Source organism: Suncus etruscus, chromosome 1 (assembly GCF_024139225.1).
Source record: "Suncus etruscus isolate mSunEtr1 chromosome 1, mSunEtr1.pri.cur, whole genome shotgun sequence".
NCBI classification, from domain to species: domain Eukaryota; kingdom Metazoa; phylum Chordata; class Mammalia; order Eulipotyphla; family Soricidae; genus Suncus; species Suncus etruscus.
In genome coordinates, this window is record NC_064848.1 from 14875607 (window position 1) to 14947545 (window position 71939).

Here is a 71939-nt window from a genome sequence, read left to right on the forward strand (position 1 = left end):
CATACCACATCCCCGCCAACAGAGATTGTCCCCGTTATTTTTGATGTGAGCCATCCTTACTGGTGTAAGGTGGTATCTCATTGTTGTCTTGATTTGGATCTCTCTGATGATGAGTGAAGGTGAGCATGTTTTCATGTGTTTGTTGGCCATCCTTGTATCTTCCTCATAGAAGTGTCTATTCATTTCATCTCCCCATTTTTTTATGGCTTTATTTGGTTTTGGGGGGCTCAGCTTTCTGAGTGCTTTGTATATTCTAGATATCAGTCTTTTGTCTGATATGTCGAGTGAAAAGATTTTTTCCCATTCTGTTAACTGTCTTCTTGCATTAAGTAAGGTTTCTTTCGCCATGCAGAAGCTTTTTAGTTTGATGTAGTCCCATTTGTTTATGTTTGATGCTAAAGTTCTTGCCATTGGTGCTCCATTCTCGAAGACCTTTTTGATATATAGGTCTTCGAGTGTTCTGCCTATTTTGTTCTCGATAAACTTTATAGATTCGGGTCTGATTTCAAGGTCTTTGATCCAATTTGAGTTGACTTTTGTATATGGAGTGAGGTATGGGTCAATTTTCACTTTCGTACATGTGGTTTTCCAGTTGTACCAACACCATTTGTTGAAGAGGCTTTCTTTGTTCCATTTCAAGTTCCTGCCTCTTTTATCAAATATTAGTTGGCTGTATATCTGGGGCTTTATGTCTGGGAATTCTGTCCTGACCCACTGGTCTGAGGTTCTGTGTCTGTTCCAGTACCATGCTGTTTTGATTACTATGGATTTATAGTATAGTTTCAAGTTAGGTAAGGAGATGCCACCCAGCTTCTTGTGTTTTAGTATTTGTTTGGCTATCCTGGGTCTTTTGTGGTTCCAGATGAATTTTGAGATTGAATGTTCTATTTCTTTAAAGAAGGGTGTTTGAATTTGGATAGGGATTGCATTAAATCTATATAGTAGTTTGGGTAGGATAGTCATTTTGACTATGTTAATTCTACCTATCCATGAGCATGGGATATTCTTCCAATTCTTTAGATCCTCTTCAATTTCTTTCTGAAGTGTTTTGAAGTTTCCCTGGTATAGGTCCTTGACTTCCCTTGTAAGGTTGATTCCTAGGTATCTGATATTTTTAGATACTATTTTGAATGGAATTGTGTTTTTAATCTCTCTCTCCTCGACTTCGTTGTTTGTATATAGAAATGCTACTGTCTTTTGTGTATTGATTTTGTATCCAGCTACTTTGCTATATTGGTTGATTATTTCTAGGAGTTTTATTGTGGACTCTTTAGGGTTTTCAATGTATATCATTGTATCATCTGCAAATAGAGATAGTTTGTGTTCCTCTTTCCCGATTTGGATTCCTTTGATTCCCTTCTCTTGTCGGATTGCTATTGCTAGGACTTCTAAGGTTATATTAAATAAGAGCGGAGAGAGTGGACAGCCTTGCCTAGTTCCTGATTTTAGTGGGAATGCTTCTAGTTTCTCGCCATTAAGAATAATGTTGGCTGTCGGTTTTTCATAGATAGCTGTAACTATCTTGAGGAAGGATCCTTCCAACCCTATTTTGCTGAGTGTCTTTAACATGAAAGGGTGTTGGATTTTGTCAAATGCCTTCTCTGCATCGATTGATATGATCATGTGGTTTTGTCTTTCTTGTTGTTGATGTGATGTATAATGTTGATTGATTTGCGTATGTTGAACCAACCTTGCATTCCTGGTATGAATCCCACTTGGTCATGATGTATGATCTTTTTGATGAAGTGCTGGATTCGGTTTGCTAAGATTTTGTTGAGTATCTTTGCATTTATGTTCATTAGTGAGATTGGTCTGCAGTTTTCTTTTTTGGTGGTGTCTTTGCCATCTTTGGGAATGAGTGTGATATTGGCCTCATAAAAGGAATTGGGGAGGATTCCAGTTTTCTCTATGGTTTGGAAGAGCCTATGGAAAAGTGGTAGTAGGTCTTCTCGAAATGTTTGGTAGAATTCACCTGTAAATCCATCTGGTCCTGGACTTTTGTTCTTAGGGAGTTTCTTAATTACATCTTCAATTTCCTCTGAGGTGATTGGTCTATTTAGGCTTTCTATTTCTTCCTTTTCCAGTCTTGGAAGATGGCATTTTTCTAGGAATCTGTCGATTTCTGCTGGGTTCTCTAGCCTAGTTGAGTATAGTTGTTCATAATATGATCTCATGATATGTTGTATTTCTTGGGGTTCTGTTGTAATCTCTCCCCTTTCATTTGTGATCCTACTGATTTGGGTGTTTTCCCTCTTTTTTTTTGGTGAGTTTTGCCAGTGGTTTGTCTATCTTGTTTATTTTTTCGAAAAACCAACTCCTGGTCTCATTGATTTTTTGTATTGTTTTCTTAGTTTCTATGTTGTTTATTTCTGCTCTGGTTTTTATTATTTCTTGCCTTCTGGACGTGGTTGGGTTTCTCTGCTGCTGCTGTTTCAATTCCTTGAGGTGATCATTTAAACTGTTGATTTTATTGTTTTCTTGTTTCTTGACATAGGCCTGTATTGCTATGAGTTTCCCCCTAATTACTGCTTTTGCTGTGTCCCACAAATTTTGACAAGTTGTCTCCTCATTATCATTTGTCTCAAGGAATCTTTTTATTTCTTCTTTGAGTTGTTCTTTGATCCAGCTGTTGTTGAGCAGCATGTTGTTTAATCTCCAGGTATTAGTTTTTCTCCATTGTTTCTTCTTGACATCAATTTTGACCTCTATTGCATAGTGGTCTGATAGGGTACTTCTAATGATCCTTACATTTGTGGTCTTATATAGGTTGGCTTTGTGTCCTAAGACATGATCAATTCTGGAGAAGGATCCATGTGGGCTTGAGAAGAATGTGTATTCTGCTTTCTGGGGATGGAGGGCTCTATATAAGTCTATTAGCCCTAGATCTTCTAATTTTTCATTTAGGTCTCTTATTGCTTTGCTATTTTTCTGTTTGGTGGATCTGTCTAGTGGTGATAGTGGAGTATTGAGGTCCCCTACTATTATCACATTTCCCTTCATGTGTTTCTCCAGGTTTGTGAGCAGTTGCCTCACATATTTTGCTGGCTCTATATTAGGTGCATAGATATTGACCAGAGTTAGTACTTCTTGATCTAATGTTCCCCTGATCAGTAGGTAGTGACCGTCTTTGTCTTTGATCACTTTCTTGAGATTGAATGCAATTTGGTCTGATATAAGAATGGCTGTCTCTGCTCTTTTTTGTTTTCCATTGGCCTGTATAATTACTCTACATCCCTTTATTCTAAGCTGGTGCTTATCCTGTAGTTGTAGGTGTGTTTCTTGGAGACAGCAGAAGTCTGGTTTATTTTTCCTAACACATTTCTCTACTATGTGTCTTTTTTTTTTTTTTTTGGTTTTTGGGCCACACCCTGTGATGCTCAGGGGTTACTCCTGGCTATGCGCTCAGAAGTTGCTCCTGGCTTCTTGGGGGACCATATGGGACGCCGGGGGATCGAACCGCGGTCCGTCCTAGGCTAGCGCAGGCAAGGCAGGCACCTTACCTCCAGCGCCACCGCCCGGCCCCACTATGTGTCTTTTTATTGGTGAGTTTAGTCCGTTAACATTTAGGGAAATTATTGAGAGAGAGGACTATTGTGCAGTTGTATTGTGTGATTGATGTTACAATCAGGGGTTTGGATTGTGTAATTCGTCTCTGAGTAGGTCGTTTAAGATCGGCTTAGTTTGCACAAATAGTTCAAGTTCGTTCATGTTTGAGAATGTTTCTAGTCTGCCCTCCCATATGAATGATAGTTTTGCTGGGTATTGGACCCTGGGTTGGAAATTTCTTTCATTCAGTCGTTTAAATATGACATTCCACTGTCTTCTTGCTTGGATTATTTCAAATGGGAGATCTGGTTTGAATCTTATGTCCTTTCCTTTGTACTTGAGGGTTTTTTTCTCCCTTATTGCTTTAAGGAGTTCCTCTTTCTCTTTGTTTTTTGCCACTTGGATTATTATATGTCTTGGTGTTGGTTTATTCGGATCTATTTTATTAGGGATTCTCTTGGCTTCCTGGATTTGTCCTGAGTTTTCTTTCCAGAGGGTGGGAAAGTTCTCTGTTATTATCTCCCTGACTACCTGTTCTTCTCCTTTCCCTATTTCCTCCCCTTCTGGTATACCCATGATTCTTAGATTGTTTCTTTTGTCCTTGTTCATTAAATATTGGATTTTTCCTTCCAGTGCTTTGCCTTTTATTTCTTTGTTGGTTTCTTGATCATTTTTTGTTTGCAGTTTTTCTTCGAGTTCTTCAATGTGCTTCTCTAACTCTGTGTTTCTGCTCGTAAGGGTTGTTATTTGTTTTTAAATTCCTTCATTTCTTTTTGTATGGGCTCTCTCATGTTCTTTGACATTTCTTCTTTAATTTGGCTGATTCGCTCATCCAAGGATTTCTTATATTCAGTAGCTAGGGTTTCTTTGATTCCTTTTATTAATTCTTGCATTTCCTTCCTCATGGCCACTTTTAGGTCTTCTTCCCCTGGATCTATGCGTTTTGGTGGGCTCGGAAACTTGCTAGGGTTTGTCATGGTGTCTCCAGATATTAGGGATCTCCTTGATTTACGCATATTTCTTTGTATTTAATAGTGTGCTTTGGAGTGCTGTGGCTTCTAATTTCGGCCTGCTTTGGTCCCCTGTGGTGTGAAGATGGGTCCCTTTCCTGAGGGTGGTTCTAGGGGGGGGCTGTTGGGTGAGCTTGTTGGACTTAGCTCTTTCTTCTCCCCTTTGCTACTTAGCTGTCAGCCTTGCCTTGCCTTTAGGATTCTTTTCTGTTCCTTGTTTCAGTCAGTGGTGCAGTTCCGCTCCTGGCCACAATGGTTGCTGGCGCTGTTGAGTCTAGCTCTCTGTCCTCCCTCCTCTCTCTGGGAGTTTATGGAGCTCCGTCCCCTCCAAGCCTCTGCCGGCCCCTTCTCCTCTGGGTTCGGGCTGTCTGGCTCTGGGCGGGGGTCCCCGAGGGCAAGGGGCACTCACCCGGCCCCTTCTCACTGGGTTCGGGCTGTCTGGCTCTGGGCGGGGGTCCCCGAGGGCAAGGGGCACTCACCCGGCCCCTTCTCCACTGGGTTCGGGCTGTCTGGCTCTGGGCGGGAAGCTCCCCAGGCCCCTTCTCCGCTGGGTTCGGGCTGTCTGGCTCTGGGCGGGGGTCCCCGAGGGCAAGGGGCACTCACCCGGCCCCTTCTCCACTGGGTTCGGGCTTCCTGGCTCTGGGCGGGAAGCTCCCCAGGCCCCTTCTCCGCTGGGTTCGGGCTTCCTGGCTCTCGGAAGGTCCTTTTAAACTATAGATTTCTTATAGACTCAGACAGTTTAGATTTAACTAAGGACAGGTTCAGCAGACAATTCAAGAACATGGAAAATAATGCTTAGCCTCACCCAAAGGGAGAATTACCTTCAAGGAAAATTCCATCTGGCAGTTGGGTCTTACTGAAAACATAGAAAAGTGGATCCCTTTTGGATCAACTACTGCCTAAGTGGAAGAAACCTTACCAAATTAACCTAAGCACTCCCACTGCTATAAAATGTAAACAAATTTGTAGTGGGATCATCTTTCCAGAATAAAATCAGTTCCACTTAGTAAGTAATCAGACTTTGATGGAAAACAAGTTGACCTACCCTAATGGATTAATTGAAGACTTAAAACTCATTTTGTTTTTGTTTGCTTGTTTTTTTTTTTGTTTTTTTTTTGGGGGGGGTGGGGGTCACACAAGGCAGCGCTCAGGGGTTACTCCTGGCTCTAAATTCAGAAATCGCTCCTGGCAGGCTCTGGGGACCATATGGGATGTGGGGATTCGAACCACTGTCTTTCTGCATGAAAGACAAATAACTTACCTCCATGCCATCTCTCCAGCCCCTAAAACTCACTTTAAAGAAAAAATTGACATTGCTCTTCTTTTTAAAAAGTGAAATGTATTTTCTTTTTAACCTGAACATGAAGTTTTACAGTTGGCTATCAGAAAACAGGAGCTAACATTTATAAGCTTGCAGAAGTCTGGTGTGGGTAGAAACTCAGCCAGACCATGCCTTAGATGGCTCCAGAGATCTGAGTCTGGATCAGACCTACCTGGGTCTGCTCAGCTGCAGGGTCTTTTCTAGATATGTCTTAACATTAGGCAGTCAGGTAGGAATGACCCCTTCCCTGTGCTGCAGCCTCATAGCAATGAGTTCTTGGGATATAATAAAAATTCCTGAAACATAGTGAAGCCATACCCACAAACACAGTCACCATATCTACCATAGACTTACTCTGTTCCTGAAAGAGATGTGAATCAAGCAGTGAAAAATTATGGATACAGGGGCCGGGCGGTGGCGCTGGAGGTAAGGTGCCTGCCTTGCCTGCGCTAGCCTAGGACGGACCGAGGTTCGATCCCCCGGCGTCCCATATGGTCCCCCAAGCCAGGAGCGACTTCTGAGAGCATAGCCAGGAGTAACCCCTGAGCATCACCGGGTGTGGCCCAAAAACCAAAAAAAAAAAAAAAAAAAAAAAAGAAAAATTATGGATACAACAGGGCCCGGGAAGGTGGCGCTAGAGGTAAGGTGTCTGCCTTGCAAGCGCTAGCGTAGGATGGACCTCGGTTCGATCCCCCGGTGACCCATATGGTCCCCCCAAGCCAGGAGCGACTTCTGAGCATATAGCCAGGAGTAATCCCTGAGCATTAAACGGGTGTGGCCCAAAAACCAAAAAAAAAAAAAAAAGAAAGAAAAAAAAAGAAAAATTATGGATACAACAGCCATGCAGTTAACAATGGCTATTTCAGGAGGAAAGGGTAGACCATGTTTCTGTCCTGCCAACACCATACTTGCTGCATCTCTCACCCACAACCACTGCTTCTGCAATGGTCCTGCTTCACCACTCATCTATGGCTCTCTGCAGAGACAGTAATCTGACCAAAACTCCAGGTATGCTAGTATTTGGACTGATACCACCAGAGATTTTTTTTAATGAGTGCAGGCATTCTCCCCCTACCTTTTATACTTCTGAAAGCCCTGGAGCTGAATTCACACTTCACAAAAGCTGCAGTATCAGCAATAGTGCTTGGAATTCTTGGCCACACTCCATTTTTGTTTAATACCATAGGAACACACAAATCCTGACACCAATATGTATGTAAAGCCAACTAAAGTTCAGAAGCAAAAGAAATAATAATATGACCAACTAGTGACAAGAGCTTACTAAACCTTCTGACAATAACTTTATGATCTCATTATGAGATACAATACTTTTCACAAATTTTCTGTTGCTGTACTCTTTATTTCTCTTCATTTGTTTCTTTTTAAAAATAATTCAGCATAGGGGCTGGAGAGATACCATGAAGGTAGGATGTTTGCCTTGCATACAGAAGGATGGTGTGGTTCAAACCCCGACATCCCATATGGTCCCCTGAGCCTGCCAGGAACGATTTCTGAGCGTTGAGCCAGGAGTAACCCCTGAGCGTTACTAGGTGTGGCCCCCCAAAAAAATTAGCTCCAAATTACATGGAAACAAATGTATTATGATCAACTATGTAGACCATGTGATACAAGGTCTAAATAAAGTGAATTAAAAAATGTTCATGGGACATAATAAAACCAAGAGATGGAATTTTAAGGAGTTACCCATTAACTAACTTTAAGCTTCTAGATGCATTACTGCCAGGACCCCATCTTGTGGACACAGGCCTGATATGCCCTTTACCTGGCCAGAGAACCCCCTACTTAGAGAAGCTCAAACAGGAACAAAGGCCAGGAAAGCAATGTCAAAGAAGACTATCAACTTCCCAATTCCTTCTCCCTCGCAATCACCCTTAGCAAAGAATTCTTACCTAGGTAAATGCATATTGAGAGGAATCCTATAGGAGGTGTGCATATGTTGCTGCCAGCCCATGCACATGGTGCCTACATGCTCATGCTCATGTTTGGTTTTTGGCCACACCCAGCGGCACTCAGAATTTACTCCTGGCTCGGTGCTCAGAAATCGCTCCTGGCAAGCTGGGTGGGGAGGGGATTATATGGGATGCCAGGATTAGAACCACCATTCGTCCTGGTCTGTTGCGTGCAAGGCAAACATCCTACTTATGTGCTCTCTGGCCCTGCTAAACAATTTCTTAAAGTTGTTATTGGGGTAGTTACACCTGGAAACTCTGGTATGGGGTAGGCAGGGTTCTTTCTGGCTGCAGTAATAGGTCATGTGGTACCTAGCATCAAAACTAGGGCTTTGCACATGCTCTATTGCTTTAACCATCTTCACAGTCCCTGTGAGGATAGCCTTTAGCAGAGATCGAATGTGTAATATGGAGTTGAGAGAGAGAGAGTACAACAAGTAGCATGCCTACCTTGCACGTGACTTATGGGTGTTCGATCCTCACCAGGATCCCCACCAGGAGTGATTTCTGAGCACAGATCCAAGGATATATGCTCTGAGTACTGCTATAACATAAAAAGCATTAAAAACAAAACATAAACATAAAAAAACAACATAAAAAACAAAAACAAAACTATAAAAGCTAACTTCCACTGTGGTGATACTTTTGGGTAGAATGTCATTTTATTTGGTTTCGATTACACAGTCATTTCTTTTGGTTTTCCTAGAAAACTTGTTATTGTCATTTGTTACAGCAACTTGAGCTGGTGGTTCAAATTGAAGATTTGTGAATGGTCTGATTGATCACTATTTTTGCTTGTCATTGGATTGTTAGAGAAGAGAGAAACTTTATCCCAAGGCTGAGGATAATAGGATTTCCAACAATTAGCTAGTTAATTGTGTCGCAAACGGTAGGTACATTAGAAGTATGCCTTTTTTCTTCCCATTTGAAAATAATTGCCTGCTTAGATATGAATGGTGATAGTTGTAGGTGTACCTATCTGAGAGACCCTGGATTTAGGTGTAGCTACCTGAGACCCACCCATTTCTGGGAGGGGTCTTGGGAACCAGATATTATGTGTGACCTTACCTGCAAGACCCCGCCCATTCCTGGGAGGGGTCTTGGAAAGGTTAGATAAGCCTTGGACTGAGGGGATTTGGCCCCTTTCTGCGCTGCTGGGCGCTCTGGCTTTTGGGTCTCTGTGTTCTGGTCTTTGACCAGCATGGAGCCCAAAGAGAAGATGGCTGAAAGGAGTTAAGATGCAGGGCCAAGAATAACTAGTGCTTGAAAGGTTATGAGTAGGCCACACACATGTGGTGAATAGGGCATGAATAAAGTTGATGCTTCCTGATGCCTGCCTGTGAGTGAGTCTTGATTCCGCCGTTCACCTGGGCCTGGGACCCGCCGGCTGGATGGGGGTTGCGGAGCCACGTGGCCTGGGATGGCATCCACCTCCATCCAGCTCCATCGTTAATTATTTGATGCAACAATAGTGAATTCTGACGTGCAGCCATTGAAAGTTGCAATTTGAGTATGGTAAGACTGAGTTAAAAAAATAGGCAACAAAATACAACAGTCTGAATATTGAACTGAAAATAGTTCTTGTTCTAACTTGTGAAAATTATCTCCTAGGCAAGAGAGATAGAGCATGGTTTCAAGTGCTTGTTTTGTACTGTTCAATCTTGTCACTGAATATGGACCTCTGAACACAAGCAGGAGTGATCTCTGGAATCAACTTTGATGTCCAACAACAGAAGTGGAACATGAAGATGTGCATTGCATGCCACTTTCTCCCCTTGAGTACAATTATTCTATGTTTATCCCTTTCTCTCTGACTCATTTCACTCAGCATAATAATTTCCATATCTATCCATGTGTAAGCAAATTTCCTGACCTCATTTTTCTAATGAATGCTTAGTATTCCATTGTGTGTAGATATACCACAGTTTCTTAAGCCACTCATCAGGTGCCTGGGTTGTTTCCAGATTCTGGCTATTGTGAATTGTGTTGTGATGAAGATAGGATTGCAGAAGGCATTTTTGTATTGTGTTTTTGTGTTCCTGGGGTATATCCCTAGGATTGCTAGGGTATATCCCTACTATTGCTAGATCATATGGGAGGTCAATTTCTAGCTTTTTGAGGAATGTCTATATTGTTTTCCAAAAAGGCTGGATCAGTCTGAATTCCCATTCCCTCCAATAGTGAATGAGAGTCCCTTTCTTCCTGCATCCACACCAGCAGTGTTTTTTTTTTTTTATGATGTGTATCAGTCTCTGTAATGTTAGATGGTATCATATTGTTGTTTTCATTTGTATCATCATTATTAGTGATGTGGAGCATTTTTCATGAGCCTTTTGGCCATCTGTATTTCTTCTTTGAGAAAATGTCTGTTCATTTCTTCTATTTTTTGATGAGGTTAGATATTTTTTCTTGTAAAGTTCAATCAATGCCTTGTATATCTTAGATTTTAACCTCTTATCTGATGGGTATTGGGTGAATAGTCTATTGTGTGGGTAGCCTTTCTATCCTAGGCACTGTTTCCTTTGAAATGCAGAAGCTTCTCGGTTTAATGTAGTACCAAATTTTTATCTTTGATTCCATTTGCTTGTCTGTTACACCCCACTCAGGAAGGGCACACATCAGAAGTGCTTTTTAAACCTTCTTAGGTGTAGTGCACTCCTGAAAAAGAATTATTTGCCAAAAAGGCCCGCTTAGAGTAGTCAAATCAGTTGACCCTTTGCCTGGATTGTTTGGCTATAATTCTAAACGTGGCTGTAACTATCTCTCTCTTTATTTTTGACCATTATTAGAAATCAGGCCTCAGTATTTCTTTCTAACAAAGAAAATACAGTTGCCAAAGCCCGCCAAAAGTATCCTGCTGAGCTCTTTTGTGATCTCTCTGTCTCCCCCCATTTCCTTAAAGGTATCTGGTTTCTTTTTACCTGTCTCTTCACATGCTAATTCTAGCTCTGATCTCATTGGTTTATCCCCTTTTTCTTTCTCCCTGGCTACACCCCAAATATCCGTCTATTTAAGGCCCAATAAAGCCTCTGGCCTCTCTCTCTGGCTTTCACCATGTAATTCTGTGTGGTCTCATTTATTTCATATTTCATAATTCATATTTCATATTCGCCGCTTCGTGCTCCCGCTTGAATCCCAGTGGGAAAAAGAACCCACTAAGTTCTGCTTAAGGACTTTTTATCTTATCAGGATAAAAGGTCCGCAGCACTTGTCCAGTCGTGTTTCCTCCTTGAAGATGCTTTTAGCTTTGGTGTCATGAAAATTGCCTATATTTTCCTCAATGTATCTTATGGTTTCAGGTCTTATATCGTGGTAGTTAGTTCATTTTGATTTGACCTTTGTGCATGGTGTTAAGGAGTGGTCTGAGTTCACTTCTTTTGCATATAGCTGATCAGTTTTCCCAGCACCTTTGTTGAAGAGGCTTTCCTTGTTCCACTTTGTATTTCTTGCTCCTTTATCAAAAATTGTTTGCTAAACTGTGGGTCCATCTTTGGATAATCAAGTCTATTCCATTGAGTAAATAGGATTTTTAAAAATATTTCTCAATATCTCTTTTCTTTTTTCATTAAGCCATTGATTTCTGCATATTAATTTTGTAACCTGACACTTTACCATACAAACCTATTGTTTCTAGTAGTAGCTTTTTGGTAGTCTTTAGGATTTTTTTTTAAATATTGTAAATATTTTAAATATTTTTTAAAAAATATTGTAAAATATTGTAAATTACTGCAAACAGTGAAATATTCTAGCTGGATGCTCTTGTTATATTTTTCTTGCCTAATTGCCATGGCTAATGTTTCCAGTATTATATTGAATTGAAGTGTTTAGAAGGGGCAACCTTGTCTTAGATAACCTTAGATAAGAAAAGGTTTTTAATTTTTCTCTATTGATTATAATGCTTGTCATGGGCTTATGGTAATGTTTTGACTATCTTTCTTAAACATTTTTTGGTTTTTGGGCCATACTCGGTGATACTCAGGGGTCACTCCTGGCTCTGCATTCAGAAATCACTTCTGGTGCCAGGAGTAACCCCTGAATGTCATGGGGTGTTACCAAAAAAGAAAAAGACAGACAGAAAGAAAGAAAGCAAAAGAAAGAAAGAAAGAAAGAAAGAAAGAAAGAAAAAGAATGAAAGAAAGAAAGAAAGAAAAGAAAGAAAGAAGGAAGGAAGAAAGAAGGAAGAAAAAAGAAGAGAGAAGAAGAAAGAAAAGAAAAGAAAGAAAGAAAAAGAAAGAAGGAAGAAAAAAGAAGAGAGAAAGAAGAAAGAAAAAGAAAGAAAGAAAAGAAAAGAAAAGAAAGAAAGAAAGAAAGAAGAAAGAAAGAAAGAAAGAAAAAAAACAGATAATTGGAAGAAAAAACAAGTTACCGGTGGCTGCCAGTATATGAATTGATATAAAGGAATTTGTACTCAATTGTTCTTTTATATAAATTCATATGCTGGTGATCACCGGTAACTGGCAAGACCTGGTGGTGCTCAGGAGCTACTCCTCGCTCTGTGTTCAGTGACCTTGTAGTTCCAGTAGCTGAACTAGGGCCTCTTGCATGCAGAATATGTCTTCCAAACTATTAAACCATCTTTTCAGCCCTCAGAGAGGATAAATGGAGACTTTCTAAGGTGCCAGCTGTAACCCGATCCTTTTGTAACCTTACCTGCTAATAGACCTCCCATTTCTGGCAGGGGTCTTTGGTAGATAACAAAAGGCTTTGGCTGGAAGGGCAAAGGGGATTTGGATTGAGGAGGAATTTGTTGCCCCATTTGTTGGATCCCGTTCACTCCTTTGTTGGTTGTTTGTGTATCTGCAAAGAGCTCCCAGAATGAGAAATTGATTCCCATCCCCTTGTCCCTTTTTGGGGGAAGATCTTGGTAATATTTATCCGCAGCAAATAATCCACATAGACAGGAGGGTTAAGGGGTAAAAGGTTGGGCGAAGAGAGTCCTTTGTCAGCTTGCTGCTAGCTCCAAAACACACCTAGAGCCAGCCAACTCTGGCAAAAGACCCTGAACACCTCGCTCCCAAACTATTTATTCTGCTCTCAACAGTGCCCCCACCTGGAAGGTCAAGGTGGGACAACAGGCAAAGAATAATCTTATGGAAATATTTTCATATACAATACCAGCAACATCCCGTGTCTAATATCTGGGCAGTAGTACTTTGACGTTTGTTTTCTAGTTCACAATTTACTCTATTTGTGTTTATGTGTTTTCTATTTTGTATTATCTATATTTTACCATTATTTTATGTAGTTTATCATAATAAATTGGAACAAACTAAAAAAAAAGCAGACCAATTTATAAAGGTACTTAGATTCCATATGTGTCATGATCTAATTTATAGTTTTATCTTTTACAAATATGCTCTTTGGCTTCAATATTCATTTTTCTGGGGAGTATGTTTGTTTGTTTAGGCTACACCCAGCTGACTGTGTTCAGGCAGTATTTGGGGAAATCATATGTGGGTGCTAGGAATCAAGCTAGGATCATCTGTGTGCAAGGCCTTACCCCTGTATTGTTTTTCCAGACATTGTTTATGTTCTGTTCATTGTTATTCACTGAGTAGTAAGTTACTTTTGAGAAATAGTGGCATTGTGGACTGCCTCCTATAGACTGGTCCTGCACGTCTCTTTCCTGCTCTGTGTTCAGTGTTATTTTCATCAGTAGTTTAGGTTGGCCATGGTGGGAGTAGGTCTAACCCTGGAAAAAGGCAAAAGCACTAAGAAAATGGCTTGGATTGGGTTTTATCACATGCGTGATATTCCAGATCAAACAAAACAAGCTTGCTACAATCACTTTTACAATTCCCCCAAAAGCCGATTACTAAACACTTACTATAGCATATTATTTTGCTATTTGTCATATTATGTAAAGGTGTTTAAATTATTGTTATTATTATTGAGGTTTTTTGGTCCCCAAAACTCAGTAATGTTTAGGGGAATCAATTCTGTCAGTGCTCAGGAGCCCACATGGGATGCATAGGATCAAACCCAGGTTAGCCATGTGCAAAACTAAGCACATGTTTCTTAAACAGATTTTACTCAATATAAATGCATTTCAATTTTAGAAGGTTATTCAACTTCTGTGTATCAATAAAATTGATAGAATAGCATTTATTGGGGGGAGGGGATAGTTTTGATCACACTTGGTGGTGCTCAGGAGTTACTTCTGTCTCTGTGCTCAGGGATTCATCCTTGTAGACTTAGGAAAACATATTGAATGCTGAAGATTTATCCTGGGTTGAATAAATACTGGTTCTGGTCCCAAGAGAGCAATAGTCTTTATTTATTTATTTATTTATTTATTTATTTATTTATTGTGGTACTCAGATTTATTTGTTCTTAGGAATCATTTTTGTCAGGAATCAGGGATTGGTGGACCATATGTGGTGCTAAAGATTCAACTCAGGTCACCTGCATGCAAGGTAAGCACCTTTCACTTCTTTCAGAGATTTGCCTGAACTTGTTCATTTTATTTTATTTTTTTTTTTTAGTTTTTGGGTCACATCCAGCTGTGCTCAGGAGATACTTCTGGCTCTATGCTCAGAAATTGCTCCTGGCAGGCTAGTGGGACCATATGGGATGCTGGGATTCGAAACACATCCTTCTGCATGCAAGGCAAACACCCTAACTCCATGCTATCTCTCGGGCCCTTTTTTAAATTTAATTTATTTTAATTTTTGCCTGAACTTTTAAGAAGCCTTGTAGACAGGAGTTTCTGAAGAGAAGCAGGGGTTTCCTGGACAGTCTCTTTTTGTCCTCATTTCATGAGTTTTGAGTTCTGTTCTTCACATAGTTGTCTATTCTGATTTACTTTTCCACTAAAGAGTGCTTTCTCATTTTAACTTTTTCAGTTTTTTTGAGCCAAACTCAGTGGTACTGGGGTGGGCAGGGAGGTACAGTTTTGTGAAGTCATTTTTGATCGTGCCAGGACTCAAACCTCCTGGTCTCTTGCATGCAGAGCATATACTTAAACCTTTGGGCTGTCTCTCAGGTTCTGGAAAACCTCTCTCAGGTTTGACTTTTTATTTAGGAACCTATGTGGCAACTTAGGGAGTTAAGTAATCTTAGTCAATTAGGTGGGAAAAAGTTAAAATTGCCTTAGTTGGGGGGCAGAGAGATAGAATAGCGGTAGGGCGTTTGCCTTGCACACAGCTGATCCAGGATGGACGGTGCTTCAAATCCGGGCATCCTATATGGTTTTCTGAACCTGCCAGGAGCGATTTCTGAGCTTATAGCCAGAGTAACACCTGAACGTCGCCAGGTGTGATGCCCCCAAATTGCCTTAGTTGCTATTTTCCTCCCAATCTACCTTTTGCAGATATTGTACTCCAAGATACTTGGATTATGAAGATTTGAAATGCAAATACTGGAAGAACTTAACTTTTGTGGCACCTATTTATGTTGCAGACATTAATGGGAGCATATATAATGAGGTAGAGTTATATTTTTGCACACAGTTTTGCACAGATTTTCACAGAGTTATTTCATGTTCTTGCTCTACTATTTGAGGTTGTTGTGAAGTATATTAGTCTTTTAGTGATTCATAATTCCTCACAGCACAGGAAGAAGTAAAGAGAACATCGAAGGACTTCTGCTGTTAGTTTTCAAATTAAGAGCAGCCAATTGATCATATATCAGAGAGTATGATAATAATTATAATTATAATTATAATAGCTCCTGGCTTGGGGGACCATATGGGATTCCAGAGGATCTAACTGTGGTACTTTCTGGGTCAGTAGCATGCAAAGCAAACACCCTACTGCTGCGCTATCGCTCTGGCCCCATAAAAACATTTTTTGGGGGGACTCTTAAGAGCCTCATAGTTGTAACAGACATTGTATATTGTATATTATTGTCTAAATCTAATAAAAGTTTGTCGATTCCCAGCATCCCATATGGTCCACTGAGGATCTCAAGAATAATTCCTATGTGCAAGGCAGGAGTAAACCCCTGAGTACTCCAGGTATGGCCCAAAACACAAATGAACAAAATAGTAATTCTGGGGAAAGATGCTTAAAACATTTTTTTGTGAAAATTGGAATATTAAAAATAATCCTAGGTGGGGCCAGAGAGATAGCATGGAGGTAAGGCATTTGCCTTGCATGTAGAAGGACGATGGTTTGAATCCCGGCATCCCAGATGGTCTCCCGAGCCTGCCAGGAGCGATTTCTGAGCATAGAGCCAGGAGTAACCCCTGAGCGCTGCTGGATGTGACCCAAAAACAAAACAAAACAAAAACAAAAACAAAAACAAAATAACCCTAGGTGTTTTCAGAATACGAGGTTTGTACATATTTGTTACATTGTTATCTTGATGCAGTGAAATTGAAGTTTGATAAATCATGAACTTTAATTAAAAAAGATCCTGGATTTAGAAATAGAGCCCACTTGTTATCGTGGGTTCCCCAGATGATTCCTTAATAATGGAAATCAAAGTTCAAGATTTTTAAGATCTAATTTTTTTTCTCATGTTCTGTCACTAAAGTTTGTTCTGCCCCTAAACAGTGCATATGGGACTCAGTGGTACTGAGATTGAATTCAGGGACTTCTGCATGCAAAACATGACATATTGTCTAGCCATTTGAAGTATCTCTCTACTTATACTCTTCAGCCTTTTTTATTTTCATAGACATTTTTACTAATGATTGGAAGATAATAGTGATTTAATATGTACACAGGCATAATGCTCTTGTGATAATAGCTGAGACTCATCTGTTTTCCTACATACATTTCTGTATAGTTGAGAAGTTATATTGATATATCTAGACAAGGGCTTCGTAATGCTCAAGTCTTATTTCTGGCTTTGTGCTCAGGAATCACTTTTTTCAGGGCATGGGGCAGTATATAGGGAGCTGGAGATTAAACCCAGGTAGGCCATGTGTAAGGCAAGTACTGTACTGTACTGTATTGACACTTGGGTCTAGATATAGATACTTATTTTTTTCTTTGTGTGTATGTGTGTGTGTGTGTGTGTGTGTGTGTGTGTGTGTGTGTGTGTGTGTGTGTGTGTTGGGGGAGTTGTGAGTTTAGGTGTGAGTGAATTGTTTTGAAGTCACAACTAATGGTACTTCAAGGGTTGTTATGCCTGGCTCTGCGCTCTTGAATTAGATGCTGGGGATTTAACCAGTGTTGGTCATCTTTGAGGCAAGCGCCCTACCCACTGTAATAATACTTCAGTCCTAGTTCTTTAGGGGAACATCATGGCATTTCTATCACATAACTTAAAGCCAGTTTCACTTATAGAAATGGACTTAGATATGCATTCAAGACTCTGTGTCTCAAAATATATATTTTATATATGAATAATATGTTTTACTTTGTGTCCCATCCTGCAGGACTCCGTTATTCCGTGGGTGTATAGAGGGGTTCCAGCCTGTAAAAAGAATAGGGGGAAAGAAGAGATGGAGACCAAGTAAAGTGTCTTATCAAGGTCTCTCTTTATTGATCAGTACAGGCTCTTTTAAGCACAATTAAAGCAGGGGGTGGAGAAGAACCAAAATGGAACAGCCAGCATCACAGTCTTTACAGGGTGCATCCCTGTAATTAAACTTTACATATTGTCTTTACACAGGAACCAATTTTCACCTTAAGATAGTAAAGCTTCCTGGAATGTATGCCTGATAAGAAACTGTGATATTTCTTAGGGCTCTGGGCTAGTCAATGCCTTAGTATTCTTATGTATTCTTGCCACACAGACTGGTTTGTCCTGCTAAATTTCATATCAAGGTTTGATCTATGGCTGTCTCTGACAACTTTGGGTTAATAAGGGATTATTTCTAATCTCTGTTGGGGTTGTTCTGGCAGTGCTGGGAACCATGCTTTACTGGGAGTAGAATCCAGGCCACTGCATGTAAAACATCCATTGCAGTCCTTTGTTTCATTTTAATTTGGTATTGTGTATGTGCTAAGGATAGAACCCAATACTTGATCCATACAGGGCATACTCTTTACAGACAAAATAATCTTCCAAGTAAAAAATTGTAAAATATTTCATTTATTTTGTGGGTTTTTCTTTTCACCATACCCAGCAGTGTGCAGGACTTACTCCTGTCTCTTCACTCAGGAATCATTCCTGATGATGCTGGGGGGGACCAAGTAGAATGCTGGGGATTGAGCCCAAGTTGGTCACATGCAAAGGAAGAGTTCCACCCTCTACACCAGGGGTCCTCAAACATTTTAAACAGGGGGCCAGTTCACTGTCCTTCAGACTGTTGGAGGGCCAGATTATAGTAAAAACAAAAATTATGAACAAATTTCTATGCACACTGCATATATCTTATTTAGAAGTGAAGAAACAAAATGGTAATAAATACAATATGTGGCCCTCGGGCCATAGTTTGAGGACCATTGCTCTACACCATCTTTCTAGACAGTAAAGTATTGTAAAAAAAAAAACTATAAACTATATATCTAAGATGATATACTTTATAATACAATTGTAAAACTATAATTTTAAAATATATTGCTTTGTTATTCTTTTTAATCAAGCTACTTATAATAGATAAGTTATAGAAAATGTAAACAGTTCGGAAAGTTATTGTGGCCAATTGAAAAGTTATATGTAGCTCAATGGTAGAGTGCTTGCCTTGCATATGTAAGACACAAGATTTTATCCTCAGCACTGCAAAAATAAGTAAAAAAAAAAAAAGTGACTCCCTAGAGCTGGAGTGGTCAATCATAGGACTGGAGCACTTGCTTTGTTTATGGAAGACCTGGTTCTATCCCTGGTGCCATGTTGATCTCGAACACAGTCAGGAGTGGTTTCTGAATATTGCCAGGTAGTCCAAAAAAAATACTGTGACACACCATAGGACAAGAATTTATTGTCTTATACCGGGGTCCTCAAACTTTTTAAACAGGGGGCCAGTTCACTGTCCCTCAGACCATTGGAGGGCTAGACTATAGTTTAAAAAAAAAACTCTGAACAGGCACGGGAAGAAAAATAACCCCTGAACAAATTTCTATGAACATAGTACATATCTAATTTTGAAGTAAAAAATGAAACAAAACAGGAACAAATGTAGTATTTAAAATAGAAAAGAAAACTTACCAGCACTTCAATGGAAATCATGGCCCTTCTTTTGGCAGGTCTGTTTGAAGACCCTAACCCGAGACTGAGAGGAGTCGTCAAGAGACAGAGAGAAGTAAGGGAGTCAGAGTCTAGCACATATCCCACATGTGCACACTGTGGGCCTGGGACAAGTCTGCAACTAAGCAGGACGGCAGCAGCACCTAAGAAGCTGAAAGAAGTGAAAAACATATTTTCCCCTAAGATTGTTCTTTTTTTCCCCCTTTACACATTCCTGATGGGAATTGTCTGTCTCTTCCTCATGCAATGCAATGTTCCCCCCTCACCCTCCCCTCAATTTATCCTGACAGACCAATGAGCTATGTTAACTACCTGCTTGTCTCTTATCTACTGAGCTACAGGTGCTGATCCATTTGCTGGCTCCCCATGGTTTTACAGACCCCGCATTAATCGTCCTGAAGACATCTTGGAGACTTGAAGTCTGGGTCCCGCTCACTTGGAGACTTGAAGTCTGGATCCCTGCTCACACCTACCCCCAAAATCTCCGGATTTCCCTACATCAAAGCCCATTCCTGTTTCCACTGTAAAAATAACACAGCCCACCTGAAAACTGTATAAAACCCCCCTGATTTCAGACCTCGGGGTTCGCAACCTCTGCTCTGCTCTGAGCACGTTTCGAACCTCTCTGATCGATCAGATTAAACTGGAACTTGCCTGCAATTGCTGAGCACGTGCCTTTTTCACTATTCTGCACTGGGCAACTGGGGGGGGGGGCAGGTCGCTCGGGCTTTTCAAAGCAAGAACAGTGCTTTCACCTCTGTGCTATCTCTGTTATACAAGAACAAATGGAGTTTTTTTTTTTGAAAAAATGTGACATTCAAATACAATAACTATCAATCAGAAAATTTTGGTATATTTCCTTCCAGTGATTTTTTTCTTTTCGTATACTTTGGTTTTGTCTGAATGCTTTCCCATGATAATAGACATTTTTCCCCTTGAGTGACTTAACATTCACATCGTCTTAGCTTGATTGGTAGGGTGATTTTCCTGTGCAGGTGCAGCAGATAAATTAGTTGAGAGAGAGTGGATGCACACTGATCTTAGAGGTTGGGAGGTTAGGCAGCTTTGGTCTTGTGTGAGCCAGTGGAGGATAGGCCACAGTCCACTGATCATTGCTAATATGGGAGGGTGGCACTATGCCACACTCACTTTTTTATTTCTGGCCTTTCTTTCACACCCTCTTGAAATAGAAGGCTATAATAAACAGTGCAGAACATTTGACCTATGCACTTACATAATCAATGCTTGTCAATCTAGCTGTGACTTTCAAGAAAGTCATGTCTTTGCATTAGTCTGTAAAAGGAGGGATTGAATTCATGGGTCTCTGAGCTTTCTCCCAGCTTAAAAAATGTTTGCTTTATGATCAGTAACATTAAGGTGAATGGAACTCAAAATGAGTTTTGAGAGTTTTTTTTTAATGTTTTTATTGTGTCTATTTTTGTCATGTTGAGAACCCCTTTATAAGAAGAATCATTTGACTGAAACATGTTAATCTTTATATCAAGATTTTAGGGGTTGGAGTGATAGCACAGCGGTAAGACATTTGCGTTTCATGCTGTCGACCCAAGATGGACCCAAATTCGAATCCCTGGCATCCCATATGGTTCCCCCAAGCCTGCCAGGAGCGATTTCTGAGCTCAGAGCCAGGAGAAACCCTTCAGTACCACTGGGTGTGACCCTAAAGCCAAACACAAACAAACAAACAAACAAACAAAAAGATTATAGGCTAAATAGCTAAATGAAAGTTAAACTTATATTTGAATTTTTTTGTTTGTTTATGGGCCACACCTGGTGGTGCTCAGCGCTCCTGGCTCTGTGCTTAGAATCTCTCCTGGCAGGCTTAGAGGACCATATGCCAAGGATCTAACCCAGATTGACTGTGTTCAAGGCAATACTCTAATTGCTGTGCTATTACTTCAGTCCTAATATATTTACATTATTTCTCACAATCAGATTGCTTAAATACTTTCATCCACCAGACGGTGCTCTTGGATAACAAATTTATTGAAGACTGTGGCCCTCTAAAGTGAAACAGTTGAACTGTATGACCCACCAGAGTATTTCCTCTTTTTCCTTCCTTCCTTCCTTCCTTCCTTCCTTCCTTCCTTCCTTCCTTCCTTCCTTCCTTCCTTCCTTCCTTCCTTCCTTCCTTCCTTCCTTCCTGTCCTTCCATCCTTTCTGTCCTTTCTTTTTTCCTTCCTTTCCTCCTTCCTTCCTCTTCCTACCCTCCTTCCTTCCCCTTCCTTCCCTTCCTTTCTTTCCTCCTTCTTTCCTTCCTCCTTTCCTCTTTTCCATCATTCCCTCCTTCCTTTCCCTCTTTCCCTCCTTCCTTCCCTCCTTCTTTCCTTCCATCCTTCTTTCTTTCCTTTTTCTTCTTCCTTCCTTCCTTCCTTCCTTCCTTCCTTCCTTCCTTCCTTCCTTCCTTCTTTCCTTCTTTCCTTCCTTCCTTCTTTCCTTCTTTCCTTCTTTCCTTCTTTCCTTCCTTCCTTCCTTCCTTCCTTCCTTCCTTCCTTCCTTCCTTCCTTCCTTCCTTCCTTCCTTCCTTCCTTCCTTCCTTCCTTCCTTCCTTCCTTCCTTCCTTCCTTCCCTCCCTCCCTCCCTCCCTTCCTTCTGTCCTTCCTTCCCCTTTCTATTCTATAATTTTAACATATTTATTCTGCAATAAAAATCATTTGAGGCCAGAGGGTGTAGCTTGAAGGACAACTACTGCAGGGGTCTGCAACTTTGCCAGATTGCGGACATGGCTTCTAAATAAACTGTGCCTCATCTGTTCAGTTCCCATGCCCGAAGAAGCTAATAACTAATCATATGATAATTTGTACAATAAATTATGTATCTGGATAAATAATTTGAGGCCATAACAATAACTAAGTGTGACTTTCATATCCATGTTATCATTTGAGAAATGCTTTAGTGCACAGAAATTTTGGAGAACATTATTGGCCCTTATACAGGATAATGACTGTCAAATTTGTGTTCTGTTAAATAAGATTTCTTAATTGAAAGTCATTGTTTTCCAGCATGTATACTAACCATTATTTAGAAAAAGTCAGTCCTTATGATCTTAAATTGTGCCATCATCTAGCAGGAGGTTGTGATAGTTTCAATCTACTGATCATATTGTGTGTGGACTATCCCATCAGTCTGGGAGCCATGTTTCCTGGAGGGGTATTGGCAAAGCAGTGTGGGCAGAATTGTACAGGAATCAGTGATGAACCCATAAAATGAAGACATGGAGGGGTTTGAGAGTACTTGGCCATTATATGTAAGAAGGTTAGATGGGAACAGTGTGGGGAAAAAAGCTTTATCTTTAGAAGAAATTTTCTTTTTTTTATATAATAATTTTTATTTTGACCAAAGTGGATTACATATCTTTCACAGTAATATTTTAGGTACATATTAATATTGAATCAGGGGAATTCCCATCACCAAAGTTGTCCTTCCTCCACCCCCGTTCCCAGTTTGCATTCCATATCCCTCACTCCACCCCCCTGTGTCTAGCTTACTACTTAGTGATCATACAACTGTTTGGTCTGGGGCCGGGTGGTGGTGCTAGAGGTAAGGTGCCTGCCTTGCCTGCACTAGCCTAAGACGGACAGTGGTTCGATCCCCAGGCGTCCCATATGGTCCCCCAAGCCAGGAGCGACTTCTGAGTGCATAGCTAGGAGTAACCCCTGAGTGTCACCGGGTGTGGCCCAAAAACCAAACAAACAAACAAACAAACAAAAAAAAAAAACAAGAAAAAACAACTGTTTGGTCTTGGTACCCGCCATTATTTTCCCCTCCATTTGAGAGGCAGAACTAGATGGTTCAAGTTATGTGGTTCTGTTTGAAGAAAAGCAAAGCAATAAAATGGGGTAAACATCAAATAAGCTGAAAAAGGGCAGAGTCCTTAGAGGCTCTCAACATCAGTTTGAGAGAAGAAAGGGAAAAAGGAAGAGAAACACCACAACAATACAAAAAGAAATATCAAACAAAAAATCCAATGAGCACTACAGCAATAAAGACAGACACCACATAATAACCACAGTCCTGAAGTAAATACAAAACAGAGCACAAAAAAGGGAAACAACAATATCAAAATAAAAAATTAGATAAATGAATAAAAAAGATTATTTTATGCTGGTTTTTTTTTTCCTGCACAGGCACAGTAACTACTGGAGACATTAGAAAGGGAATTCCCTTGGCCTAAGAGATACAGTGATTCTCCACCATTGAAGTATACTGTCATGGGAATAACTACAGACTCCTTGCATGTTCTTTTACTCTCCCCTAGGTGTTTTTGTGGTGTATGGAAGACTTCTGTTCCATCATGAGTGGTAGAATCAGACCTTTGTATCTAGAGATCTTGGTATCTGCACAGGTCAAGGAATGGAGCTAATGATGAAGTCTTTCTTTGCGGTTCTAGAAGTTCTATTCCTTCACTGTCATTTTAATCAGTCTTCTGTAGTTTAGTCTTGGTCATTGTGCTGATCCTAGGATGAAGCCTGGAATAGAGTCTTTCATTATGTTTCCAGAAGACCCGTTCAGTTGCAGTTGTCTCAGTCAGACCCCTGGAATTAGAGGTCTTGGTTGTTGTACAGATCATAGGCCAAAACCTAGACTAGGGTTTTTTTATTGGTTCCAGGATACGTTCTGCCTAGTCATAGTTGTCACAATCAGTCATCTGTAGATAGCAATCTTGGCTTTTGCACCGATCAAAGGATGACAAGTCTTCTGATGTTACATGGTGAGGTAAGACAAGCTGTTCTTCAATCAAGTTGTTCCCATTTCCTCATTGTCAGGATATCATATCAGCTGCATCTATGACTGAACTCTTCAGAAGCTGGAGAACTGGGATGATTCTTTGATTTTGTCATCTTTTGAGATTAGTCTTGAAGCTATATTGTTTATATGCCAAAGGCTTTTGGGTATGAATATACCTTCTAGAGTTTCAGCAGGGCAGGAACTCGACCAATCTTCCTCTAGAAGCAGCCTCAGAGTTTTCAGCCCAAAGACCAAAGTACCTGGGAGTTTAATTGGCTTGACATCACCTTAGGCAATGAAGCTGGGATATTTAAATGCTGGAGGCTGAGGTGCAAGGGTGTGGCTGCTGAGGCTTTGGGAAGCATTCTTTTCAACTAACTATAATGCAGTAGGAATATCAAAGGTTATTTATTTTAGAGAATGGGTCTTTTTTTTTTTTTTTTTTTTTTTGGTTTTTGGGCCATACCCGGTAACGCTCAGGGGTTACTCCTGGCTATGTGCTCAGAAGTTGCTCCTGGCTTGGGGGACCATATGGGACACCGGGGGATCGAACTGCGGTCCGTCCAAGGCTAGCGCAGGCAAAGCAGGCACCTTACCTTTAGCGCCACCGCCCGGCCCGAGAATGGGTCTTTTAATTGTAGTAAGAGCTCTCAGTTCTTTAAGGACATATGTTCATTAAGGACACATGTGTAGGGGCCAGAGCAATAGCACGGCAGTAGGGCATTTGTCTTGCACATGGCTGATCTGGGATGGACCTGGGTTCAATTCCTGGTATCCCATATGGTCCCCTGACCATGCCAGGAGTGGTTTCTGAGCGCACAGCCAGGAGTAATCCCTGAGTGCCACCAGGTATGGCACAAAAGCATAAATAAAAACAAGAACAGGATATATGTATAATTAATTGACTTTTGGTGAAGACTTGAAACCTGAATTCTTTTTTTTTTTAATTTTTATTTAGACTAAAGTGGATTACAAATCTTTCACAGTAATTGTTTTAGGTATATAGTGACACTGAATTGGGCATTCCTACCACCAATTTAACCCTGAATTAAAAAAATTTTTTTTAATTTTGGGGCCATACGTGATGTTGCTCAAGAGCTATTCCTGGGGCTGGAGTGGTGGCACAAGCGGTAGGGTGTTTGCCTTGCACACATTGACCTAGGATGGACTGTGGTTTGATCCCCTGGTGTCCCATATGGTCCTCCAAGCCAGGAGCCATTTCTGAGCGCATAGCCAGGAGTAACCCCTGAGCGTCACTGGGTGTGGCCCAAAAAACAAAAAAACAAACAAATAAAAAACGTTATCCTGCCTCTGCACAAAGAAATTACTCCGAGCCATGCTCAGTAGACAATCTGGGCTGACAGTATCAAACCCAGGTCACTGCTTACAAGGCGCACTTTACCTATTGTACTATTGCTCCAGTCCTCATCCCTGAATTCTTTAAGACGGTGTTCTATATATCATATATCATCTATACTATTAAAGAGATAAAATTAGGGGCTAAGCAGTGGCACAGAGGTAGGGCGTTTGCCTGGCATAATCAGGAGTAACCCCTGCGCATCACTGGGTGTGGCCTCAAAACCAAAAAAAAAAAAAAAGAGAGAGAGAGAGAGAGTGAGAGATAAAATTAGTGGCCAAAAGATCAGAAATGGAAAAAAAATTAGTAAGAGCACATGCTCTTTAAAAGACAGGATTGGAGAGGCCGGAGAGATAACACAGCGGTAAGGCGGTTGCCCTGCAAGTAATTGATCTAGGACGAACAGTAGTTCAAATGCCAGCATCCCATATGGTCCCCATGCCTGCCGGGAGTGATTTCTGAGTGCAGAGCCAGGAGTAACCCCTGAGTGCCACCAGGTGTGACCCAAAAACAAAACAAAAGACAGTTGGTATTTGGCCTGGTGTACACAGAATACATGTTAGTCAGGGTAGTCAGCAGGGTGAAATGTGACAGACCAAGACACTACCATCTTTCTTCTTTTAGGGTCCAGTACATTGAACATTCAATAACTGTCAAATGAGTGTTTTCTACACACTGCTTGTTGATCCACATTGAGATTCAGGCAATGGTTATTTCCCATTGTTTCCAGAATTTCACATGACTCTCCATGGATTACCAGTCTGACACATGTGTAATAGATACTACAAATGTTTCATTCAAATTGATTAAAACCAGGGGCCGAAGAGATAGCATGGAGGTAGGGCATTGGCCTTACACGCAGAAGGATGGTAATCTGAATGCCAGCATTCCATATGGTCCCCGAGCCTGCCAGGAACGATTTCTGAGCGTAGAGCCAGGAGTAACCCCTGAGCGCTGCCAGGTGTGACCCCAAAACCAAACCGAAACAAACCAAGACAAAACAAACAAAAAAACCCACCCACCCAACCAAAAAACCAAAAAACTCAGTGTGAAGTGTAAAGGGCTAAAAATTAGTGTTCATATTCTTAGAGGAAGAGACGAGAATTACAGAAGGAATATTAAAAAGTGTTCAATAATCATGGTGCTTAAATAAAGATTTTATTTAAAAAATTAAAAAGAATATAAAAGAAAAAGTGTTGTTTTTTTGTTTGTTTGTTTTGTTTTGTTTTAGTGCTGCGGACCTTTATCCTAATGAGATAAAAAGTCCCTAAGCACAACCTTAGTGAGCTCATTGTCCCACTGAGAGTCAAGTGGGAGCATGAAGAGGCGAATATGAAATATGAATCATGAAATATGAAATAAATAAGATCACACAGAATGCATGGGGACTTGCGTCTAGAAAGACGAAGACAAATTTATTTTTTGAGCTGGGTAACTTTTAAGGGTTGAGCTCTGGAATGCGGGGTGTAATTTTGGAGATCAAAGAAAGTGGGAGATGGTCAGGGAAACAGAATGAAAGGCCATGGCTAAAATCTGCATATTAAAGAACCGATACTGAAGGTGAAAAGAAGTTTTGTTGTGGGTTAGCTTTGTTTTGGGTAAGCAGGAGAAACCAGGTAATTTTCAGGGAAGTGGGAAGAGAGAGAAATGTTTTAGAGTTTTGGGGAAAACTGAAAATTGCTTTACTCATGAGCTAAGTTTTGGGAAAAACATGATCTTGGCGCCAAGGTAGCAGAGATCACAGAGAGCTGGTCAGTGGGAGACTTTAGGTGGGATTTGTACTGTGCTTCTTTGTTAGAAAGAAATATAGAGGCCTGATTTCTAATAATGGTCAAAAATAAAGAGAGAGATAGTTACAGCCACATTTGAATTATCGCCAAACAATCCACGCAAAGGGTCAACTGATTTGACTGCTCTAAGCGGGCCTTTTTGGCAAATAATTCTTTTTCAGGAGTGCAACACTTCTGATGTGTGCCCTTCCTGAGTGGGGTGTAACATTTTAGTATTTGGATCACACCTGACTATGCTCAGGAATTACTCCTGGGGCTGGAGGGATAGCCTGGAGGTAAGGCGCCTGCCTTCCATGCAGAAGGACAGTGGTTCAAATCCCGGCATCCCATATGGCCCTCCATGCCTGCCAGGGGCGATTTCTGAGTGTAGAGCCAGGAGTAACCCTTGAGCGTTGCCGGGTGACCCCCAAAAACTAAAAAAAAAAAAGAAAAAAAGAAAAATGAATTACTCCTGGCTTTGAGCTCAGAAGTTACCCCGGGTCGGGTCAGGGGAGCCATCTAGGATGCCTGAGATAGAACCTGGGTCAGCTGTGTGCAAGGCAAACACTCTTCCTGCTGTACTATTGCTCTTGCCCCTCTCTTTGGTTTTTTTTGTTGTTGTTGTTGTTATTCTTCTATTATGTTTATTTATAACCAGCATATAAGAGTGATTAATCTGTGTCTGTTCTTCTGACTAACTCCCCTCAGCTTGATATTCTCCAGGGCAGAGTATTGTTGATTGCTTCTGAGTATCTGAATATTCCTGCCTTATTCCATTTTCTCCTGAACTTTGTTTTGTTTTTGTTCTCTCACTTGATGGCGCTGTGGCGTTAGATTGGGTGGACATGCTTTGCTGAGTCTCTGTTTTTGCCTTCAGTCTTGCTCAGACTTACTTTCCTGAGTCTTGATTATCTTGCACTGTCTCACTGTCTTCACCGCTCTTACCCTGAGAGTGGAGGAGTGAGCGTCAGCTTCATTGATGGGCTTCGAAGAGGACCAGAGTCGGGAATGCTGGACTTAGAACGCTTCTGCTCCTTCCAGGAAAACCCAGTCCTAGAACACTTGCTCTCTGGGGCATCCTTTCCCAGATGGACAGGTAGGGAGAAGTCAGGTGCAATTCTGCATTTCTGCCCACCTCTTGGTCATTCCCTGGTGTTGTTCCTCGTCTCTGAGATTCTGGGTGGAAGGAGATGCTCTCCTCCTCCTCTCTGCCCTACCCTTTCACCTACCTTCACAATGAAGAGATGTGGCATTTTCTGCTGCCTCTGGTGAACAGAGGGACCTCAGTTTGCAGCTATGAGCCTTAGGTTTAGGCTTAATGAGTCTAATCTGGATTTTAAAGGCCCATGTGTTGTGTTTTTTTTCTGAGAGTATTTCTCCCTTTATGCCTGTGCGCCACAGGAATTGGTGATTTTGGTGGTAGGATTTCATGACATGCAGGATAGGGTATGTCTCTGATTACAACCAAGGTTGTCTTTTAACTGTGTGTTATGATAATTTTTATTAAACGTGATTATTGCTACTGTTGGGTTAAAGTGGACAGTATTGGCAACTATCTTCTCTCAGATCTATCCATTCTCTCCTCATCCCCTTCTCCACTTTCTTGGATTCATGGAATATTTTTCTATCATTCCATTTTATATTTGTATTGATTTATACTAATTCACACATAATTAAAACCTCAAAGTAGCATCGTGGGGCTTTCCTGATATTATATCCTTCCACATATCTATTATTGTTTGTGTATATATATATATATATATATATATCAGCCTGAGAACCTCACTAAGACATGACATAAATAATGAAAAAATAAACCTATTTTTGAGTAATAAGATTCACACAGAGCAGTAGAGCAAAAGATGAGCATTCTCTTATGGCAATAAAAACTGTTTATAATTATTTGAAACATGATGGCTTTTTATTAGTCATCTTAAATCTGATGCAAATTAAGTTTTCTCTCTCCAACATGTTAAAAGATCCATTGGGGTAGAAAGTTTACCTTATTTTCAAACAATGGGATAGTAGGGAAGACTTTCTAAGAAAATGGAAATAAAAAAGGAAAACATTTTATAAAATTTCAGATTGATCACAAAATCTTATCATAGCAGACTCAATAGATATAGCAGGGTATGGAGCCAGAGAGATAGCACAGCAATGGGGTGTTTGCCTTGCACGAAGCCAATCCAGGACAGACGGTGGTTGGAATCCCAGCATCTCATATGGTCCCCTGAGCCTGCCAGGGGCGATTTGTGAGTGCAGAGCCTGGAGTAACCCCTGTGCTCCCCTGACCCAAACACACACATCCGAAATAACAGGGGGTGATAATTGCCAACTTTTTTCTGGTCCAATTTCCACCCTCTAGCCCCTAAACCTCAGAATTATGAATTTAAATAAGAACTGTGGGATTCCATTTCTCTATTTATTTGGTTTGGTAGGTACTAGGTTTTGTTTTATAGATCTGTGCTAGAAGAGAGAAATAATAGTTTCATACTTCATATTTGTCTAAAAAACCTTATAAGTATTTGGACCTTCTAGGAGTGACCAAATTTTAACTAATATTTTTTTCTATTTCAGAGACACAAACTAGCACAATTCTACAGGTTTTTTTGAGACAAAGTGTTATTCACACATTACAGATCTTCAATTTTCCAACACTAGAAGCCATGCAGATTCATTTGTAGGACTAGCATTTTCTTCCAAGCCCCTAGCTGTGAGAATATAGCACTTTTTTTCCCTTTATTGATAATGTTTATTTCATCAGTTATTAGAAGCACTAGTCTGAAGAGGCAACACTGGACTTTCACTGATAACAGAAAGAAATCTTGAACATCCATAAAATGCAACTCAGTGGCAGAATGCTGGCCATGAATGGAGGAGAATCTGGGTTTGTTTCCTAGCACTATAAAACCAACAAAATAAAAACAAGAAAACTGAATACAAAAGGAAAGGGTCAGATAAAGATTGTTACTAGTTGGGCCCGGAGAGATAGCACAGCGGTGTTTGCCTTGCAAGCAGCCGATCCAGGACCAAAGGTGGTTGGTTCGAATCCCGGTGTCCCATATGGTCCCCTGTGCTTGCCAGGAGCTATTTCTGAGCAGACAGCCAGGAGTAACCCCTGAGCAACGCTGGGTGTGGCCCCCCAAAAAATTGTTACTAGCTATATTGCAGAGTAAGTGATTTTTTTTCTTAAATGATAAATAAAACTCTTCCTTGAATCAGTGAATACACATACCAGAATTAAGCCAACTTCAACTTCACTATATGAACAGGCACTTGAGGGTAGGAAGGCATGTAAGCAGCCTGATATGAAGGCTCTGACCTGGGAAAAATGCCTGAATGCAACATTTCTCTAATGTTCAGGGCAGCTGATGGCTCAGCTGGGCATGTGGACCTGAGTTTCTTGACTGATTCTGGTAGAGAACTTGCTTGCACAAGGAATACACAATAGAGGGAGAGGAGGGTGAAGAAAATAGACCTATCAGCAAAAATGAAACAAACTTTTACAGCAGTCCCCCCAGAGCAAAACCACAACAGCAAACAAGTACTACAAACTTTCTCTTCCTCTTCTCTCTCTTCTGCTGATGTCTTTAAGGCTGTTGTGCTACACTCTCTTGTGAGGTACTTTGTGTCTGAGGACACTGTATTTTTCCTCCTCTCTGGCAGATAGATTTTTGGCAACATTTCTTTTTCATTTCTGACGGCTTTATGCTCCAAGACCATAAGTGAATCTTGCAATCCAGAACTCAAACCAGGACTCACCAGATAATAGGGTGGCTTTTTTGTTTTTTGTTTTTGTTTGTTTTTTTTGTTGTTGTTGTTGTTTTGCTTTCTGTCCCTGTTCTTTCCTCTCTCCCTCTCTCTTTTTCACCTTTAATCCTCTCCTGCCCCTCCTGTCTTCAGTTCTACCAGTATTATTCTGTGCCCATGCAAAGTTCATTTTTTTTAATTCCTAAAAAAATTACGATTATCAAGGATATACCCTAAAGCCTCAATTGAAAACTGATAACATTTTTCAGAACCTAAAGATTTAGTCAGACTTGGCAATATTAATCAATCCCCCATAGTTATGTGAGGGCATGTTTACTTATGAATACAGTGACTGCTCTCCCCAGATTGGGGTGCACATATGGGGTTCCCAGGTAGAGGAAGATGACCTGACTCCTTCCCTCAGTGCTCAGAAGTCATAAACTGCCCCTTACAGATCAGTCTATAAACACCTTTTATTTGAATCTAATTATCAACCTCGCTTTACTTGTGGGGGTACATTCAAGGTGATGAGAACGGATCTTATAAAAAAGAGAAGGGTCTTAGGATGAGACCACAGATGGATCTGCTTGCTGTGGTTAAATAATTAATTTTCTTTTTAACCATGACTTGTAGCCAGAGGGAGGAACTAGTGGTTGGAAACTGATTCTAGGGGACCCCCCTTTAATAGCGGGATCCTAACCCTTGCTTGTTGCTCCCAAACAGCTCCTGTCCTCTCTAGTGGGAAAGGAGATGGAGAGTGTTTTTTGGTTTTGTTTGGCAAATGAAGGGTTATGGTTAGTAGCCCATTGAGGCACCCTCTCTTCGATACCCCTAGCCTTGGAAATTTAAAGAGAGTTTATGTCCTAAGTTTGGGGAGACTCTTCACCAGACAAAAGAGTTTGGTGACCAGGAGGAGCAGAAAGACAATGGAAACCACTAACCACAGTGTTGTGGGGGAAGAGCACAAAATTTTGGTGTTGCCTATGTGCTAAGTTGAGGTGTGAGGACCTGTGGGTTTGTGTTTTAAACAAACTTTGTGCCCTAGAGGGAACTCAAGCCCTGCAACAAACTTAGAGCAGCAGATCCACAAACAGAAGTCAGCCTGGAACCAGCCCCTCAGTGATGTGTGAGCTTTACTAGCACCTCACTCCCAATTTCCTCTTCAGTAAAGTGTGGTAATTTTTAAAATATAAATTACTTTATTTGAAGACAATGTACTATATAGTTGCCATGATACATTTGTTTCCAGGTAAGTGGGAATAAAATTATTAAAAAAAAAAAAGAAGAAAAAATACAGCAACAAAATTTTTGTGAAAATTATTGTGTATGGCAATGAGATCATTAATTCATTGTCAGAAGATTTAATAAGCCTTTGTTGATAATTCTGTTATTTATTTTATTTCTGAATATTAGGTGTCTTCAGCTATACATTGTTGTGTTAAATAATTAACACTCACAGGCAGGCTTCAGGAAGCATCAGCTTTATTCATTCCCTACTCACCACATGTGTGTGGCCTATCTCATAGCCTTTCAAGCATTCAGCCATTCTAGGCTAGCCCTGCCTCTTAACCCTTTCAGCCATCTTCCCTTTGGGCTCCATGCTGGTCAAAGACCAGAACACAGAGGCCCAAAAGCCAGAGCGCCCAACAGCGCAGAAAGCGCCCGAATCCCCTTGGTTCAAGGCTTATCTAACTTTTCCAAGACCCGTCCCAGGAATGGGCCGGGTCTTGCAGGTAAGGTCACACCTAATATCCGGTTCCCAAGACCCCTCCCAGAAATGGGTGGGTCTTAGGTATCTACACCCAAATTCAGGGTTTCAGCTAGGTACACCAACAATACATTAGTACCTAAATTGGTGTTTCTATGGGAATGATAATACTAAAAAATTGGAGTTGTTGAAGTAGAAGCTCTATTGCTAATACTACAGCTTTTGTGGGGCATGTTTTCAGCTGTCAGGTCTTCTGGAAGGTGGGGAATGGTGGGGCAGGGATTTACTCCAAAAAAGGTCCTGATGAAGTCAACCCAACTGTCCTACTAGAGTTTTGATCAGATTGGTGTCTCTGTAGAGAGTTGTAGGCAAGTATTAAAGCAGAGACATTGATGAAGTGGTGATTGTAGGTGATGAGAGCATCCCTTTGGCATGGCTTTGGTATGGCAGAGACTTGACTCATCCTCTCTAGTGTGTGGGTTTTGTGCTGTATACCACTTCCAATTCCAACATGGGCCAGTTTGTTTGCATATTTTCCTTCTAGAACATCATGGAAGTGTCTCAGAAGGATGAAGAAGGCACCATGAACACAGGTAAGAACCTAGAAGATTCTTCATGATCTTCAGGCCCCGTCTTCATCTGAGACACATCACAATTCCTGTCTTACAGTGGGATATACAAGACTCAAGTTGCCCAAGAGACGAATTTCTCTTGGGAACAAAATGTTTGTGGCTGTTTGCTGTCATATTCTCCAAAGTGAGGGCTACCCCAGATAAAAACCCTGTTATTTTGTAAAGTAGATGGAAGAGGTTGGAAGTAGGGGACCAAATTCCCAACTCAGGCCTCATTTAAGTCTCATCACTTCTCATAGACCCATCATCTCACACATGCCATTGGAGACTGGGGTTTCAGCTGATGAGATTTGAGATTTGAGATTTGGGTGGTAGAGCATCAGTACCTTCTCTCCTGCTCCAATAGGTGCAGCCAAAGCAGCAGCTCCACTGAGGATTGTCCTGGTAGGCAAATCAGGTAGTGGGAAAAGTGCCACGGGGAATAGCATCCTTGGCCGGATGGAGTTCATGTCCAAACTGGAGGCCAAGTGTGTGACCAAGAAGTGCCAGCAGGCCAGGCGCACTTGGAATGGGAGGAGCATCCTGGTGGTGGACACGCCCCCCATCTTTGAGGACATGCCCCCTACCCAAGACTGGTACCAGGACATCGGGGACTGCTACCTGCTCTCTGCTCCGGGGCCCCACGTGCTGCTGCTGGTCACCCAGCTGGGCCGCTTCACTGCCCAGGACATCATTGCTGTGAGGAGAGTGAAGGAGGTCTTTGGGGCAGAAGCCATGAGACATGTGATCGTCCTCTTCACCCGCAAGGAGGACCTAGAGGGCGAGCCCCTGGCTCAGTACCTGGCTAATGTGGACAATGCGGGGCTGAGCAGGCTGCTGCGGGAGTGTGGGAGAAGGTTCTGTGCCTTTGACAACAAGGCCACTGGGGACCAGCAGCGCCAGCAGCTGGAGCAGCTCATGGCCCAGGTGGAGAGTCTGGAGAGGGAGCTCCAGGGCGCCTTCCTCAGCACCCTGCTCTCCCAGGAGGCACAGCTGCTGCTGCAGCAGAAGAACGGAGGTGGTGAGTGCTCAGAAGAGCACAGGCGCTACCTAGGCCTGGTGCAGAGGGAGCTGAAGATGCAGAGACAAGACCTGAATGAGGCTCAGGTCAACTGCTTGAGGAAGAGGCTGCACAGACTCAAATGCTGGCCTGTTTGTAAGTTTTGTTTAGGGTTTGTTTGGTTCAGCATATTTTTTACTCTTATTATGCTTTTATTTTCTAATTGGATGTAATATGTGTGTATTAGAGCATTTCCTGAGCCATCACTTCATATCTTTGTCATTCTCTTACCACCCATAGGTGGTTAATTCTGAGGGCGGTAAAGAACAAGGGCTGTGTTGTCTGTGTAGCCCCATTCTCATTTCCAAGAGGTTTCTGTTTGGGCCAGACCTTTACCTCTCAGAAGGACCCTCCAAGGAAAACAACAACAGTACATCTTGTAAAATGCCAGACTTTCTGCATGTAGTCTCAAGTTAAGGTTTTGGCCTGAGACAGATTTTAGACGCATGAGTGAGTGAAGGTCTCCCTCTCAGGAGAGATGTAAAGAAAGATAGTTTTTCTTCTTCCTTTTGTTCTTGTCAGTCTGGGATGTGATGAGTAGAACTGCAACCAGCCCTTTTGTTACCAGCCTAAGGTTGAAGATGATCCTTCAGAGCAGAGAAGACAGAAAAGATATGACCCTTAATCGGCCGGCTCAGAAGCCTCTCCTCTCTCTAAATTCACAGTGATGTCATCAATGAATTCCCTTGTTGCTCAAGCTATCTCTGTTTGGGAGTCTCCTTTCAAAAACTTTTTTTGTTTTTGTTTTTGTTTTTGGGCCACAGCCAATGATGCGCAGGGGTTACTCCTGGCTATGCACTCAGAAATCACTCCTGGCTTGGAGGACCATATGCGACCGGGGGCATTGAACCACAGTCCATCCTAAATGCCCTACCGCTTGCGCACTGCTCTGACCCCTCCTTTCAAAATCTTTTAACCTGCATTTGAAACTTTTTTGGGGAACACATCTTGTGGTTCTCAGAACATATTCCTGGCTCTGTGCTCAGGGATCACTCCAGGTGGGGCTAAGAGGACCACATGGAGTGCCAGGGATCATCAAAGCTGGGTCATATACAAGTGAGCACCCTGCCTGCAGCGTCAGCTCCTTGCACTTGAAAACATTTGAACCAGTTGAAAGTTTTCTACTTATGCTGACCCACCCAGACCTAAGGTTTTCACCTTCCTGTGCTCAACTGATCTTTCCCCCAAAGTCCCAGAGCAGAGAAGCATAGCACCTGTTCCAGGTGTCCCAGAGAGAAGCCTTTTTTTTTCACAATACATCATTAGCACATTGTATTATTCATATTCTAATCCTATTCTTTCCAGTGCAGTTATGCTTTCTCTTCTTTTTCCTCTTCCTTTTTTTCTCCTTTCTTCTCCTTCCTCCTCCTTCTCTTCTTTCTCCAGCTTCTCTTCTTCCTCCTCCTATTTCTTCTCTTGAAGAAGGTAAAGTTATGTTATTTTCTTCTTTCTCTTTCATCTTCTTCATATTCTTTTTCTTCCTTTTTGCTTCTTTCTCTTTTCCCTTTTTTCTTTCTCCCTTTTTTCTTTCTCTTTTTTCTCACCCCATCTTCTTGTATTCTCCTTTTTTTCTCCTTCCCTACTTCTCTTCTACTGTTTCTTCCTCTTCTCCTCTTCTTCTTGCTCTTCTCTTTCTCTTCTTTCCTCTCTCTTCCTCCTGTCGTCATCTTTTTTTATTTCTTTGCTATGGCTAGCTTGGTCCAAACACGTTAGAGAACTCATAATTCTCTCGATGAAAGTGGGTGCTCGAGTGGCAGATTATGAAATATGAGGAGCCACACACAGTTGTATGGGAGAACAGTGTTCTGATTTATTGTTCAAATATGGGTGGTATTATGGGGGATTTTTGCCAGTCACAGTTTTTTTATGGTATAAAAAAATGCTCACATTTGTTTCTTTGCAAAGTACAACACATCTCTCTTGTTAACAGAAGCTTTGTCAGTATATAGTTTGTTCTTCAAAACAATTCACATGGCTCTAGGTGGTTTGCAGACCTTATGAATAGGTACATTTCAATTAAGAGCCCAGAGGAAAACAAGAGGGTAAATTTTAACATCTCAAAGTAGTTCCTCTCTGACTAGGCTCTAGGTGTCAATTCTGATGTATATTAAAGGATTTAGCACAGCTAGATTTTCCTATCAAATTTCCTTTTTACCTGAGGGAACAGGCTTTTGCTTTAGGGGCTTATTACAGCTAACTAACTTCCTAAATTCTGACTAAGAAATTGTTTTTGTTTGTAACCTCATTATCATATGAATTCCCATAAAAATCTGGAGATTTCAAGGCTCAGTGTTCCACTGTGAACCAAATCTGCTGCGACAGGAAAGGAGGTGGCGGACCCCAGAACTCTGGATGAATAAACCTCGCATTGCTGATTGCATCTCAGAAGATTTGTGGTCTATATTGGAGGTGGTGGGCTTTCCCGGACCCTTTTTACACTATGTCATTTTCCATTACAAGATGGTTCTTAAGTCTCAAGGGAGACTCATGGTGTCCTCTCTGCAACTCCTCCACATGTGCTGATTTTCATTCTACTCCTGGAATGTGACTGTGGCTGAAAGGACTGCCCAGAGAGCTGACATACCTGAAGTCAACTGCACTCCCTATCTGATGTACTCTGTTGAGCCCATTTACTCTCCTTTGCCACACACCCCATTTTTAATAGACCTTACCTTTCCCTGTGGAGCAGAAACCTTTTATCATTTGTTTGGGGGTCACACTAGGTAGTGCTCAGGTTTTACTACTGGATCTGTGCTCCAGGATCACTCCCAGGAAATATTATTTGTATGGTGTTGGGGATTTTACAGGGCAAGCACTGTACCTCCTATACTATCTTTCTGTTTCCCCTGATAGCATTTATCTGACATTTCTGTAAGAGCATTGAGCCTCCTCCTTACTGTTCACATTACAATATCTGTAGTACAGAATGAATAAAGTCAAGGAGAGATAAACTGAATTAAGTCAGGCAACCTGAGAATACTGGTGGAACAAGTAGCTTGGTCTTCGAACTTAGAATTCTTGGGGATTTATGGGTTTGAGTCACATATAACTTGTGGGGTATGTTTGGCACCAGTTATGTGAATGCAGCTGTGCAGATCAATTAACACAGTATGATTTCCAGCAACAGAGGTTCTGATAATAACATTAGGGTTGCCACTGAGCTCCTAGAACTCACCATAGAATGAATCATTTACTCATCATTTATCCTGGGTGGTCTGGGAGGACTGAAATCCTCCCATATAAGGAAGAAAAAGGCATAAAAAGCTGGGTGGGAAGGTACTATCAAGGGAAGATTGTGTGAGGGGAGGCCCACTTGGAACCTCTGCTTCTGATTTCCTATTTCTGGGAATGCAAGGCCCAGATGTCCTCCTAAAACAGGGAACACCATTCTTCCCCCAGATTTCTGCAGATACCTATCACAGCTGTCTGAGTTCTGGAGTGCTCTGAGTTTGGTGAAAGACTTTGCCTTCATTACTGATCAATCACAAAAGGACTCTAATATGGGGATAATATACACCATTCTTGGACAAAAGCCAATAGAACCAAGCATCTTGGTCCCCTAGGAAAGTTGCATGAAATTTACTCTGCAGTTCACTGTATTTTCTAGGAATGTGGTGTTGCTCAGTGGATTTGAATAACTGCCATCAAGACTACATCATCTGTGAACTCTAAAATACTAACTGCCCAGCCTTGGCCAATTCAACCCTAAGCAACTCAGACCTTTCAGTTCCCAGTTGTCAGGAGTTCAGTCATGACTGAGGCCCAGCATTCTGGTATGGCCCTTTATGAGAATATTTAAAAATTAAAGCAACAGCTTTTTTGTTTTTGTTTTTGTTTTGAGATCACACCCAGCAACACTCAAGGGTTACTTTTGGCTCTACACTCAGAAATCACTACTGGCAGGCTCGGGGACCATATGGAATGCCAGGACTCAAACCACGGTCCCTCTGCATGCGAGGCAAATGCCTTACCTCCATGCTATCTCTCCGGCCCCAAGGTAACAGCCTTAATGTCATCTCAGCCTGCCTGAGATGACATGAGATGACATTGAGCCCAGCACACATGCCCATATGGACCCAACCATTCCCAAAATAATCATTACAGTTAAAAAAGGAGTTGCAGACAAACACCCTTGATTTTCTTATGCTAATATCTGACTCCATCTCTTTACAGAAGGCAAACATCTTTAGATTTGTTCCCGTTCTTTTAGGTTTGTTTCCCCATTCTTTTTCAGCCCTCATTAGTAGTCATTTGGACCTAGTCATGTAGACCAGAAAAATAAAATATAAAATCAAATCAAAAAGCAGAAGGAGCCCTAATAAAATTGATGCTAATCATTAGTTAGGAGTTCTCATTTTTTTAGCTCTGCACACCAGGTACTCCATATCACTGTATGATACACCCAGGCACTGGGGTTTCTCTGCCTGGACTGCTGTCCTAATGGCCAGTCTCCATCTGCTGTGACTCTGCATTTCTCTCCATGCCCTCAAATCTGAGTCCTCATCTGTTCTTCCTCCTAATCTCTGTATATACTCAGTTTCTCCTCCAGAATGTTCTCATCATCTATCAAATGGGAGATGATGTGGTGTCGTCATTAACTTGGAGTATATTTTTGATAAATAATCTTTTCCCCCACTCCCAGCCTACCTGATAATCTTGCCCCAGTTCTTCCTAGTTCCTTTGATGCCCCCCACCCTTTAGCATGAAGAAATAAGACCCAGAGGTGAGCTGTTCACACTGGTAACTCCTCTGTCCCTCCTCCATCATCTCCTCCTTTCTGTAACCTTTCAAATAGTTCAGGACAGGTTCCTGTTCATGTCTTATATAACTTCACAAAGGAACAAAATAACAGAGACTTTCCTTCTTTCAGTTTTATTGACATTAAAAAGTCAATAAAAAGTGTGAGAGTAAAATGGATGCCAGACAAGAGAGAATAAAATGAAATGGTGTAAAAACAAATCCAGGGCCTGCAAACAGAGAGTGATTCTGAACAAAACCGCAGAGATAATCAGTTCCCACGAGGGATGCCAAAGTCAATGAAAATGACCAGAAAAATTAAAATGCAGACAAGAAGAATAAAAATCCAAAGGTGAGAAACCATCCAGTGGGAGAGTCTACGCAGTCTGTGCCTCAAGCAGTTGTCCTGGGCCTCACTGAGGTCTTGCCTCTGCTTCTTCAGCTCCCTCTGTACCAGGCCTAGGTAGCGCCTGTGCTCTTCTGAGCACTCACCACCTCCGTTCTTCTGCTGCAGCAGCAGCTGTGCCTCCTGGGAGAGCAGGGTGCTGAGGAAGGCGCCCTGGAGCTCCCTCTCCAGACTCTCCACCTGGGCCATGAGTTGCTCCAGCTGCTGGCGCTGCTGGTCCCCAGTGGCCCTGTTGTCAAAGGCACAGAACCTTCTCCCACACTCCCGCAGCAGCCTGCTCAGCCCCGCATTGTCCACATTAGCCAGGTACTGAGCCAGGGGCTCGCCCTCTAGGTCCTCCTTGCGGGTGAAGAGGACGATCACATGTCTCATGGCTTCTGCCCCAAAGACCTCCTTCACTCTCCTCACAGCAATGATGTCCTGGGCAGTGAAGCGGCCCAGCTGGGTGACCAGCAGCAGCACGTGGGGCCCCGGAGCAGAGAGCAGGTAGCAGTCCCCGATGTCCTGGTACCAGTCTTGGGTGGGGGGCATGTCCTCAAAGATGGGGGGCGTGTCCACCACCAGGATGCTCCTCCCATTCCAAGTGCCCCTGGCCTGCTGGCATTTCTTGGTCACACACTTGGCCTCCAGTTTGGACGTGAACTCCATCCGGCCAAGGATGCTATTTCCCGTGGCACTTTTCCCAACGCCCGATTTGCCCACCAGGATGATTCTCAAGGAGGAGGATGCTGAAAAATTGGCATCTTTGCTGTTGCCTAAGGAAACAAAAACTTTATCCTTTTTTTATTTTTTAAAGTAATAGGCCCTACTGGCCTTCCTGGAATTATCCACTCCCTTGAGAAGGATTCAGGTATGGAATGTGAACCTAGTTAGGAAACTCAGGGGGTATAGAACAGTCACACTGAAAGTCCTGCTGGGACCCAGAGCTAAGAACAATATTGGCTGCCTGGAGGAGGGGTCCCAGAGCCACCTCCTCTGTGACCAGAGAAGGGCATCCTGAGAGGAGGCAGTGTCGGTGCTGTTGGGGAGGTTGAGTGACATCACATCATACTTAATAAATGGGAGTGTTGAAGGCACAAAGGAGAGCAACAGCAGAACAACTTCTTGAACCCTCAGACACTGGGGCACACTGTGAAAGAGGCCTCACATTCACCAGACCAGGGATTGGGGTGGTTTCAGGTGTAGGGGTTCGAGTGCCTTCACCAGGACCAGCTAGCTGAGAGTCCCTGGATCTCTGCTCTCTGGTAATGTGGGAGAGATGAAAGCTCCTAATTTAGAGACAGAGGATTGTAGTGAAGGTCAAGTTCAGAGTCTGTGGATGAGTGGGACTGGAGAAGAAGACTAAGAGTGTCAAAAGTGCAGGTGTGGGAAGGTCATTGAATGTTGGACAACAGAAATGGTAACAGAAGTGGAATTGCAGAGAGTGATGCTGAGTCCAGCTCTAGAGCCTGAAGCCCAGGGATTTTCAAAGCTCCTATGAGGCTTCAGGTAGTTCAGGCTCCTGACTGAGTCTTTTGTCCCTTCCACTCTGTGTTGGCTCTTTGTTCTTCATTACTTTGGATATTGTGACACAATTGCTACATCCCTACAAGAAATGAACCCTCTTTTCAGCTGAACACAGGAAAGAAGGTTCATTTGTACAACTGGGTTCCAAATCTTGCAGCATCTGATGTCAAGTTTCATTTCCACATTTCCCACTATTAGGAGAGTGACCATCACGGTGGTGGTGAGGAGAGGGCCCCAGAGCAAAAGAAATTTATGCTGTGCTAGAGGAGAGAAAAATGGAGACATATGTGAGTTTCCTCTGATCTTGGGCTGAAGTTCTAGAAATTGGAGGCTTTCTTACCTTCATCTATAGTTCCATATTTGCTCTGAAATCCTTCCATTCTCTTCTGGAACAAAAAGAAAGAAAGAAAGAAAGAAACAAACAAAAACAGTGTCTCTTTCAGAGGCCTGACAATACCTAGTTAGACACTCAAGAGGAATTTTGCTTAGACAAGACATTTCCAGTGTGGATTTCCTACTCATTTTTCTTTCTAACCAATAACTATAAATCATTTTATGCAAACTTGTGATGTCGGGAGCTGGGCGGTGGCGCTAAAGGTAAGGTGTCTGCCTTGCCAGCGCTAGCCTAGGACGGACCGCGGTTCGATCCCCCGGTGTCCCATATGGTCCCCCAAGCCAGGAGCGACTTCTGAGTGCATAGCCAGGAGTAACCCCTGAGCGTCAAATGGGTGTGGCCCCCCCCAAAAAAAAACTTGTGATGTCTGTTGTATTAAATAATTAAGGATGGGGCTGGATGGCGGTGGATTTCTCTCCGTGCCATTCCAGTCCACGTGGCTCTGCCACCTCCATGCAGTCGGCGAGTCCCAGGCCCAGGTGAAATCACTCACTCACAGTCAGGCGTCAGGAAGCAACTTTATTCAAGCCCTAGCCACCACGTGTGTGTGGCCTATTCATAACCTTTCAAGCACAGCAATATTTTGCTAGCCCTGCATCTTATTTCCTGTTAGCCATCTTCCCTTTGGGCTCCATGCTGGTCAAAGACCAGAACACAGAAACCCAGAAGCCAGAGCGCACAGCAGCGCAGAAAGGGCCAAGAGCCAAAAGGGCAAAAAGCCAAAAAGGGGCCGAATTTCCTTGGTCCCAGCCTTATCTAACATTTCCCAGACCCCTCCCAGGAATGGGAGGGTCTAGCAGGTAAGGTTACACCTACTATCCGGTTCCCAAGACCCCTCCCAGAAATGGGTGGGTTTCAGGGTTTCAAATAGGTACACCCACAGATGTCAGGCTTCATTAACAAGAAAATGGTTGTTTTTTTCCACTTCATTTTACAGGAAAGAGGAAAATGTTTCAAAACAAATCAGTTGATGTCTACTTTCAATTTATTCATCTATTTATTGGGGTGGTTCCCTAAGCAGTGATAAGAAGGCTTGGGGAGTCCCACTGTCAATTCTTGGTCAATTGGGCCACATGGTTTTAGCCTTTTGCCTCCCAATAATGAGCATTTCCTTGCAAACCAGCAGAAATGAGCAGTGTTTTAAGGGGCAAAAATATTTCACTGAAATTATGTACAACATGTGTCAATCTTCTTGGCGTCAGTGAAAAGAATCTGCAGGTAGGTGCAAGCATGGAGACAAACGGGTATGGTTAGATGAACTCTGGAGAAGCATTATATTTATTCAGTTTTAGAGATTGCAGTGATGTATGTGGTTATAAAATATTTTTGAAGCATAGACATACATAGAAGTCAAATAAAGACCTACTATCTGCAATTAACCAATGCATTTTGTAATTCTTACAACAGTTATTCTGTTTGATTGAGAAACTTAAATATTACAAATCCCCCAGTCTCATTCACTCTGCTTTTGCTAAAACTGCTCAAATCCAGTGACATCTTCTCTCCCTTTAATGACAATCTCTGAGATTTGGAACCTCAGGAACTATTCTGGGATCTGTGCCAGAGTGTAATGGATGTGATGATGAGTTTCATCATCACACTAGTCTTCTGTGTCACTATTTGTGACCTTCAAAGCTTTCACAACCTCTATTTGAGTCGTCCTGAAGACCTGTGATATGATCAAGATCAGTAGCAGCATCTGTTAGTAAGCAGCAGGGTGGAAGCTGGGGATGGGGGTGCCAGGCATAGGGTTTGAATCTGGCCAGAGATTTGTATGATAATGGGAGCATCCTCAGTGCCCCAGGTCTGAGCATGGTTTAATGGTTAGTGTAGCACATTTTTGTTTAGTATATTTTAATCACAATGAAAGTACTTTCAAGCACCACTCTTCCCCCCCCCCATTTTTTAGGGACTGGGCATATGACTCAAAGGGGCACATACCTGGCATGATTCAGGCCTCTAGGTTCAGTCCCTGACCTCAGCTGGAAGCAGAAGACTGAGCATAGAGGATGATTTCTATCCCAAAGAAATATTCTGAGACTCTTATGACACCTAATGAGTTTCTGAGTCTCCCTATGGGAGTAGTGTTATCATAGACAGTGGTGGCATGTGGGCCTGACACTAGGAACCACAAGTCTCTGACTCCTGGGAGAAGCGCAGTTGGGCTAGAGGCAACACCAGGGGCCAGAGAGATAGCCTGGAGGTAAGGCTTTCATGCTTCAGAAGGATGGTGGTTAGAATCCCGGTATCCCATATTCCCTGTGCCTGCCGGGGGGTGGGGGGCGTGGGGGGGGCGATTTCTGAGCATGGAGCCAGGAGTAACCCCTGAGTGCTGCCAGGTGTGACCCAAAAACAAACAAACAAACAAAAAAAACAAAAACAAACAAACCAAAAAAGGCAACACCAGAGAGCATGATGGACACTGGTGAATGAACATAACCCACATAAACATGAAGCTCTTTCTGGTTTCCTTACTGGGAAACCTGATCAATCAGCATTTGGTTCCTTCATATCAGGAGAAAATGACTCCAAATTTCGACTCTGAAAAATGCTTCTGGGTCTTGTCTCTGGGTCTCTTCTCTACTCATATGCCCGCCCAGAACTTCCTGTCATTTGTTTTGTGCTGGTGACATCTGCTTCAAAGGCTCAGAAGGCAAATGGCTGCCCTACCCCCCAGGTGAGTGACCCTAGCCCAGTGGTTCTCAATTATTTTCTGTCATGCCCCCCTAGAAAGAAGAAAACATTTTTCGCGCACCCCCCGCGAATATCTTTATTAAAAAAAACTTTAAACTGCAAACCAAAAATATATAAAATAATTTGAGCTGATATTTTAATCAGAGGTGATGTGTCTGGATTAATGGCTACAATGAGCATGTTTTGCAACGCATAGCTTTTCGAAGAGGGGTTTGAAGCAGGACACAGCAACTCTCAGCTCCAGAGACAGGCAGCGACAGAAAGAAACACGGGGCTTAGCTTGTTAGGACAGTGTTTGCCGAGGTCAAATGCGCCCCCCTTTACGGAGCCTCGCGCCTCCCTATTTGAGAAGCACTGCCCTAGTCAGTCCTTTGGGGGGGGTCACTGGAGATGTGGGGTCTGAGGTGGGGCTTTCATGTCCACTAAATAAATAAATAAATAAATCACTTTTGGAGCATGTGGCTTGTGACTAGGGAACAGCAGGGGTCCCACTTTGCTCTGTGAAGCTTGAGGCTCCACTGCCCCCTCCCAGACCACAGTGAATGTCAGGATTGGGGAATACAACGAAGTTAGAGGGAAAGTGAATACCTCCCGCCCCTGCTGAGACACATCAGGGGACTCTGAGTTCTTGTCCTGACAAGGCTGGAGGCTCAGCCCTGCTCTGAACAGCTCTGGGAGCTCCTGCGGGTCACAGGAGCTGAAAATGGGGGCTCCCTAGAAGGAAGGTGGTGGTGGGGGGGGGCCCAGGGGCACAGAGGCAGGCGACCTGGAAGGGTGCTGAAAGGATGATTGGGGGACCCCAGCTAGCTCTTCCCCATAAAAAACTGCCTCTAGCTTCGAAGCTCTGGGTCCTTGCAAGAGACTAGACCTGGGGGTCACCCCACCGGGGACCAGTCGGGACCACCGAACCAAGGGATGCCCTGAGCGTCCCCTTACCAGGCGTGGCGCTGAGACTCCTGCTCCGACGGCTGCACGTCTGGGTTGCCAGTGGCCTTGGGGCTTCTGGGCTGTGAAGGAGGAACCCGGAGTGCTATGGTCCCGGGCCGTAGATGCAGGGAAGGATAGAGGGAATCCCGAGCGCCCCCTAGTTTAGCGTCGTGGGAGGCGGGGAACCGTGGCCAACAGGACCCGGACAGGACTTTCAGGGGCGGTGCCCTGAACCCCAAACTTCCTGCGGAATCTGGAGACGCTCTTTACCTCCCCCATCTCTGTTGCTGGCGGGTTAAAAATGCAGATTTATGGGAAAGGCTGTGAAGACAATAACAGAGCCCCCACTCTCCCCAAGTTCAGAAATGCACCACTGGAAAGTTTAGTAGGGAGCAGTCCTGGGACACTTGCTCTGCAGCCTTCTTGGCCTCTGTGGCTACAAGCTCCCTGGTCCCAGGACAGGACACAGAAGCAGGGCCGGTTCACAGGGGACGAAGGAGCAGCACTGTGCTGGGATCTGCGAAGGCTGAACAGATGGAGCAGTGCTGAACTTTCCCCACTGCAGGGCAGACTGCCCCCAGGGACACATGGCTCGCAATTCTGTCCCTGGGATCAAGATGGGACAGAGCACAACCGCTGTTGGGGCATTGGTGGCACCTTCAAGACCAGAGAATGAGCATAACACAACTCCCTTGCTGATAAGTGAAATAAAATCAAAACAGCTCCTTTGCAAAGGAGACGGTGAGGCCAGTCATGTTCCAAATCTCTTGGGTGTCCTTCTAGAAGATGCTTAGCTAAGAGGTACAGAATAATTGTCCTAGAGTTGTTGGGAGAATGTAAAACAATATTCCCAGTCCGTGATGAGACTTTAAAGTATTAAAAATGTACCATTCAATACAAGAAAAGGAAAAAATGATGTAAATATCAATATAATAATATCAATCTAAACAGAGAAATCTTTCAACAAGAGTCTAAGAGTTTTTATCCTTTCGTGATAAAAGCTCTTAACAAAAGGGACCGGAGCTGTGGCGCAAGAGGTAAGGCGTCTGCCTTGCCTGTGTTAGACTAGGACAAACCCCCACGCCCCATATGGTCCACCAAGCCAGGAGCGATTTCTGAGCGCATAGCCAGGAGTAACCCCTGAGTGTTACCGGGTGTGGCTCAAAAACAAACAAACAAAAAATCCAAAAAACAAAGAAACTCAACAAAAGATAGTTGGAAAGCACCTTACACAGACAGCAAAGGCCAGGTATATCGAGCCCACAGTCTTATTCTCAATGGTTAAAGGCTGAAAGCTTTCCTTCTGGGATCAGACACAAGGCAAGAATGTCCATATATCCACATTGTATTCAATATCATATGGAAGTCTAAGCAATAGCAATCAGGTAGGGGAAAAAAATTAAAGGAATCCAAATTGGAAAAGAGAGGGGCTAGAGAGATAGCATGGAGGTAGAGCGTTTGCCTTGCATGCAGAAGGACAGTGGTTTGAAACCCCGCATCCCAAATGGTCCCCCGAGCCTGCCAGGAGCGATTTTTGAGCATAGAGCCAGGAATAACCCCTGAGTGCTGCCGGGTGTGACCCCCCCCCCCAAAAAAAAAGCATCCAAAAAAAAAAAAAACACAAATTAGAAAAGAGATTCATTTATCACTTTTGGAGATGCCATAAAAACATACACAGAAGACCTTAAAGAGACTATCAAAAACTTTCCTAGAAGTAGTGAACTAATACAGCAAGGAAGTAGGCTACAAAATTAGTACACAGATTCTGTTACATTTTTATGCAAATAATGAACTAGCAGAGAAAGAGACAAAAATACTATTTCATTCATAATTATGTCTAAAATCATCATTCACAAAAAGGAATAAATATAATATACTAGGTGAAATATCTTTATCATGAAAACTTATTAGTCACTTATGAAATCAATAGAAGAGAACCTCAGGAAATGGAAAAATATTACATGCTCCTGAATTGGAAGAATCCCTATTGTCAAAATGACTATTTTACCTAAAGTACTATATAGATTCAATGTAATTTCTATAAAAATTCTGATGACATTAATAAAGCTTGCATGGAATCATAATATACCCTGAATATCCAAAGCCTTACTGAGAAATAAGAAATTGGGGGATATTACATTACCTGACTTTACACTATAAAGCTATAGTAATAAAACTGGCTTGGTACTGGAATAAGGATAGATATTCTGATCAATGGGTTAGAATTGAATAACAAGAGATAAATCCCAGATCTATGGTCTACTAATAAGTTTTAATGATAGTTACATACATGAGTTATAAATATGCCTCTTTAACAGATGCTGCTGAGAAAACTGGGAAACTATATGCAAAAAAATAAGGCTGAGTTTGTATCTCACACCTTATATGAAAGTTAGTTCAAAGTGGGTGAAAGACCTTGAAATTAGGTCAGAAGTCATAAAATATGTTGAGGAAAACAGGCAGAATGTACCAAGATCTGAACTTCAAATGTAAATTTGATGTTAAGATTCACTGATGAGACAACAGAAAACAAAATAAACAAATGGAGCTGCATTAAATTAAAGAGTCTGCATAGCAAAAGAAATATGGGATAAAACTAAAAGGCACAACCTAAGGGGAGATATATTTGCACTCAAACTATCAGATGATTATATATAATATCTAAGACATATAAAGCACAAAGATAATCAACAACAAAAATCCAAAAGCCCTATCAAAAAGAAGCAGAGGAAATTAAGAGACACTTCTCTGAAAACAACAGACGGATGTTCAGTAAGTATGTGAAAAAAGTACTTATCATTGCTGATTATTGAGGAAATCTAAATTAAGCAAATGAAATACCATCTCATATTAGTGAGAATGGCATATATCAAAAAGACACAACTGTTTTGGAGGGCAAATGTAACAAAAGGAATGCTCACCCACTGATGGTGGGAATGCTCTCTGGTTCAATCAGCCCCTTTACAAAACAATATAGGAAGTTCTCAGGAAAGTTAGAATAGAGCTGCCATATGACCCAACCATTCTACTTCTTGGTATCAACCTCTAGGAAATAAAAACATTATTTAAAGAAATGTATGCACATCATTGTTCACTTAGCACTTAGTGCAATCTCTAGGCTATAAAAGCAACTTAAGTGTCCAATGACAAGCAGATTGTGAATGTGCAATATATAATCATGGAATACTATGCAGCTGCAAGGGATGATAAAATTATGCAGTTACTAATTTTGTGTTCTTAGAAATCTACAAACCCCATGATTGACACCAGTGTCAAAAAGAAGAAACATCCAGGAGGTTCAGAGCCCAAACACAACTTTTCTTGAAATGTAGCTACTGTTTCAGCCATAAAGGTGTACATGGGCTCCAGTGACTGTAAACCATTTGGGGAGCTATCACAATTTTCTGGATACCTTCGGTGGCATGTAAAGTGGTTTTAAAAATATTTTAAAAGGTGAGATTTTTGGATGCATGTTGAGAGCAAAGAACCCTATATATGGAATACTAAAGAGATATGAAACTCATCCTAATCTGTACCTTCTAAAATTGCTGTTTTACAAGATTGCTTGAGAGTTCTTTTACTGCGTGCTTTTGGACCCATCCTTAGGGATTCTTTTTGTTTGTTTATTTGTTTTTGTTTTTGGGTCACACCCAGCAGCGCCCAGGGGCTCACTCCTGGCTCTACGTTCAGAAATTACTCCTGGCAGTTTTAGGGGACCACACATGCGATGCCGAGATTTGAACCACTGTCCTTCTGCATGCAAGGCAAATGCCTTACTTCCATGCTATCTCTCTAGCCCCAGGGATTCTTCTTCATGAATCTGATGCTCCTAATAAAATCCATTCATAAAAAAGAGATGAAAACCAGTGATTTGTTTTAATTCCTTTGTTGTAGAACAGAAAATTGAGCGTTCTTGCCAGATCTTCTGAAAGAAAATTTTTCTTTACTTATTTTTAACAGTATAATAATTTCATTATCTATTTTATAATTTTTTTAATTTTTATATTTTAAAATAATATCTTTATTACAGTCATGATTGTAGTTGGGTTTCAGTGATAAAAAGAACACCCCTCCCCCCTTAACCAGTGCAACATTCCCATCACCAATGTTCCCAATTCCCTCCTCCGCCTGTATTAGAGACAGGCATTCTACTTCTCTTACTCATTGTTATAGTTTCAGTGTAGTTATTTCTCTAACTGCACTCACCATTCTTTGTAGTAAGCTTCATATCGTGAGCCGGTCCTTCCAGCTCTCATCTCTATTGTCTCTGGGCATTATTACAATAATGTCTTTTATTTTTCTTAAAACCCATAGATGAGTGAGACTATTTTGTGTCTATCTCTCTCCCTCTGACTTATTTCACTCAGCCTAATAGATTCCATGTACATCCATGTATAGGAAAATATCATGACTTCATCTCTCCTGACGACTGCATAATATTTCATTGTGTATATGTACCACAGTATCTGTAGCCATTCATCTGTTGAAGGGCATCCAGGTTGTTTCCAGAGTCTGGCTATTATAAATAGTTCTGCAATGAATATAGTTGTGAGGTAGGCATTTTTGTATTGTATTTTTCTGTTCCTAGGGTATATCCTTAGGAATGGTATAGATGGGTCATACGCGAGTTCAATTCCCATTTTTTTTTGAGAAATCTCCATATTGATTTCCATAAGGCTGGATTAAACAGCATTCCCACCAACAGTGAATGAGAGTTCTTTTCTCTCCACATCCCTGCAAGCACTGATTGTTCTTGTTCTTTTGATGTGTGCCAGTCTCTGTGGCATGAGATGGTACCTTGTTGTTTTGATTTGCATCTCCCTGATGATTAGTGATGGGGAGTATTTTTTCATGTGTCTTTTGTCCATTTGTATTTCTTCATTGAGAAATTGTCTGTTCATTTCTTCTTCCCATTTTATGATGGGGTTAGATGTTATTTTCTTGTTAAGTTCTGTCAGTACCTTGTATATCTTTCAGATATTAGCCCCTTATCTAATGGGTATTTGGTGAATAGTTTCTTCCATTTTGTGAAAGAAAATATTTAAAGGGAAGATATTTAAGGTAAGAAAACTGGAGGGACAAAGGCATTGGGTATATGCAAGCATTCTTCCCAAAAGAAAACCAACACAAAACCCATTCTATTTCCACAAGTTCTGATGGGTCGCAGTCTTCTAAGTCTTTGAAGAGTTACCCTTTGGAAAAAATAAGAACATCCTGTGCTTCTGTTTTTTTCCGTTTATCTTACAAACTGCTGAAACAATGCAGTCAGTTGTTTTCTATTTAGCTTGCTCAGAGTCCTTCCCACTTCCTGCTTCCCCATAGCAATTTGTGACTGAGTTTTAAGTAATATTTTGCCAAAAAATGTTAGTGATGTTTTCTATGTCTTCACATGACTGAGATATCTTAAGATGCTTCTTCTCTTCAAGATTCCCCAAAGGCTGCAATCTGCTGGCACAGAGAAGGAAGACAAAAAATCTTACTCTAAGAGTGGCCAGAGCAGTGGCACAAAGGGTAAGGCTTCTGTATTGCCTGAGCTAGCTTAGGACGGACCCCGGTTCAATCCCCTGTGTTCCATACGGTCGACTCCAAACCAGGAGCGATTTCTGAGCACATATTCATGAGTAATCCCTGAGCGTCACTGGGTGTGACCCAAAAAAACAAAACAAAAACGATAACTTGTTTCAAGTGGAAGTGGAGAGAATTGTGCTTCCTGTCCAACAACCCGCAGGGCTTTAAGTTCCAGAGCAAGTGTGAGTAACTGAGTGTGTTTCATTTTTTGTGTGGTTCTTTTAAGGGACTGTATGTCTTTTTTTATGTGAACTGTGACTCAAGAGTCGGAGAACCCTTTGCTTCTACCTCAGTGTCACTGATTAATCTGGGGGAAGAAGCCCTTGTGACAGTCACTGTAATTCTTTGAAAACACTCTAAGGCAGAGAGTACCTCTTTCTGGTCTATGATGGAGACAAATTATATTTGAGATCTAGGGGAGGGAGGGGTGGAGTGTGATATACTTTTTTCCCAATTTTTTTTCTCCTAGGGTCCAATTCCCTCTTATCCCAAATCTAGTTTCTAGAACCCTCTGTTCAGTCACCCTCCTCCTCGTGGAAGATTTTCTTGGTAAAGTGAAATCTTAATTTCCACCAAGGGCAGAGGAAGCCAAAGACAAAGGGCCTGAGAGATAAGCAGATTATTCCAGAAGCCCTTTCATAGGTACATGAAAGTCGAGTATTGTCTGGATCTGGGTGAAACTTTTCCTCAGTCTTGTTACTCCCTCCTCTTGGTAAGCCACCAACTCACAGTCTGTTCCCAGCCTGGTGCTAGAGTCAACATCATAGAATAAGTCAACAGGATGTGGTGGGGCACTATGGGTCTCAAGGTTCTCTCCTGGGAAGAAAGCTGTCAGGTAATGCAGGAGTGATGGCTGTGGCAATGGAGAGCATGTCTCCAGGTTTCTGTGGAGTCAGATCCCCAAGTTCCAGAACTTTCCTTGGATTCCCTTTGCCTCCAACATCCCTTGTATTCTGCCTGCTCAAGGACTATCAATTTCCTGCCCACTTCTGTAGAAAATTTTCATCAAGTACATCTTGAGGGGCTCCTGAAATAGGGGCAATGATGCTAGTCCCTAAACACAGAGGGGCTGGAGCAGGGACTTGCAGCTCTCATTGTGAGGAGGATAGGAGTTGTGGCTTGGATTCAGAGTTGACAAGAGTCACACTAAAAATGTCACAATATATATAGGGAAGAGGCTAATAGTATCTAGTGGGGCCCAGTATACACACTTGTAGGGACACTGAATCCAGGCAGAGGGATCACTGAGAAATGACTGTGGGGGTGATTGTTGAGGTCTCCTGGGGCCCAGCAGGCCTCTGCTTTGCATGTGATGCTCTTGTACTATGGCCTCATTTTCCTTCCACTGGCAAAGCCACTCCTCAGCCTTTGCAGTAACACTGAGAAGCCTTCCCATAGGACATACATGGGACACTCATGCTGCCCTAATGGGGGAAGTACAGGCTCAGTGTTGTGCCTGTGACACTGACCTTCTAGATAGGGAAGTGTGAGTGACAGGGAATGACTGGCGGTGTCTCTTGGGCCCTCTTGAGGTGCCCATACAGTGAATGTGTGAGACCATCTTCCCATCCTTCCCAGGGCCTTGTGTGGTGCAGCTGCTGATCAAATCGGACCACTTCACAGATCAGGATGGCCAGGCAGCTTCTGCTACTCTTTGGAGTAGGTGTTTTCACCCAGGGAAGATGAGTATTATGGATTTGCTCCCTGGATAAATACTCTTAAGACCCTGGTAACCAGGACTATGCACTGCACCACTGTGTCTTCAACAGCAGAGTACAGGGGCTGAACAGGAAGCCCAGCTCAGGGAACTCATGGAGCAAGTGGTGGTTGTCCTGTGGGAACATGAAGGCAAATGTTACAGCAATAGGGTGTAACTGTGTACTCCCAGCAAAGGCTTCTGCAAAGGGAAAAACAAGGGAGGCAAACAGTAATGGGACCGAGGTTGAAGAAGAAGCTAGGTGACTTGTCCTGATTGGAGGGATTGTGCAAAATCCAGATAGAGGCTTGAGGAACCAGGAATCTCACAAACATGTCTTGGGGAGGGCTCACCTTTGAGCAAAGGTTGGACTGTGTCCAGGGACAGATGTATACTGTCAGCCTTTTCACTGTCCATTTTCTAGATTTGTTCCTTCTGTCCCTACTGGATGGATGCTGACCCTCTTAGTCTCAGGTCATAGTGTCTATTGTGGTCAGAGGGTGTTAGTTCCTGTTCTCAACCCCCGGATCCTCATTATATCCTCCAGAACCCTCTGACTTTTGAACATTTCACAAGCAGCCTTGATATCTCACTGATATTACACAGGCAATCCAAAGAAACTCAAAAGTTTCTTTAGTGTTTGTTTGGGAAGCTTGTGCCTCATTATTCCATGCAACCCACAGAACTATGGTCAGGGGAATCTTTCTTGAATTATTGATGCAATATTTCAGACTAGGGAAAAGATAGTGGAAGGTTACATTCTTTGGAAGATGTCTTCCCTTGAAATGACACTAAGTAGAATGACTTTTTTTTTTTTTTTTTTTTTTTTTAGTTTTTGGGTCACACCCGGTGGTGCTCAGGGGTTACTCCTGGCTGTCTGCTCAGAAATAGCTCCTGGCAGGCACAGGGGACCATATGGGACACCGGGATTCGAACCAACCACCTTTGGTCCTCGATCGGCTGCTTGCAAGGCAAACGCCGCTGTGCTATCTCTCCGGGCCCTAGTAGAATGACTTTTAAGGTCATTGTTGACCTACGAGAAATGGTTAAAATATAGGAAAGTTCTGTGACATGCAGGAGAGACAGATACCAGCTTGAGAAGGAGAGAGGTAATAGAAATAAAGGAAGGTAGGAGAAGCCCTTGCATTCATTCTATGAGGAATGTGTCAAAAATATCCAGCAATCCAGGAGTAATTTCTGAATTACTGAATTTCTCAATTAGCCAGTAGTGCTAACCTCTGAGTGCTACTGGTGTGGCCTATTCGTGCTGATAGAAGATGCCTGTTGGCCAGTTTCATTACTTCAATGCCCAGGTTTTGATCTATTTCCTTATTAGAGTTTGCACATCAAATGTTTTGAAATTTTGATGTTTCTTGGTTAACCAGCATGCTGAGGTCATCCCTCATTAGACAAAAACGATTGCATATTTTTTCTTAGTTTTTGGGTCACGCTGATGCTTGGAGGTTGTTTCCAATTTGATTCTGGGGATTGTTCCCTGCAATGTTCCCAGACCATGCAGATCAAACTCAGTTTGCAAACTATGCCCTCTGACCCTTTGAATCATCTCCCTGCTCTCCCTTCCACCTCAAAGTCCATTTCTGATCATTCATTGTCTAAATCTTTTCTTTGTGGATGTGGGCTAAATGGCCATGACTGTGGGAAAGACTCAGCATGGGGAGCATTTCTTTTCTCCCATTCCTCACTCGCTTGTCTTCCATTCCTCACTCCTTTGTCCTTAAGGACACTCATCCACTGATAAGATTTCAAGGTTCCTTTGAAGGGCTGATTCTCTTTCTTGTGGAAAACTTCACCAGGAAATAAAGGAAATCACAGAGGCATTTTCCTGCCCACTCCCCTACACTCCTACAAATTTACTTGTAATTCAGACATAACAAGGTGCAGCCCAAAGAAGATTTGTAAACAGTGTGATGACTTAGGGCTGGGTGGGCTCAAGCAGTAGAGAGACCCTCTTGGGAGCTGTCAGCTGGGCTCAGCTCACACCTTAGTTTAGGGCATCTGTGCACCTGCTTCCTTTCAGAATAACTCAGATTCCTGGGGTACCTGAACATTAACCCATTTAGTGCTTTGAGCCACTTTGTGACCAGAATGGCTCCTTTTCCCCTATTCAGTAGTTTTCTATTTTTTTTGGGGGGGGAGGGTCATACCTGGCAGTGTTCAGGGGTTACTTTTGGCTCTATGCTCAGAAATCGCCCCTGGCAGGCACAGGGGACCATATGGGATGCCGGTATTTGAACCACCGTCCTTCTGCATCAAAGGCAAATGCCTTACCTCCATGCTATCTCTCCGGCCCCCTCAGTGGTTTTCTTACAGTAGTTTCTCGTCTTCTCGTCTCTTGATAGTCCAGTAATGGCCCTTTCTAAGGCCTAAAAGTGGACTCTACTCTTGTACTCTGAAAAACTTTAACTTGGTGGTGTGTATATAATATATATAAAGGCAGCCTTAATGAATTTGTTTTCATAATTTAATATCTTTTGTATTTGTTCTTGTATAATTGTTATTAATGGAAAGTATTACAGAATTGAGGATGAGATTCTTAGAACCAAAGTTATTCTTAATAAAAATCACCACACATGGGCCCGGAGAGATAGCACATGGCATTTGCCTTGCAAGCAGCCGATCCAAGACCTAAGGTGGTTGGTTTGAATCCCGTTGTCTCATATGGTCCCCCGTGCCTGCCAGGAGCTATTTCTGAGTAGACAGCCAGGAGTAACCCCTGAGCAACACCAGGTGTGACCCAAAAACCACACACACACACACACACACACACACAAATCACCACACGTGAAAAAAATATTCAGAAAATCTCATGGGAATTTCCACGTGGAAAAATTAAGTACATTGTCTGTTAAGCCAGTACTGGTCCAAATGGTGGATTTCATAAGTGTTTATTGGCCATAGAGATACCAAGTGAACTTGGACAAAGGAGAACACACTCCCCCTATGGCTGACTTATTAGGGTATTATATACCATTTGCTATGTACTCATGGTATCTGATTCCTAAAGTTCACAAAGACAATTTGAACTTGCCTTATTCTTTCTCGCAAACTTGAGTTTCTCCATAAAAAGTTAGATTAAAGCAAGGATGGGGAGTTGATGGGAATGTGAATTTCAAGTCAGTGTGTGTGTGTGTGTGTGTGTGTGTGTATGTGTGTGTGTGTGTGTGTATGTGTGTGTGTGTGTGTGTAGGGGTATGCAGCATGAAAGGATGCAGAGAATAGCTGAAACTTGCAAAGAAAGCAATTGAATGACATAAAGGAAGCAGCCTTGTTGGTTGATGGGTAAGAATACTGAAGTCCTTGGGCTTTTCTCTGGAGAGCTGTTTTATTGCAAGTATTCAAAAGCAGCATAGAGGAAAAAAACCAAGAAGTTACTGGTTTGACTTTGTCATCTAGCTGCAGTAGACAATTATCTTCAGATTCAGTCAATATATTTGAGATTCAAAGTGCTGTAGAGCAGGGGTCTCAAACTCAATTCACCTGGGGGCCTCAGGAGGCAAAGTCGGGGTGAGGCAGGTGAATTGTCCACTATTTTCCTCTCTTTAAGCAAAGGGTCTCTAGTTACCTCCTCATGGTGGGAAATGGTAGTTGGGGTGGCCATGTTAGTAGACAACCTAAGACCCCGGCATACACCATAATTCCAATGTGCTGATTGGAAAGACTCTACCAACCTCCATGGATTTCCTGCCAGCAGAATTTCCTGGCAGCCATCTTCCACCGATTTAGTGAACTTCTAAGGAAGATTAAGCCTCTCTTCCCTAAAATATTCAGAAAATTATATAAAGTCCTACTTGATTGTATCTTATGATACCTTCTAAGTCAGACATATAGTACAGAAGGAGAGGCACTTGCTTTGCATATGGCTGTGGTGGCTGCAACGCTGCTTCTAAATCCCAGCACCACATATATTCCTCTGAGCACCACCAGAGGACACTCCTGAGCATAGAGTTATAAAGAGTTCCAGACCACTACTGGATGTGTCCTGACCCCCTCCACCATAGAAAATAAGAAAGCCTTTTTCCAAAACCATTTATTCAACATAAGATCCATTTCCCATTGACCTGAAGCACAACATTTATCATGAATCAAAAGTTTAATCTCAAGAATCTATAAAGATTTTTAAGTCCACTTCTTTTTAAAAATTGGATAACAGTAAATTAGTTTTAAAGTTTATTTCTGTCTTCTATATGTTCTCCTATATGAATAAAAAACTGATTTGATTATAATGTCTTTGATTATAATTGGCATAATTACAATTGTATAATTCCTCTTTAGGAAAAATTATTTTCTATTATTATTATTGTTGTTGTTGTTGTTGCTGTTATTTTTAGTTCAGCAGTGCTAGGGAATTACTCATGGCTCTGTGCTCAGAATTACTTTGGAAGGCTTGGGGGACGATATAGCCGTATGCGATGCTGGGAATCGAACCACGTGCAAGGCAAATGCCCACTCTGCTGTACTATCACTCCAATCCCTCCTATTACATTCTTATACATCCATTGGTTTACTCAGGTATTTTTTCTTTTTGTAAAAATCAAAGTCACTTTCTGATTTTTGAATAAGAAAATTATTTATATTCAGTAGAATTACCTTATATTACCATTAATAGGTTTGGGAGAATGTGTTAATAGTTCAAAGTAAGTAAATCAAATGAACAGACTCCAACTTCAATAGTTTCAGCCAAAATTATTTTTATTTTTATTAGGATAAGATGAGAAATGTCTTCAATTTAGTTGGTACTGTTTAATATTTTATGTTAAATTTTAATTAAATTAACTTTTTTTATTTACAACAGAAAACAATAGCATTCGACCAAATGACGTGTTTCTTGACTCCACATGTCCAGTCAATCAAAACAGGTAATTTATAAAAAAAAGTTCTGGAAAAATTGTTTTTATAGTGCCAAATAAATTATTTTATTCTTTATTACTAAAATTCAGGAAATATTTCTCTACATCAATACAAGAAAAGTAACTAATATTGCACCTGTGTAATTATGCCTATAGATAAGAGAGCAAGAAAGACCTGTGTGTATTCTGGAAATCCTATACTTTATACCAATAAGAAAAAAATATGGATTTGGAAAAAAGAGTGAATGAAATGAACAGATAAAGATTTTCAGTAAAGACTGTGAAAATAGCAACATTTCAAATATTATCTACTTGAAAAATATCTGGATCAAGGCATGAAAAGCAGAAATTTAGATAATTATCCTAGGGATAGACCCTAGGAACATAAAAAAACACAATACAAAAATGTTCTTTGCATACTTATATTCATTGCAGCACTATTTACAATAGTCAGAATCTGGAAACAACCCAACAATAGATGAGTGGCTAAAGAAACTGTGGTACATACACATAATGGAATACTACGCATCTGTTAGAAAAAAATGAAGTCATTAAACTTGACTATACCTGCATGGATATGGAGACTATTTTGCTGAGTGAAATAACTCAAAGGGAGAAAGATAGACACAGAATAGTCTCACTCAATTGTAAGATTTAAGAAAAATAAAAGACAGTATGGCGATAATACTCAGAAACAATAGAAATGAGAACTGGAAGGACAGGCCCATGATATGAAACTCACCATAAAGAGGAGTGCAGTTAGAGAAATAACTACACCAACAACTATATGACAATGATAGTGAGTGAGATAAAAAGAATGCCCTGTCTCGAAGATAGGCAAGGGGTGGTGGAGGAGGTAGATGGGAGTTATTGGTGGTGGGAAGGTTGCACTGGCAAAGGAGGGTTTACTTTTTATGACCGAAATCCAACTACAAACATGTTTGTAATCATGGCGCTTAAATAAAGATATTAAATAAAAAGATTACTTCAGAGATTCAAATGATCTTTGAGTATTTTGTAAAACAGTAGAAAATGATCAATAATTTCTAGGATCCTTCTTGACATTCTGAAACATTTTTTTTGATTTGTTTTGTTTTTGGTATTTGGGTCACACCTGGCGATGCTCAGGGGTTACTCCTGGCTGTCTGCTCAAAAATAGCTCCTGGCAGGCATGGGGGACCATATGGGACATTGGGATTCGAACCAACCACCTTTGGTCCTGGATCGGCTGCTTGCAAGGCAAACGCCGCTGCGCTATCTCTCCAGGCCCTTGTTTTTGTTTTTAAAGAAAAATAAATTTAAGGGCCAGAGCGGAGGCACAAGTGGCAAGGCGTCTGCCTTGCATGCACTAGCTTAGGATGAACTGTGGTTCAATCCTCCGGCATCCCATATGGTCCCCCAAGCCAGGAGCGATTTCTGAGCGCATAGCCAGGCATAACCCCTGAGCATCACCAGGTGTGACCAAAAAAACAAAAAGAAAAAAGAAAGTTAGACCATTAAAATTTTCCAGTGAGTACAGGAAATTTTTTATTGGAGCTCAGAAGAGGACACAATATTATTAGAAGTCTGATATTCTTACTATCTAATGATAATGATAATAAAAATCTAATGATTTTCTTTGTATTGTAATTTTTATTTACTAATGAGATTTTTATAAGTGTGTGTTTAATTTTCAAATATTTAAGAACCTATAGGCAACTGCAGAATTCAATATGGCAGCCCCTAGACTCATGTGACTGTTGAGTATGTGAAACATAGCTTGTTTACCTGAGATACAGTACTATAAATTTGATTTAGTAATAAAATCAAGCTTTCTTACATACTTGGTGGAAACAGCATTTCACCAACAAAATCTCTTTTTTTCCTTTAGGAGTAGGCATGAATAACAGAAGGTTCACAGCCTGGGATGAGGCTTGGGGAGAAGGTTCTCTGGGAGCTTAATTCACAGATCTGCACCCATAGCAGGACCCACAGTGAAGTTGTGCCTGCCAGCACCAACTCATGTTTCACTTACACCTGCATACACAGTATCCCACACTATTTTATTTATTTGTTTGTTTATTTATTTATTTGGTTTATGGGCCATCCCTGGTAGTGTTCAGGGTTTACTTCTGGCTCTGCTCTCAGAAATCACTCCTGGCAGACTGAGGGTGCAGATGGGGTGCTGGGGATAGAATCCAGGTCTGCCCCATGCAGGGCAAAGTCCTACCTGCTGTGCTATCACTTTGACCCTGCTATTTTAATATTGATAGCTTTTGATGGCTGATTTTTATTGTAGAAATTCACTCAAACATTGTATTCCTTTAAAATTATTATTGATATTATTATCTTATTGAGGTAATATGGTTTAAATAGTGTTAATATCTGTGCTTTTGGTGGACACGCCCACCATTACTAAAGTGCTGAACACTCCATCCATTGCTGTCTCTAGGTCTTTCTGATCCACCCCTTTCCTCCCCAGCCCAGCTTTGTAACCTCAGTTCTGTTGTCAGCATGCAAGAGTTTGTTCTTATAAGACTTTGTCTGTCCCCTTCTTTTACTTCCTAATATACCACACATGAGTAGTTTCCTCTGAAGTGAACCAATTCATGTGTCCCAGAATGTTTGATCACTGCATTTTAAGCATGTTTATAAGAGGAAAATAGACTGGTAGGCCTATGACAAGTTTGAACTGGTTTATTGGGCTGCCAGTATACTAAGTCACTGATAGCAGAGGCATTTTTTTCTGGGTTAATTATTTTTTCTTTTCTTCTTTTTCTTTTATTGTAATTACTTTATTTAAGCACCAACATTACATAATTGTTCATGATGGATTTTCTGTCATAGAATATATACCATCCTTCATCAATGCATTTTCCTATCACCAATGTCTTCAGTAACTACCTACTCACCACCACCCTCCTGTCTGTGTCTGGGGCAGGAATTTTACTTCTTTCTCTCTCTCTCTTTCCTTTTTGATACTATAGTTTGCATTATTGTTAATGAAGGGGTATCTTGCAGATCACTTTATCTGCTTTAAGCACCCAGTTCTTGTCGAGAGTGAACGGGTCCAACTATTCTTGGCATAGTGGATCCTTCTTTACCCTAACGGCACTCACCACTTTTAGTAGCAAGCTTCCTTTCATGGACTTGTCCTCCTGGCCTTCATCTCTATTATCTCTGTATATTATTACCATACTACAGTTTATTTTTCTTATATTCCACAAATGAGTGAGATTATTCTATGTTTATACTCATTTCACTCAGCATAATAATCTCCATATCTATACATGTATAAGCAAATTTCATGACTTCAGTTTTTCTAATAGCTGCATAGTATTCTGTTGTGTAGATGCATCACAATTTCTTTATTCACTCATCTGTTCTTACACTCTTGGGTTGTTTCCAGATTTTGGCTATTGTAAATAGTGCTGCAATAAACTTAGGAAATGCAGAAGACTTTTCTGCATGGGTTCTCAAGGTATATTTGTAGGAGTGGTATTGCTGGATTATATGTACTCTCAATTTCTAGTTTTGTGATAAATATCCATATTGTTGTCCAAAAAGGCTGGCCCGATTAACATTCCTGCCAGCAGTGAATGATAGTCCCTTTCTTCCTGCATCCATGCCAGCACAGGTTGTCTTTGTTCTTTTTAATGTGTATCAGTGTCTAGAGGCATTTTATCCAGTTTTTTGTTTGTTTGGGGGTCACACCCAGCAGTGCTCAGGGGTTACTACCGGCTTTATTTTCAAAAATTATTACTGACAGGCTCAGGGACTGTATGGAATGCCAGACATCAAACCCAGGTCAACTGTGTGCAAGACAAACACTCTAACTACTGTGGTTATCTATTGTTTCAGCCCCTTCCCAAATTTTAAGAACCTTGTCAATAGTGACCAGGGGCTTGCTTATGTTAAAAAATGGTTCTTAGCCAGACTTGTTCAGTCTTGGGGCATCTGTTCTGTTGTGTTCCACAGGTTTGTATTCTTTACAATAATATTAATAAATCTTTGGTTTGGTGTTTGTTATTTCTTTATAGGCTACTAAGAGATATTACCCTGCCTAGCACTGACATGTGTAAATAATAGCTTATCATTATTATAATTATCATAGATGTTATTTATTGATTTAAGTCATTTGCTATAATATTATATAGTTTAAGAAAAGATCATTTATATGTTGTACCAAGGAAGAATAAAAAGTTTGTAAGAGACAGACCCTAAAGTTTAGGAGCAATCATCTACACTATGTAAATTTCTAAAAGATCCTGTGTTTTTGGTGACAAAAACATGCCCTACCCTATGTAAAGAGACAATTTGTTCATGTATGAGATATAGACATAACTAAAGTTAAGCCATTATTGATGCATGTCTGTAAACCATATCTTTTTTGGTGTTGTTGCTTTTGTTTTTGGGCCACACCCGCTGGCTTAGGGATGACTCCTGGCTCTGTCCTCAGAAATTAATCCTGGCAGACTTGGGGGACCACATGTGATGCTGAGAATCGACCCAGGTTGGCTGTCTTCAAGGAATACGCTTACTACTGCAGTCCCGGCCATATTTTCTTATATATGAAGTAAACACTGTAGTTAATTTTGCACAATTTTTTTTGGTCACACCCTACAGCGCGCAGGTTACTCCTGGCTCTATGCTCAGAAATCACTCTTGGCAGGCTCAGGGACCATATGGGATGCCAGGATTCAAACCACCATCCTTCTGCTTGCAAGGCAAACACCCTACCTCCATGCTATCTCTCCAGCTCCAATTTTGCACAATCTTGACTGACACTTTGGAATGTAATTTTAAAGTATAAATGCAATCTCAGTATTAGAATCTTTGGTCATGTGGGCCAATGACCCATCACCATCCCTAAGTCCATTATGTTGACATAAACTATCCTACTCTCCTGTGTCTTGGCTATCTCACTGAGTATGACAAACTCAAATACAGCCATGGTAAATATGTGTTAAATTTTTAATTGGTAATCTTCATCTCTGGGCATAATTTTCCAAACAAGCAAAAACAATAACCAATCACAAGAACATAAATTTACAAACAAACACAAAACTACAACATTTAGGCAAACACTTATATAAAAATACACACTAGTCAGCAACAAACATCATATACATCTTGGGCCTTGCTATTCTGAAGGCTATTGGTCAAGTTTTCTTCCTCCCAGGGCTGTATTTCTTTGGTTTTTTTTTTTTTTTTCATTTTGGAAGTGAATATATTGTACTCATGTGAGGGCCTTCAGTGAGAAATTATGGGTCTCTAGACATCAAAATGCATAGAATAGAGTCCAGAGCTGTAGTACAGTGAATAGGGTGCTAGTCTATTTTGGAATGACCCCAAAATAAAACAAACAAGCAGAGAGTGAAATAAAAGCTGTTAGATTTTAAAACCCTACTGAGAATATGGGTACATGTTTTGATTATGAACGGTACCTTATAGTCTCTTGAATGGTTAAAAATGTGTCTTCTAGGGACAGAGATGAAGAAGAAAATGTGAGTAGAGCAAACAGAGCAAGCTCTATGATATCAAGGAATATTCCAATCCAGCATGTGTTAGGAGTTTATTGCTTTTCTAAGATGCTGCCAAGCTGAGATTTTGGATCAAAGGCCATATACTCAAGGAAATACCTGCTAAGTCTGGTGTCTGACTTATGCTCTGTTTGAACTACTATAACCAATGCTTAGCTCAATGACCTCCTCCTCACCCTCTCTATGTGTCTCTTTATGGGCCCAACTAGGAGACTGTCCTGGTGGAGCCTTTTCTCACAGATAGGAACCATATCTCTGGAAGAGTGGCTATAGGTGAAAGCTGGTACAGAGAACAAGACCGGCACATTACAGCTGACACAGTCCACTTCCCCTACTTCTCAGGAGCATTCCAAGCATCTCATGGTTTCTTATTACAGAAGAGAAACAGTTGTTTTCTACTCATAAAAAAATACTCAGGAGGCTTAGCAGGCCTCCAGTCGTTCCCCTATTTCCCCCTGGACTCTAGGCCTGGCCTGAATGCCACCTTGGGTGGCCTGCCGTGGGTTCCAGGTGGACTCCATTAAGGGTCTCCAGGGTTCCCCCCTCCCTATTCTAGGGAGGAGGAGCAGAGGGAGGGGCCGGGCAAATAGCTGGCTTCCAGTGCTTTGATCCTGGAGGCCTGCTCTTCCCAGGTATGGGAAGAGGCATTTTCCCTAGCTTGGGGGGTGCTGGGAGGCTTGGCAGGCCTCCAGCTATTCCCCTATTCCCCTACCCCTACTCCAGGCCTTCCCTGGTTGCCATCCCAGGTGGACTCTATCGTGGTCCTCAGGCTACACTAAGGTGGGGGGGGGATACATGGGGTGGATGATGGGCTGATGCAGCACTGGTGTATGTCAGGACATTACGTCGTGACAATCACTGGTATTTTTTCTCTCTCATTGGTCTCCATTTCAAAAACCATATTTATTTGAAATAAAAATGGGAGAATGGACTCGCAGTTTGGGAAGAGACCAGTTCAGGTGGGGTTACCATATATTTTCAAAATAAAAATGAGAGGATGGACTCTCAGGCTGGGAAGAGGCCAGTACTCTTTACCTACTTGTTTACTCCCAGCAGCCTCTTGGCCTCTTCCTTTTTTCATTGTGTAACTGTGGTTGATACCATACTAGTTTTTTTTTAATTTTTTTTTATTTTTAATTATGAGAACAAAGATGCAAATAAAGAGGACAAGGTAAAGTTACAGTGGAAGGACAATCACCCATAACATAATTCTCAAAGAAGTCCTCTTGCTGATATCTTAACTTTGAGCTTTCAGCCAAAGAACATTAAGATAAATAAACAGAATCTATGTACAATTACTTTGTCCCTCAAGTCCCCAGATTGTAACACATTATAATATTTCTTAACAGCACACAAGGCAATCTAAAGCCATAAAACTTACGTAACTCCTTAAACATTAGAGGTGTAGTATTTTTTACATTTCCATGTACGTGCATATTAGCTTAAGTTAACCTCAAATTTTAAGTGGGTTTTTTTTAAGGATTAGAGTCAAAGGAGCACAGTAACAACGATGTTAGAGTAGCAATTGTTGTTTGCATAGGCCCACCAAAATATGATGGGAATGGAAAGGAATAACCTTGGCCTAAATACAAAGAGACCCAAACCCTGAAGTTTCTTGGCATAAGACCAAATCTAGGCTCCAGGCAAGCTAGATCGTCCAATCCAAGACATTGTCTGTAGTGCTAGCACACTTTTATTTTTCACACAGTCTCTGTTGTTGGTATCATGTTTCTGTATTAAATATCCTGGAATCTGCATATCTTACATTGAAGTCAGGATGTGGAGTGTCCTCTTGATTCACCTCACTATTAAAGGGCAATGCAGAGATCCCTGTCCTGTAAACAGGTCGTTGTTGTTAAGTCTTCTCAGTGTTAAGGGAAGTCTCTTTTGAGCAGGTCGATGTCTGAGCAGCGGTAGGGTCTTCCGTGGTAAAGGATTGCTTCCAGGTGATATTATAGACAAAACTGGATGTTTCGTGGATGCCTTCCCTGGTTATGGGGTGAATGGAGAATGCCCATTCTTCTGAGGCCTGTGCCAGGTCGTTATGTCAATGTTCAGGGTGTAAGGTCCCTTTGCACTACAAGATTTGTGTGTTCCAATCTCTATTAGATAGGATCTTATTTGTATGTATAGTATTTTCCCATTTTAATGTGCCTATGCAAAAAAGGAGTAATGCCACGTGGTGTTATTGGCGCATATGGGGCTATAAGAACAAGTCCAACAATCCCCATGACATGGTTCAATCATAAGCATTAAACTGGGGGACTCTTTCAACAAAATTCCTTGTTGAACAGCTCATAAAGAGAAGATAAAAAGTGGTTAGAATCATCACTGTATAAGAGAATATTTAGTAAGACTTATAGCTGTCAGAGAAAAAACACAAAATATTCTAAAGAAATACGTGTCCATTTTATGTCTTTTGAAACAGTTTGGGGTTGTCACACACAATGCACGGCTTTGGTCTGTGATTAGGATTGTGCAGTACTGAAGTTAAAAAGAGTAATGTGGGTTAGTGATGTTTTGGGGGGTGAGAGAGTTAAGGAGTAAAAATGAGCTTTGTAGGGGTATGGGAAAGGGAAGAATACAAAATGGACATTCTGGATATGCAAAACAAACATAAAGATAAGGGATACTCTTAATACATGCAGTGTGTGCAGGGGCACTAGTCCCTGCGCGGTTTTCCATATGTGGACTAGTCAGAAATTGCCAGTGACAAATTTAGCGCAACCGATCAAATCTCAGCACATGCCAAGTTAAGACCCACCATTGCTGGCCTCCTGGGCTGGAACCCCAGAAGGCCTGGAGGCCGGGGGCAGAAGAGGGGAAGGCTGGGGGCCTATCAAGGTTCCCAGTGCACCCAAGTTAGGGAGAAGGCCTTCCACATGGGGTCTCCCCAAACCCCATGCAGCTAGAGCTAGCCTCCAGCTCAAGAGAGGATGGATAGAGAGCTGGAAGCCAGGATCTGCCTGCCCTACACCCTGTGCCCTTCCCACCCTAAAGCTGGGGGAAGGGCGGGGAAAGCTTGGGACCCCATCCAGGAGGGATCCCCCGACACCCACCTTGTCTGGCCACCTGGGCTGCCACCCCAGAAGGCCTGGAGGCCGGGGGCAGAAGAGGGGAAGGCTGGGGGCCTATCAAGGCTCCCAGCGCACCCAAGTTAGGGAGAAGGCCTTCCACATGGGGTCTCCCCAAACCCCATGCTGCTAGAGCTAGCCTCCAGCTCAAGAGAGGATCCATACTAGGTTTTTGATTAGTTCCCATAAACGGTGACAATTGAGTCTACTGTCTTATGTTAGATTGTTTATTTTCCCCACTTTTTATCTTTTCTCCTCTTTGTGAACTGTTCTATAAGGTAATTTGGTGAAAGAGTCTCTCTCTATCTTTTCTTCCCCTTGTTATTTGTTAAATAAGGAAGTTTGTAGAAGTGTTTCTCCATTTAACATTTATATAAGAACCAAGTCAATTGGATTGTTGGACTTGTTCTAGCATCCCATAGGCTCTAATATCACCAGGTGATACTGTTCTTCCTTTGCATAAGCACATTAAAATGGGAAATTATATACAAACACATTCTTATCTTATAGAGCTGGGAACACACAAATTTTCTTAAATGGTGACAATTGTGTCCACTGTCTTAAGTTAGATTGTTTATTTTTCCCACTTTTTATCTTTTTTTCTCTTTGTGAACTGTTCAGTAAGGAATTTTGGTGAAAGAGTCCCTCAATTTAATGCTTATGTTTGAACGAGGTCACAGGGATTATTGGACTTGTTCTGGCGACCCCTTTATGCACTGATAACACTAGTTGGCATTATTCCTTGTTTGCATGGGCACATTAAAATGGAAAATACTATACATACAAATAAGTTCTTTTCTAATAGAGCTAGGAACACACAAATCTTGTGGTGCAATGGAACCTTACACCCTGAACATTGACATGATGACCTGGCACAGTCCTCAGAGGTTTGGGCATTTTCCAGTCACCCCTGAACCAGGAAAGCCATCTACGAAACATCCAAAGTTGTCTATGACATCACCTGGAAGCAATCCTCTACATTGATTTACTCAAAAGAGTCTTCCCTTAACACTGAGAAGATTTAAACAATAACAATGACCTGCGTACTGGACAGGGCTTTCTGCATTGCCCTTCAATTGTGAGTTGAAATTAGACATCACTCTGCACCATCCTGACTTTAATCTAGGATATACAGATTCCAGGATCTTCAGTACAGAAACATGAGACCAACAACAGAGACTGTGAAAAATATAACTGTATGGGCACTACAGACAATGATCAGGATTGGACAAACTAGTTTATCTGGAGCCTAGAAATGGTCTTATGTCAGGAAACTTCAGGGGTAGGTCAAGGTTTTTCCTTTTCATGACCCCCATATTTTGGTGGGCCCATGCAAACGAGAATTGTCACTCTAACATTATTTTTATAGTGCTCCTTTGACTCTAAACCTTTAAGAAACCACTAGTAAAAATATCTGGAACTGCATATATGCTTTTAATTACATTAGCATTCTGGGGGATAAAGGAGGGAGAAAAGGTATATATGCTTGGGAACAGGGATGAAGGAGGACAACACTGGTGGTGGAAAGGCCCTCATTTATTGTCACTGTGTACCTTAAATATCAATTTGTAAGATTTGTAAAAAAAAAAATAAAAAATAATAGTCATTTAAAAAATAAATAAATAAAAATACTCAGTACCCAAATTCCTCAACTTCCTCAGGACTGAAAGAGAAAACTAAAGAATCTCAGCCATAAAGTAATAGGAAAGGAAGCAAGGGGCTGAGCAGATTCCATGCAGGAGCAGGGGAGGGCATCAGGAAACTGACTTGCAACAACAGGATGAGGGTGTCGGTAGAGGGTGAGTGAAGGGTAAAAGCCTCAGCAAGTTCACTCAAAGGAAGTCAGTTTCCTTTCCAGCTTTTAACCACATTGTTCTGTTTCCAGTATTAAGGGGTAGAGAGGCAGTGTTAAAAGGTCATAATGAGATTCCCAACAAAGCCACACATACGCAGAACACTGAAGAATGATGAGGGGAGCAGCTCTTGAATCCACTGTTATACTGTGCTTTGCTCTTCTCAAATTTGTGGAAAATTGAATCAAGCACCAAGAATCAGCCATGATTATGGCTCCTTCTGGCTCATTCCACTGAGTCCTACTTGGCGGTTCTACTGACCATCTCTGTCCTCTTTCCCTTTCCCTCCCCCCAGATCAGGACTTTAAATAGCATTTTAAAATAGAATTATTTACTTTTTCTTTATTTGTGAGCATAATATGAGTTCATTGTTTATATGCAACCTTTTTTAAAAACTGCTCACTCAATGGTATGGAGAAGATGGTTGCAGCAATTATAAACTCCTATATTAAACATGGGCTAAGGATGTGAATACTTAGAAGATGCTCCAGTCAGAACCCAGTCTATCTTCAACCTCTTCCCCAGACTAGACTGACTGTTTTCATGATCAGATTTGCTAGGATGAATTTACTAAATGAATTTGGGAAAAGTTGCTCATCAAATATTCAAAGTGTAAGAATTTAAATGAGAGAAAACTTGAGGTTAAAAAAGTTTTAATCTCAAATTAAATAGTGCTTTAATAGCTTAATAGTGATTACAAAATATTCTGGTGAGTTGAAAAGCATTTTAAAAAGAGTACTTTAAAAATACTACTTCATGGGGCCGGAGATATAGCTCAGCAGTAGGGTTTTACCTTGCAAGCAGCCTACCCAGGACAGATGACGTTTCAAATCCCAGCATCCCATATGGTTCCCTGTGCCTGCCAGGAGTGATTTCTGACTGCAGAGCCAGGAGTTTTGGGTATGGCCCCAAAACCAAAAAAAAAAAAAATACTACTTCATGGCATGAGATGATACGTCGTTGTTTTGATTCGCATATTCCTGATGATTAGTAATGTGGAATTTTTTTTCATGTGCCTTTTGTCCATTTGTATTTCTTCTTTGATACATTGTTCATTTCTTCTCCCCATTTTTTGATGGGGTTTTCTTGTAAAGTTCTGTCAATACCTTGTTTATCTTAGATATTAGCCCCTTATCTGATGGGTACTTGTGAATAGCTTCGCCCATTCTGTAGGTGGCTTTTGTATCCTAGGCATAATTTCCTTTGAGGTGCAGAAGCCTCATAGCTTAATATAGTCGCATCTGTTTTTCTCTGCTCTGACTTGTTTGGAGAGTGCTGTTTCCTCTTTGAAGATGTCTTTAGTCTCAATGTCTTGGAGTGTTTTATCTGTGTGTTTTTCTATATACCTATGGTTTCATCACAAAGAACAAGAACAATCAGTGCTGGTGGGGATGTGGGGAGAAAATTTTATTTACTGCTGGTGGGAATACAGTCTAGTCCAGCCTTTATAGAAAACAATATGGAGATTCCTCCAAAAACTGGAAATTGAGCTCCCATATGATCCAGCTATCCCACTCCTGGGGATATAATCTAGGAACATATAAATGCAATACAAAAATGCCTTCCTTACACCGATATTCATTGCATTGCTATTTACAATAGCCAGACTCTGGAAACAATCAAGATGCCTTTCAATAGAGGAATGGCTAAAGAAACTGTATTATATATACACAATGGAATATTATGCAGCCATCAGAAGGGATGAAGTCATGAAATTTTCCTATACATGGATGTACATGGAATCTATTATGCTGAATGAAATATAAGTCAGAGGGAGACACACAGAATAGTCTCACTTACCTACAGGTTTTAAGAAAAATTAAAGACATTATTGTAATAATGCCCAGAGACAATAGAGATGAGGGCCAGTAGGACAGACTCACAATATGAAGCTCACCACAAAAAAGAGGTGAGTGCAGTTAGGGAAGTGAAATAACTACACTAGCAACTATCACGACAATCTCAATGAGTGAAAGAATTAGAATGCCTGTCTAGAATACAGACAGGGGTTGGGAAGGGGGAGGGGGCCAGTGGTTGTGGGAATGTTGCACTGGTAAAGGGAAGTGTTCGTTTATGACAGAAATCCAACTACAGTCATGCTTGTAATCATGGTGCTTAAATATTTGGTTTAAAACTTTTAATTAAATTAATTTCTTTATTTTAGCATCCATAAGTATTTTATTTCCTTTTTCTTTTCTTCTTTTTTATATTTTATTTAAATACCTTGATTACATACATGATTGTGTTTGTGTTTCAGTCATGTAAAGAACACCACCCATCACCAGTGCAACATTCCCATCACCAATGTCCTAAATCTCCCTCCTCCCCACCCGACCCCCACCTGTACTCTAGACAGGCTTTCCATTTCCCTCATACATTCTCATTATTAGGACAGTTCAAAATATAGTTATTTCTCTAACTAAACTCATCACTCTTTGTGGTGAGCTTCCTGAGGTGAGCTGGAACTTCCAGCTCTTTTCTCTTTTGTGTCTGAAAATTATTATTTCAAGAATGTCTTTCATTTTTCTTAAAACCCATAGATGAATGAGACCATTCTGCGTTTTTCTCCCTCTCTCTGACTTATTTCACTCAGCATAATAGATACCGTGTACATCCATGTATAGGAAAATTTCATGACTTCTTCTCTCTTGAAGGCTGCAAATTTTCCATTGTGTATATGTACCACCATTTCTTTAGCCATTCGTCTGTTGAAGGGCATCTTCGTTGTTTCCAGAGTCCTGCTATGGTAAATAGTGCTGCAATGAATAGAGGTGTAAGGAAGGGATTTTTGTATTGTATTTTTGTGTTCCTAGGGTATATTCCTAGGAGTGGTATAGCTGGATCGTATGGGAGCTCGATTTCCAGTTTTTGGAGGAATATCCATATCGCTTTCCATAAAGGTTGAACTAGACAGCATTCCCACCAGCAGTGGATAAGAGTTCCATTCTCCCCACATCCCCGCCAGCACTGTTTATTTTTATTCTTTGTGATGTGTGCCATTCTCTGGGGTGTGAGGTGGTATCACATCGTTGTTTTGATTTGCATCTCCCTGATGATTAGTGATGTGGAGCATTTTTTCATGTGTCTTTTGGCCATTTGTATTTCTTCTTTGTCAAAGTGTCTGTTCATTTCTTCTCCCCATTTTTTGATGGGATTAGATGTTTTTTTCTTGTAAAGTTCTGTCAGTGCCTTGTATATTTTGGACATTAGCCCCTTATCTTATGGGTATTCGGTGAATAGTTTCTCCCACTCAGTGGGTGGCTCTTGTATCCTGGGCACTATTTCCTTTGAGGTGCAGAAGCTTCTCAGCTTAATATATTCCCATGTGTTAATCTCTGCTTTCACTTGCTTGGAGAGTGCAGTTTCCTCCTTGAAGATGCCTGTAGTCTCAATGTCCTGGAGTATTTTGCCTATGTGTTGTTCTATATATCTTATGGTTTTGGGTCTGATATTGAGGTCCTTAATCCATTTGGATTTTACCTTCGTACATGATGTTAGCTGGGGGTATAAGTTCAATTTTTTGCAAGTAGCTAGCCAGTTGTGCCAACACCACTTGTTGAAGAGGCTTTCCCTGCTCCATTTAGGATTTCCTGCTCCTTTATCGAAAATTAGGTGATTGTATGTCTGGGGAACATTTTCTGAGTATACAAGCCTATTCCACCAATCTGAGGGCCTGTCCTTATTCCAGTACCATGCTGTTTTGATAACTATTGCTTTGTAGTAAAGTTTAAAGTTGGGGAAAGTAATTCCTCCCATATTCTTTTTCCCAATGATTGCTTTAGCTATTCGAGGGTGTTTATTGTTCCAAACGAATTTCAAAAGTGCCTGATCCACTTCTTTGAAGAATGTCAGGGGTATCTTTAGAGGGATAGCATTAAGTCTGTATAATGCCTTGGGGAGTATTGTAATTTTGATCATGATAATCCTGCCAATCCATGAGCAGGGTCTGCGTTTCCATTTCCGTGTGTCCTCTCTTATTTTTTGGAGCAGAGTTTTATAGTTTTCTTTGTATAGGTCCTTCACATTTTTAGTCAAGTTGATTCTAAGATATTTGAGTTTGTGTGGCACTATTGTGAATGGGGTTGTTTTCTTAATGTCCATTTCTTCTTTATTACTATTGGTATATAGAAAGGCCATTGATTTTAGTGTGTTAATTTTGTAGCCTGCCACCTTGCTATATGAGTCTATTGTTTCTAGAAGCTTTTTGGTAGAGTCTTTAGGGTTTTCTAAGTAGAATATCATGCCATCTGCAAACAGTGAGAGCTTGACTTCTTCCTTTCCTATCTGGATTCCCTTGATACCTTTTTCTTGCCTAATCGCTATAGCAAGTACTTCCAGTGCTATGTTGAATAGGAGTGGTGAGAGAGGACAGCCTTGTCTTGTGCCAGAATTTAGAGGGAAGGCTTTTAGTTTTTCTCCATTGAGGATAATATTTGCCACTGGCTTGTGGTAGATGGCCTTAACTATATTGAGAAAGGTTCCTTCCATTCCCATCTTGCTGAGAGTTTTGATCAAGAATGGGTGTTGGACCTTATCAAATGCTTTCTCTGCATCTATTGATATGATCATGTGGTTTTTATTTTTCTTGTAGATGATGTTGTGTATTATGTTGATAGATTTACGGATGTTAAACCAGCCTTGCATTCCTGGGATGAAACCTACTTGATCATAGTGGATGATCTTCTTAATGAGGCATTGAATCCTATTTACCAGGATTTTGTTCAGGATCTTTGCATCTGTATTCATCAGCGATATTGGTCTGTA

The 71939-nt window shown here is 41.4% G+C and overlaps 2 protein-coding genes across 2 annotated transcripts; one reads left to right on the forward strand and one right to left on the reverse strand.

Moving 5' to 3' along the window:
• The first annotated feature begins 32809 nt into the window (after positions 1-32809).
• LOC126009178 (GTPase IMAP family member 5-like) lies at positions 32810-38199 on the forward strand. Its single transcript, XM_049773912.1, has 3 exons — positions 32810-32852; positions 33238-34026; positions 38165-38199. Exons 1-3 carry the CDS (start codon positions 32810-32812, stop codon positions 38197-38199), a joined length of 867 nt encoding a protein of 288 aa, XP_049629869.1.
• A 526-nt stretch (positions 38200-38725) lies between these two features.
• On the reverse strand, positions 38726-44873 carry LOC126010310 (GTPase IMAP family member 5-like). Its single transcript, XM_049774384.1, has 3 exons — positions 44781-44873; positions 42619-42697; positions 38726-39828 (listed from the first exon to the last, which is right to left on the reverse strand). The coding sequence occupies exons 1-3, from the start codon at positions 44871-44873 to the stop codon at positions 38939-38941; spliced, it is 1062 nt and encodes a 353-aa protein (XP_049630341.1). The 3' UTR covers positions 38726-38938.
• Positions 44874-71939: the final 27066 nt, after the last annotated feature.

Coding starts and splice junctions, on each gene's coding strand:
- LOC126010310 (XM_049774384.1), bottom strand. CDS start 44,873: ATGGGGGAGGTAAAGAGCGTCTCCAGATTCCGCAGGAAGTTTGGGGTT. Junction 42,698..44,780: donor TCCGGGTCCTGTTGGCCACG/GTTCCCCGCCTC, acceptor CCCCATCCCCAG/CTTCCACCCTGCTGCTTACT. Junction 39,829..42,618: donor TCAGGACGACTCAAATAGAG/GTTGTGAAAGCT, acceptor TTGTTTCCTTAG/GCAACAGCAAAGATGCCAAT.
- LOC126009178 (XM_049773912.1), top strand. CDS start 32,810: ATGGAAGTGTCTCAGAAGGATGAAGAAGGCACCATGAACACAG. Junction 32,853..33,237: donor AGAAGGCACCATGAACACAG/GTAAGAACCTAG, acceptor CTGCTCCAATAG/GTGCAGCCAAAGCAGCAGCT. Junction 34,027..38,164: donor ACTCAAATGCTGGCCTGTTT/GTAAGTTTTGTT, acceptor ATTCTTTTTCAG/CCCTCATTAGTAGTCATTTG.